Source organism: Phocoena sinus, chromosome 10 (genome assembly GCF_008692025.1).
Source record: "Phocoena sinus isolate mPhoSin1 chromosome 10, mPhoSin1.pri, whole genome shotgun sequence".
NCBI lineage: Eukaryota > Metazoa > Chordata > Mammalia > Artiodactyla > Phocoenidae > Phocoena > Phocoena sinus.
In genome coordinates this window covers 171,206-233,604 of record NC_045772.1, presented here as the reverse complement: position 1 = coordinate 233,604, position 62,399 = coordinate 171,206, and the positions used below count along the sequence as shown (strand labels likewise).

The 62,399-nt window shown below is 49.1% G+C and overlaps 3 protein-coding genes and 1 non-coding gene across 9 annotated transcripts; 2 read left to right on the top strand and 2 right to left on the bottom strand.

The window, feature by feature from the left end:
* Positions 1-3,958: 3,958 nt before the first annotated feature.
* On the top strand, positions 3,959-8,618 carry KLHDC7B (kelch domain containing 7B). Its single transcript, XM_032645295.1, has one exon. It carries the CDS (start codon positions 4,543-4,545, stop codon positions 8,470-8,472), a length of 3,930 nt encoding a protein of 1,309 aa, XP_032501186.1. The 5' UTR covers positions 3,959-4,542; the 3' UTR covers positions 8,473-8,618.
* A 601-nt stretch (positions 8,619-9,219) lies between these two features.
* On the bottom strand, positions 9,220-37,325 carry SYCE3 (synaptonemal complex central element protein 3). Of its 4 annotated transcripts, none has more exons than XM_032646355.1 (3): positions 37,270-37,325; positions 30,772-30,880; positions 9,220-10,020 (listed from the first exon to the last, which is right to left on the bottom strand). In XM_032646355.1, the coding sequence occupies exons 2-3, from the start codon at positions 30,878-30,880 to the stop codon at positions 9,839-9,841; spliced, it is 291 nt and encodes a 96-aa protein (XP_032502246.1). In that variant the 5' UTR covers positions 37,270-37,325; the 3' UTR covers positions 9,220-9,838. The 4 variants fall into 4 exon arrangements, with proteins under 4 accessions (XP_032502246.1, XP_032502244.1, XP_032502247.1 ...); XM_032646353.1 differs by lacking the exon at positions 37,270-37,325 and adding an exon at positions 36,663-36,889; XM_032646356.1 differs by lacking the exon at positions 37,270-37,325 and adding an exon at positions 34,632-34,686.
* On the top strand, positions 26,063-26,169 carry LOC116761465. Its single transcript, XR_004352030.1, has one exon. It is a non-coding gene; the product is annotated as a U6 spliceosomal RNA (small nuclear RNA).
* A 4,232-nt stretch (positions 37,326-41,557) lies between the features above and the next one.
* Positions 41,558-53,975, bottom strand: CPT1B (carnitine palmitoyltransferase 1B). Of its 3 annotated transcripts, XM_032645587.1 has the most exons (27): positions 53,766-53,962; positions 53,197-53,305; positions 52,449-52,890; positions 52,081-52,176; positions 51,834-51,892; positions 51,659-51,746; positions 51,427-51,535; positions 51,181-51,284; positions 50,806-50,887; positions 49,112-50,660; positions 48,620-48,759; positions 48,129-48,306; positions 47,814-47,915; positions 47,486-47,623; positions 47,308-47,385; positions 46,278-46,385; positions 46,118-46,202; positions 45,270-45,465; positions 44,805-44,990; positions 44,576-44,681; positions 44,362-44,478; positions 43,785-43,949; positions 43,572-43,706; positions 43,324-43,476; positions 42,658-42,771; positions 42,031-42,123; positions 41,558-41,892 (listed from the first exon to the last, which is right to left on the bottom strand). In XM_032645587.1, exons 10-27 carry the CDS (start codon positions 49,250-49,252, stop codon positions 41,809-41,811), a joined length of 2,319 nt encoding a protein of 772 aa, XP_032501478.1. In that variant the 5' UTR covers positions 49,253-50,660; positions 50,806-50,887; positions 51,181-51,284; positions 51,427-51,535; positions 51,659-51,746; positions 51,834-51,892; positions 52,081-52,176; positions 52,449-52,890; positions 53,197-53,305; positions 53,766-53,962; the 3' UTR covers positions 41,558-41,808. The 3 variants fall into 3 exon arrangements, with proteins under 3 accessions (XP_032501478.1, XP_032501479.1, XP_032501480.1); XM_032645588.1 differs by lacking the exons at positions 41,558-41,892; positions 42,031-42,123; positions 42,658-42,771; ... (12 more) ...; positions 48,129-48,306; positions 48,620-48,759 and having other exon boundaries at positions 50,358-50,660; positions 51,665-51,746; positions 52,449-52,582; positions 52,777-52,890; positions 53,501-53,975; XM_032645589.1 differs by lacking the exons at positions 41,558-41,892; positions 42,031-42,123; positions 42,658-42,771; ... (12 more) ...; positions 48,129-48,306; positions 48,620-48,759 and having other exon boundaries at positions 50,358-50,660; positions 51,665-51,746; positions 52,449-52,582; positions 52,777-52,890; positions 53,766-53,947.
* Between the last annotated feature and the right edge of the window lie 8,424 nt (positions 53,976-62,399).

Genomic DNA, 62,399 nt, shown 5'->3' with positions numbered 1-62,399 from the left:
CACATTTTTTCATTTTTCTTTTCTTTTTTAATTTTTATTTTTTTATTTAAAAAATAGTTATTTATCGGCTGCGTCAGGTATTAGTTGCAGCACGCAGGATCTTCTGTTGCGGTGCATGGGCTCTTCGTTGTTGTCGTGGGCTTCTCTCTAGTTGTGGCACTCAGGCTTAGTTGCCTTGTGGCATGTGGGATCTTAGTTCCCCGATGCATTGTAAGGCAGATTCTTAACCACTGGACCACCAGGGAATTCCCTAGGTCCATCCATGTTGCTGCAAGTGGCGTTATTTCATTCATTTTTATGGCTGGGTAATATTCCATTGTATAAACGTACGACATCTTCTTTACCCATTCCTCTGTCGATGGACATTTAGGTAGCTTCCATGTCCTGGCTGTTGTAAATACTGCTGCTATGAACACTAGGGTGCATGTGTCTTTTTGAAATAGAGTTTTCTCCAGATATATGCCCAGGAGTGGGATTGCAGGATCATATGGTAGTTCTATTTTTAGTTTTTTAAGGAACTTCCATACTGTTTTCCACAGAGGCTGCACCAATTTACATTCCCACCAACAGTGCAAGAGGGTTCCCTTTTCTCCACACCCTCTCCAGCATTTATTACTTGTAGACTTTTTGATGACGGCCATCCTGACCAATGTCTGTTGCACTTCTATACACTAACAACGAACTATCAGAAAGAGAAATTAAGGAAACAGTCCCATTTACCATTGCATCAAAGAGAATAAAATACCTAGGAATAAACCTCCCTAAGGAGGCAAAAGACTGTACTCTGAAAACTATAAGACAGTGATGAAAGAAACTGAAGTTGACAGAAACAGACGGAAAGATATACTGTGTTCTTGGATTGGAAGAATTAATATTGTTAAAATGACCACACTACCCAAGGCAATCTACAGATTCAATGCAATCCCTATCAAATTACCAATGGCATTTTTTTTTCCAGAACTAGAACAAAAAAATTTTAAATTTGTGTGGAAACACATGTTCTCTTCATCATTCCCATACTGTTGAAGGCTTATGTGTTTTAATTTTTTCCATTTTAAATCACATTGTATTGTTTGTCTTTTTTTAAAAAAATTATTTATTTATTTATTTATGGCTGCGTTGGGTCTCCGTTGCTAAGCCCGGGCTTTCTCTAGCTGCGGTGAGCGGGGGCTACTCTTCGTTGCAGTGCGTGGGCTTCTCATTGCAGTGGCTTCTCTTGTTGCAGAGCACAGGCTGTAGGCGCACGGGCTTCAGTAGTTGCAGCACGCATGCTCAGCAGTTGTGGCTTGTGGGCTCTAGAGCACAGGTTCAGCAGTTGTGGCTCACGGGCCCAGCTGCTCCGCGGCATGTGGGATCTTCCCGGACCGGGGCACAAACCCGTGTCCCCTGCATTGGCAGGCGGATTCTCAACCACTGCGCCACCAGGGAAGCCCTGTTTGTCCTTTTTAAATAACTTTTTTCTGCATAAACCTTTCCCCACCTCAGATGGATTCCTTAAAAGGTATCCCCTGTTGGGTATAACTATATAACTATTAAACCTGAGATTTATATTTTCTAAGGCTTAAACAGTATTCTAGATTTATTTATACATATATAAAAGTACATATGTACTTTTAACATAAACATGATTATATAATATTATATTCTTTGTTTTATATCATTTCTGATTATGCAATCTTTCTTGTCTTTAAAAAATTCCAATAATGGAAAAAGTCTACATTTAGTGGAGTTTGCAGCTCTCTACCATCTTTTTTTTTTTTTTTTGCGGTACGCGGGCCTCTCACTGCTGTGGCCTCTCCCGCTGTGGAGCACAGGCTCCAGAAGTGCAGGCCCAGCGGCCATGGCTCACGGGCCCAGCCGCTCCGCGGCACATGGGATCCTCCAGGACCGGGGCACGAACCCGCGTCCCCTGCATCGGCAGGCGGACTCCCAACCACTGCGCCACCAGGGAAGCCCCTCTACCATCTTATTTATATTAGCTGTCCATTTGTATTTAGCTCTCCACGTGGAATCATGTCTTCATCACACTAGGCTTTTCCTCCACCAAATGTTTCAGAAAGGCACCATGGGATCTAGCGTAGTTGGGGCTTGGTGACCAGTTAGTGAGGGTCTTCCTGTGAGTGCTGCAGTGGATCAGCTCATGTGGATGGATTTCCCCACCTCCCGGACTCCCAGCTGCATTGGTCATGGTTGCTGGCAAGCAGGTGACTGCCTCCATTCCTGTTTTGCTTGTGTTGTCTCTGAGGAAACAGGATCTCTGGGTCCATAGGCCCAAATCCCTCTATTCCTTGGAGCGACTGGGACAGGGGTCCTGCCTCAGCAGGCAACTGGAAATGGAGCTCTGAGGAGGCTGCTACAGGTCAGACTTTCCTGGGACCCATATTTTTTATCTTTATTTTTACCTCAATGGGAATCTATGATATTTATGCCATCATAGCACAACCAGAACCATTACTCATGTTTCACAATTTCTGTGGGTGATCCTGTGTGCTTCTGAAGTTCTGTCACCTTTTCAGCAGTGCCACATTTTTACTCTCTATGGAAAGAGGGCAAAACTCCCACTGTTTTGGGTGGTAACATGTCTCCATTCACCTTCCCAGTAGGGAGCTGCTCCACGAAGGGCAGGGTTTGCCCTTGACAAAGTCAAGGGTTTTGACAAAGTCAGGTGTTTCCTTTCCACAGAGGAGGGGACTAGACCCTTCCTTGGTCACCTGTGTGTCTCTAGGACCTGTCACGGTCCTCAGCACCTTGTGAAGTTGGTGTCCTAAGGTACCCCTAGTGGACACGTGTTCTCTGGCCGCAGCCTGGTGCTCAGACCGACAACAGGGGTCTTCAGGTACTGGGTGGAGATGCGTGGTGGACACCACATGGCCGATACAGAGGTGCAGACGATGGTGTCATCTCCATCCTCTCAAGGTTGTTGGACCCCAAACTTAACCAAGAGGCAGAGCCTGGGACCAGGACAGAGAATAAGGGCGGCATCCAGAAAGCCTGCCACCAGCTTGAGGTCCACCTTAAGGCAGGGCCCCCTTCCATCCTTCCTCTTACTGTCACTTAATACGCTCGGGGAGGGGGGAGGCTGGGAGGGGACAGGTGGGTGAGATACCTGAGGCTCAGCAGAACCCAGGCTGGGTGCCAGGGACATGGCTTGGCCATCTCACTGCCTGAGTCAGGGAGAGTCCTCTGTCCCTGAAGAAGGAACAAGTACGTGTCTTGGGGGCCTGCCTTTGTCCCAGGAGCTCCAGGCTCTTTTTCATATCTGGGTCCCACATGGCACCTGTCCTGACACTTACTCCTCGGCTTAAGTGAGAAGCAGATGGAGGAGACAAGGCTTGTCCCCTGAGAAGCCAAGTGCTGCAGGGCACCTACACGCCGGCCTGTGAGGGGCCTGAGTCCTGGCGAGGAGGGAGGGGGTGGACGAGGGAAGGCTGAGGCCTGAGATGAGGCACCAGAAGTCGGACTGATAGAGCCCCGGGGCCAGAGGAGGGTTTGTGAAGTCTCCCAGGGCTGAGTGGTGATGGGAGATGCAGCTGGCGGGGGCTCAGGGCTCTCCACTGCGTGAGAGTGGCGTTTGGCAGTCAAGATGGCCCAGAGGGAGGCCCAAGGGCTCTAGAAGGTTGTGATAAACCAGGCCAATAAAGAGGAAAACACAACTTTTGGATTTTCTTTGCTTTGTTCACTCTTTATTAGTGAGAGCTTAAAAATTCCTTTTGACAACCATCCCATCTCTGCTGAACTCAGGGTACGGAGAGTCCAGAGGCTGCTGGAGGAGGGGAAGGGAGAGTCGGCCTCGGCCCCCCCAAGCACCTGCGTATCTGGGAGGGAGAAGCGCCAGCCTCTGCTTCACACCTGTGCACCTTCCCGGCAGCCCATCTGTGTGCTGGGCAGTGTTTAGGGTCAGGACCCCCGCCCCCATGGTCCCCCTCCTCAGGGAGACCCCCCCCACCCTGGCCAAGAGTGGAATAGTCTTCTCCGGTTTCTGGTAATTTCATCAGGGCCTCATCGTGTTGCTGCAGCTACAGATAACATCTTCCTGTGGGTAACTCTTCCCCGCCAGAGCCCCCTGAGGCTGGCCCCGAGCTCAGAGGAGGGGCGCGGGGGTGTGGGATGAGTTTGGGGGTGTGAGGGTCTCTTAGGCAGAAGTGGGTCGGCTGGGATGCCAGAAGAGCGCTGAGGAACGCTGCCATTTGCCATTGGAAGCTATGGAAAAAGGGAAGGGGCAGGAGCTGGGCAGGGGCCTGGGGACGCCCCTGAGCTCCTGGAGCTGCCGTGGGTTATGCTGTCTTCTGATACCTCCAGCCAGGCCCTCCTAACAACACCCAAGCCCGGGTGCAGACACAGAGACCCACCCCTCCCAGGTTGGGCGGTGCACTGGCCCCAGCACAGGGCCACCTTAACTGGGCAGCCCTCTGGGCGGGGCACGTCACGGATGCCATCTGCGCGACACCAGGTGGCACCCAGGCCTGAAGCAGGACCTGGTGTGCGCAGCACATAGCTCCCAGCCTGCTGCCCAGCTCCTCACGCTGGGTCTCCGCCCAGACCATGACCCAGGGCGTCTTGGAGGCTGACAGCCCCGGCTGGGGCTGGGACGGGGACGGGGACGAAGACTGGGATGGCGTCGTGCTGACCCTGCTGGCGCTGGCTGTGGTGGCCGCCACGGCGCTAGCTTTGCACTGGTTTGGCTCTGGGCAGGACCAGGAGGCGGCAGGTCCAGCATCCACAGCCCCTCGACCTTCACAGGTGGGAGGACCTGGGACAGCCCTGCCCCCGAAATCCAAGGTCAGTGGTGGTGTCGAGGGACACAGCCCAGGGCAGGAGAAGCCACACCCTCCAGGACGTGGCCAGGGGAGTCCAGCTGCAGCAGGGGCCCAGGATCAGGAGCCCCCGCGAGGTGAAGGTCTGGCTGCTACAGCTACACCTCCACTCAAGACACCTGGTGAGGTGGCCAGCGGAGGGGCCTTGGGACAGCAGCGTGGTAATGCCACTCCAGAAGCCCCCCGAGGAAAAGGAAGGGAGCCTCGCAGGCCAGGTGCTGCCCTCCTGGGTCAGAGCAAAGCAGAGGGGACGTCTGCCCCCCTCCTGATACACTTCACCCCCCGGAGTCCTGGCGGAGAAGTGGAGGTGCAGGTAGAAGCAGGAGGCGTCCAAGCCAAGGCACCAGCTCACCAGGCCCTCGTCCACATGGTGCAACGGGACACCAGCCCCTGGCAGCAAGGTGTGGCGTCACCTGGCTCACTGGGGAGGGGCCCAGGCAGCCGCCGGTGGCAGGTGGACCGCAGCTCAGGAGAGAGAACCTGCCGCTCCCCAAGGCTGGACCCCCTGTCCCTGGGCACTGTGGTGAGTGTGTGGGATTCTGTGGGTGGAGCCAGTGGCCTCCCCGCAGGCTCCCAGGGGCTCCCTTTGCCCCAGGAGCTGCCCCCATTGTACACCCTGAAGACTAGTCCCCCGATGGATGTCTCAGAGAGGGGGCCTGGGAAGAGCAGCCCCCAACCAGCCCCAGTCCTAGCTCTGGACTCAGGAGTCAAAGCTACTGAGAGCAGGGAGGCTGGGACCCTGGCCCCCAGGGAGTCTCAGAGGTCCCCAGCCTCCGTGGAAGGTTGGCCCCGGGTGAGGAGGGAGGTCCTTGTCACCGGGAGCTTCAGCGAGGCCCCAGGCTCCATGGGCCTATCACAAGAGGGGCCACAGGGGGGACACCGACCCTTGTCCCAAGGGGAGGGGACCACAGAGGCCAGCACTGCGGGTGAGGCTGGGGCTAACGGCTCTGGAGACCACCTTTTCTTCAGTTCAGGGCCTGAAGGGACAAAGGAGCAAGAGGGCCACAGTGTTAGAGAAGGGAGAGGATCCCTGCAAGGCCAAGTGGCTGGCGGCTCTGACAGAGGGAAGCGAGCTGCAGAGGTTCGCAGCTGCGTGCCCTCCTCAAGCCCCTCCCTCACGTCCTCTTCACACACCCCTAAACCCCTCCCACCCACAGCACATCCCCATCCAGGTCTCTTACCTGTAGCCCCAACTCTTCTGAACTCTTCTCTGTCAGTCTCTTTGCCCCCCAGAGTTGGCCAGGGTCCTGCTGAGGATGAAAATCTCAAAGCAGTGCCATCCCCTGCCCCAGGCCCATCCCCTGTCACATCTGCAGCCCCTGCCCCAGGCCCATCCCCTGTCACAGCTGCAGCCCCTGCCCCAGGCCCATCCCCTGCCCCAGGCCCATCCCCTGTCACAGCTACAGCCCCTGCCCCAGGCCCATCCCCTGTCACAGCTGCAGCCCCTGCCCCAGGCCCATCCCCTGCCCCAGGCCCATCCCCTGTCACAGCTGCAGCCCCTGCCCCAGGCCCATCCCCTGCCCCAGGCCCATCCCCTGTCACAGCTGCAGCCCCTGCCCCAGGCCCATCCCCTGTCACAGCTGCAGCCCCTGCCCCAGGCCCATCCCCTGCCCCAGGCCCATCCCCTGTCACAGCTGCAGCCCCTGCCCCAGGCCCATCCCCTGTCACAGCTGCAGCCCCCGCCCCAGGCCCATCCCCTGCCCCAGGCCCATCCCCTGTCACAGCTGCAGCCCCTGGGCCTGCTAGTGGGTCAAAGCTTGCACCTCAGAAGCCCAGTGTGGTTCTCTGCAAGGGCAGTCAGGAAGGGCAGTTCTCAACTAGCTGGGGAAACCTTATTTCGATGGTTCTTAGGAGTCACCCCTTCCCCAGGCCAGAGAGGCCCCAAGGGACAGTCCCAAGGGCAGCTCTGGAGAGCCCCAGAGATCCCAGCACTTCCACACCCTCTGAGAACAAAGAGTCTGGCTCTTCCCCTGAAGAGGCCGTCCCCAGCCATGAGGACAGGCATGGCTCGGCTGGACTGGTCACAGGGGCAGGCACAGGGGGCCTGGCTGAGGCTGGAGCTCGGCCACAGCAGAGCAGCACCGAGACCAAGGAGGCTCCCACCGCAGGCCCTCCCTCAGGCCCAAGAGGGGAGAGAATTGAGGAGAAACATCCAGACTCGCTGCCATCTGGTACTGCAGAACCCAGGGCCCCCTCACGGCCACCGGAGCAGACCCAGCCTGGCTCTGCACCCTCCCCAGTTACAAGGCAGGACTCACAGCCTGTCCCCCGGCCACGGAAACGCAGCTTGTGCGAAATATCCCAGAGCTCTGAGCGTGAGGCCAGCCCAGCGGCCCCAGGGCAGCGCCGAGGACAGGAGCCTGGGGAGGGGCCCAGCCCTGCAGGCAGCGGGCAGGTCCTCACTGAGAAGCAGAAGGAGGCCCGAAAACTCATGGTGTTTCTGCAGAGGCGGGGGGGCTGGGGGGTGGTGGAGGGGCCCCAGAAGCCCAGATCCTCAGCGGCAGCGGCTCTGCAGCGATGGCTGGACCTGGGCAGCTGCCTGGAGGCACTGGCCTTTGCCCAGCAGCACGGGGACCCCCGCCTTGCCCAGGAGACCTATGCCTGGATGAGTGACAATCTGCTACACGTGCTGGGAGACCCGAGCCTCTACCGGCAGCTGAGTGGCGCTGACCGGGAGCGTATCCTGAGCCTTCGGACCAGCCGGGGCCAGGCGGTGCTGGGGGTCCTCGTGCTGCCCAGCCTCTACCGGGTGAGCCGCTCGGGGCTCACAAGGGACCCTCGTGGGGTGGAAGAAACTCACGCGGTGCGGCCCGTGCCCCCGCCTCCCCGCACGTTCCTGTACGTGTTCCACCCCCGGGAGAACGCGTGGCGGCCCCTGACCCAGGTGCCCCAGGAGGCCCCGCTCCGGGGCTGCGGTCTCTGCACCCTACACAACTATCTGTTCCTGGCGGGGGGCATCCGTGGATCCGGTGCCGAGGCCGTCTGCTCCAACGAGGTCTTCTGCTACAACCCTCTGACCGACATCTGGAGCCAGGTGCGGCCCATGCGGCAGGCGCGTGCCCAGCTCAAACTGGTGGCGCTGGACGGGCTGCTCTACGCCATTGGGGGCGAGTGTCTGTACAGCATGGAGCGCTACGACCCGCGCACAGACGCCTGGACCTCCTGTGCGCCCCTCCCTGCAGGCAGCTTCCCCGTAGCTCACGAAGCTGTGGCCTGCCGGGGGGACATTTATGTTACCGGCGGCCACCTCTTCTACCGCCTGCTCAGGTACAGCCCCGCGAAGGACGCGTGGGACGAGTGCCCCTACAGTGCCAGCCACCGGCGGTCCAGCGACATTGTGGCTCTGGGGGGCTTCCTGTACCGCTTCGACCTGCTGCGGGGCGTGGGCGCCGCGGTGATGCGCTACAACACCGTGACAAGCTCCTGGAGCCGGGCCGCCTCCCTGCCCCTGCCCGACCCCGCCCCGCTCCGCTGCGCCGTGCTGGGCAACACCATTTACTGCCTCAACCACCAGGTCACAGCCACCTTCACGGTCTCCGAGGGAACCGCCCAGTTCCAGGCCAAGGAGCTAAAGCCTTTTCCCCCGGGGGCCAAAGGGGTCCTCTGCCCATTCATCCTGACGCTGCCCCCCGTGGACCCGCTGCAGACTGCCCTCTGAGTGGCTGCTGGAACACCAGGGACTTCAGCACTGCTCTCCGGGGAGACCCTGGGGTGGAGTCTGAGGGCAGGAGGGGCACAGGGAGGAGGCTGTGATCCAGAACTTTCTGCCCTTGTTCCCGGGACAACTTTCCTTTTCTGTTCTAATAAGCCTCCTGACTCCGCCTTCCACCTGCTCCCCTCCCCTAAGCCTCTCCCCTCAGAGCCCAGGCTCCCCGCACCTGGGAGCTGGTCGCTGGGTGTCCCTAGCCTGGTATCCTACCTCCCACCACACCCATGCTGCTTCCTTCCTCTAGGACTTAATTTCCTCTCTGGTTACCCAGCGCCTCTGCTGGCTCACCCACCCTCCTCCAGACAGAGATCCTCTCTCACAGCACCACCCCACTGCCTGGGAATTACCTGCCTGTGGGACTCCCTGGGCTCCGAGAGCCTGACGTGTCCCTGGGCACCAGGACTTGGCCCACTGAGGAGCCTGGCAACCCCTGAGCCGAGGAAGGAGATGGCTGGGAACACATTCTGCTTCCTAGGGTCTGTCCCTGGGGCTCCAGGCCAGGCAAGGAGCCCTCAAGGGGGTGGGAAGGGGGACCAGGGAGCAAACAAGTCCCCAGGAAAACATCCTTGCCTCTGGGACTTTCTACCTGTCCTGAGGCCTCTGGGAGCCTGGTTGGCTCTCCCCTGGAACAGCTCTGAAGCCCTCTTTTGTCTGACTGACCTCAAGGGCCTAGAACCCTTGTCTGTGAAAGCGCCCTGCTGGCTCTATCCCCTGCCCAGACCCCAGCCCAGGCCGTGCAGGACCACTCAGCTCATACCCCTCTGCAGCCTGGTGGGGTCTCTCCTGCCGGCTCAGCCCTTCCAGAAGCCTGCCCCACTTCCCACCAGCCCCCTTCCTAGGTGAGGCCTGGGTTTCGCCCTCGTTCTGCCCCTTATTAGCTGTGTGGATTGGAAGAGACATCTAACATTGCTTTTCTTGTCTGAAACGGGGCTGTGAGAACATAAGGACACACTCGAGAGTGCCCAGCCTGGTGCCCCAAATACACAACTGAATAACTTATTCGCTTTGGAACTCACAGTAGGAAGGTAAATAAATCTGACTGAATACTGCTGCCTGTCCCACCCTCTGACCTGGTTTGTCCCCGTCTGGCTCCCTTTTAGTTTTTTTATTCTAAGTTCGGCACCACTGGCACTGAGTACGTCTACTTCATCGAGAGCCTCTGCATCTCGCCCTTCTCATGTGCTGTCCACAAGGTTTGTTATGCAGCTGGGTGGGACAGAAAGGGTCCTTAGGTTGTGTTTGGAAAGAAGTTTACTGAGAAACAAGCTCTGCACACAGCCCTGCTCCGGGGCCGCTGCTACTCTGCCAAGCCTGCTCAGGCCGTGTGGGGTGGGCGGGCCTCCTGCGCTCGCTTGGTCTCATCGAACAGCTCCTGCCAGTTCTTCTCCAACTCCTCCTTGCAGTTGAGGAAGGCGTCCTCCAGCCGCCGCATGGACTCCGCCAGTGTGGGGTTGGTGCGCATCACCACCATGTCGTAGGCCATCCACGTGGCCTGCACTGCAACAACCAGACAGGCCCTGGTCAGGCCACAGGGGGCTGCCGCAGCGCTGGAGCCCCCCAGCAAGGGCTGGGCGCCTCCGCTCACGCCCAGCATCCTGGGGACAGGACGTGCTGAGTCACCCAATTACTCGAAGGAGAGAAAGCGGGTCGGCCATGCGTTACAGGGCTCATGACAACCCTATTAAAACTCCTCTCTACGAAAAGCAGTAATGAACCTTCCCTAATCTCACACAAGCCTTAACTTCTGGATACACCAGCCCACAACACTAAAAGGTTGGAGGCCAATCTGACATGAAATGTTAGGAAAAATGAGAGTAAACACAGGTCCTTACCTATCTGCAGTTCACAGCTAGTGGTTGCCGGGTGACCCCCAAGAAGTCATAACCCTGCCCAAGCTCACATACTCAGGTAGGGCTGACCACTCTCACTCCCCCAAGGCTAGAGCCTCAGGTTATCTCGTGCTCATTGGCCTGGGATGCCTGCCCACCTCCACCTTGGCACCTCTCTGCTTTCAATAAGGCCAGTCCAGGGGCTCCTCCTTCTGGGAAGGTTTGCCAAGTTCCATGTTAGGTGTCCTTTGGTGCTCACCACTGCACTGACCACCTTTCTTGCTCTTTCCCTTTGAGAGCAACGTGAGGGCTGCATCCCCTGGGCCTATAGGTGAACATGTGCTTCCTGTACAAATCCAATGGTGTGTGCAGAAGCCCCACCCCCACCTCTTCCCTCTGCAGCACCCGCCCCCCACTGGTGTGGTTCTCCCCTTTAGAACTATGAAGAACAGGGTTGTCTCTCTGTGCAGTAAATACATCTCCTTAGAACTTCTCCTGTCTGGGTTAAAAAATGCTGGATACTTTGGGAAACTATGTCCTTCAGGAAATGAACCAAAGAAGAGATAGGCAGGGAATTCCCTGGCAGTCCAGTGGTTAGGACCCCGCACTTTCACTGCTGAGGCCGTGGGTTAAATCCCTGGTCAGGGAACTAAGATCCTGCAAGTAGAATGAAAAAAAAAAAAAGAGATAGGCAGAATGATTAATAACAAATGCACATGTATGTCTACACACAACCGAGGTCAGCAGTGTGGCAGACTTGAAGTTTATAGAAAGTGGCATCTGTTTGTTTAGGGAAAAAGTGTTAGAAGAGTTACGTGCAGTACACCTCAACAGACAGAGATACGTGCAGCACACCTCAACAGAGATACGTGCAGTACACCTCAACAGACAGAGATACGTGCAGTACACCTCAGCAGACAGAGATACGTGCAGTACACCTCAACAGATAGAGATACGTGCAGTACACCTCAACAGACAGATACGTGCAGTACACCTCAACAGACAGAGATACGTGCAGTACACCTCAACAGATAGAGATACGTGCGGTACACCTCAACACACAGAGATACGTGCGGTACACCTCAACACACAGAGATACGTGCGGTACACCTCAACACACAGAGATACGTGCGGTACACCTCAACAGACAGAGATACGTGCAGTACACCTCAACAGACAGAGGGCCTATGATATATAGCTAGCACAGGGATTCTCGATCTTCTGGAAGTATGAGAGCCACTTGGGACACCTGTTAAAATGTAGACCACTGGCCCCTCTCAGAACTCAAAGAAGGTTCTTGTGTAGCAAGTTGGGAATGGTGCCCAGGAACCTTCATCTTGGCAAGCATCCTGGGCAATTCTGGTGCAGGAAGCCTGTAGACCACCATGTGAGGCCACCTGGGCAGCAGGTGGGGCATGGACCTGAAGCCAGGGCAGAGTCTGCTTCCCAGCTCTCCACTCACTGGCTGTGTGACCTGGAGTAAGTGATTTAAACTTACTAACCTCATCTCCTCTTATGTAAAGGACGGAAAACGTCCGGATCTCATGGCTTTGGTGTGAAGATTAAACCGATGATGTATGTAGCCTGTCTCCAACATATTAGGTGCTCAAGAAAGGAGAAACTCTTACTATAAAATAAATAATTCAGGTATTCAGGACAAAGAACTAGGGTGGGTAAACAAAACAAAACAAAACAGTCCACAGAAATGAATCTCATATAGTCCTACATAGCAGCTGAAATTCTAGTCCTGAGTTTCCTGAGCTCAAAGCAGAGAAGGAAACATGCTCGGTTATAAGATTCAGTGACCATAAAATAAAAACAAACCCATTGTTTAAGACACTTTTACCCCAAGAAAGAATTTCCTTATAGGTATATTTCATGAGAGGTGTGTAACATAATGGAAAATGTCCTTGACAACATCCCTACTTTAAATACAAAGACATTCTTCTATGTCTACAGTTGTAGGCACTGGTAAAAGAAAGCTGGTGGCACAGTACCAAAGCACACTTCAGAAAAGGCAATTCAATGAGACACTAAAACATTATATCAAGTGCATAGCCCTCTTATGATTTGATCCAAGGGAAAAAGAAAAAGAAAATATAGAATAGGAAGGACTCACAATCATCTGAAAATCCTTTGGAAATATATGTCGCCTGAGTTTTTCATTCATTCAATGTTTATTGCGCACCTGCTCTGCGTCGGCGTTTTGCTAAGGCAGCCCTGATGATACAGCTGTCTACTACAGGCCAGACACATCTCTGCCCTCGTGAGCTTCTATACTAGTTGCAGTGGGAGGAGACAGATAATAAACATATAAGACAATTACACATTGTGAAAGGAGCTGCGAAGCAACGCGTATTGTGACAGAGAAATGGGATAGGAAGAGTCTTATTTTAGACCAGGTAGTGAGGGCAGGCCTTCTCAGAGGGCTTTTGGTAAGGCCTATGCAGTAGCAAAGCTAAGGTCCTAATCTCTCGAGGGGCCTGAACAGCAGATACTCTGAGAGGCTAGTTAGGACTCGCCCCACAAACTCTGATAACCTGCTGGGTAGGGCCAGGTCCTCACACAGAAATTTAAAAACTGGTCAAGATGTGCACTAGATGCAGGGTTCAGTAAAGGATGAGGATAAAGTGTTCCAAAAATCTGTGTAGGAGAGGGAGGACTAACGAGGGATACAGTGAGGAGATGTATTCTGACAGTAGAAGAGGTAGAAGCAGAGAACAGGAATGACAAGGCTAGTTGAGCCAGGCGATCAAGGGATGAAGATAAGCCTGGAGTTTACAGACCACAGGCTAATTCACATCACTGGCAAAATAGAAGAATCAACATTTTAAAATGTAAATGGTGAAGGTCTACCTCCTCAAATCTCAGGTCCCAAATGGTTTTACAGATGAGTTCCACTGAACTGTGGAAGAACATTTCATTCTTATCTAACGTAAGTGATTCCAGAAATAAGAAAAAGAGGGAAGACTGATAAGCTGACTGTATGGACTAGTGTTAACTGTTTTAAAATTTTATTTTACTATTATTACTATTTTAAAAAATTTTTTGGCTGCACCACGTGGCATGTGGGATCCTAGTTTCCTGACCAGGGGTCGAACCCATGCCCTCTGCACTGGAAGCTCCGAGTCTTAACCACTGAACTGCTAAGAAAGTCCCCTGGTGTAACTTTTTAAGAAAAGCATTTGATAGAAGTATTCCATTTACACTGTAGAAAATTTGAGAATAGAGATAAGCAAAAATAAAAACATAATTTTCCCTAAGCTGGTTTATTTTAAAACAAGACAAATATTATATATAAAAAAATTATAGGTCTGTCTCACATGAAAATAGATGTAAAATCCTAATATATGATCTAACCAAACCTAACAATGTGTTAAAATAATATGTTATGATCAAGTAGAGTTTGTAAAAGAAATTCAAGGATAGTTGAGTATCAGAAAATCAATCAGCATAATTAACCACATTAATAAAAGGGGGGAAATCATAGTAATATCTCAGTTAATGCAAAAAAAGGCAGTTAATAAAGTTTAATACTTAGTTGTGATTTCAGAGAATCAAAACTAACAAATTAGGAATAGAAGGAGACATTTTAACCTAGTAAAGGTGATACACCAAAAACTTACAGCAAACATTATACTTAATGGAGAAACTGTGGATAAATTCCTTTGGGAATCAAACAAGGATGCCTCTAATAATGTAATGGGTATTGAAGATGTTGATAAATGGAATTTAAACATTTAAAAGAAATAAGAGATATAAGGTAAGAGATAAAACTAACAGTATTTGTAAATTATAAAAGTGTATATGAAAGAATAGAGGTCCAATAGTCAAGTCAATCTTAAAAAAATAACAGCTAAAAGGGGGAATATACCCTATTAGATATCAAGACATCTTATAAAGCCCTGTTTTATTTATTTAGCCACACTGAATGGCTTGTGGGATCTTAGTTCCCTGACCAGGGATTGAACCTGTGCCCTCAGCAGTGAAAGTGCGGAGTCCTAACCACTAGACCGCCAGGGAATTCCCTAAAGCCCTTTTTTAAAATCATAGTGTGGTACAGACAAACAGACCAATGAAAGAAAATAGTATGCTCGGAGATAGACCTAAGTGTATATGGAATTTAGTATATGATGAAAGTAACACTAAAAAATCCTTCAGAAATATACGTCTCCTGAAAAAAGGACAGTATACTCCAGGTGGATTAAAGACATAAATATGAAAGATAAAATAACATTTATAGATCAAAAGAATACCTATGATCTAGGGACTTCTTAAAAACCACAAACCAAATGTCATGAAGAACCTAGGGGTAAGACAGGAATAAAGACACAGACCTACTAGAGAATGGACTTGAGGATATGGGGAGGGGGAAGGGTAAGCTGTGACAAAAAACAAAACAAAACAAAAACAAAACCACAAACCATAAGGCAAAATATTGGTGAATTTCTTGTTATCAAAAATTTTTTTTCTACTAAGGACAACATGGACAAAATTTTCATACAAATGATAGAAGAAATTTACAATCTTAAAACTGATAATGGGTTAATATCTAGAATATACAAGAAATTACTTCAGGGTTTCCCTGGTGGCACAGTGGTTGAGAGTCCGCCTGCCGATGCAGGGGACGCAGGTTCGTGCCCCGGTCCGGGAAGGTCCCACATGCCGCCTGGCGGCTGGGCCCGTGAGCCATGGCCACTGAGCCTGGGCGTCCGGAGCCTGTGCTCCGCAACAGGAGAGGCCGCGACAGTGAAAGGCCCGCGTACCGCAAGAAAAAAAAAAAAAAAAGAAATTACTTCAAATCAATAAAAGAAATTCAGCAACAACAACAAAACCCTGGAAAATAACAAGTGTTGGTGAGGATGTGGAGAAACTGGAATGCTTGTGCATTGCTGGTGGGGTTGTAAAATGATGCACCATTGTGTAAAACAGTTTGATATTCTTCAGGAAGCTAAATATAGAATTACCATATGACCTAGCAATTCTACTCCTACATAGTGTCCCAAACAATAAAGAATGGGCACTCAAACAAATACTCGTATACACATGTTCATAGTGGCACTATTCACAATAGTTAAATATTGGGACACAACCCAAATATCCATCAGTGGATGAATACACGGAATATATTTTAGCTATATAAAGGAATAAAGTACTCATAATATGCTACAATATGGGTGAAACTTGAAAATACTATGTTAGGCGAAAGAAGCCAGAAACAAAATGTCATATATTATATGATTCTCTTACATGAAATATCCAGAATAGGTAAATCCATAGAGAATGGAAACAGATTGGTGGTTGCCAGGGGTTGGGAATAGAGGTATGGGAGTGACTGCTTAATGGGTACGAAGTGTCTTTTTTGCGTGATGAAAATGTCGCGGAACTTGACAGAGTTGGTGGCTGCACAAAATTATGAATGTATTAAATGCCACTGAATGGCATTTAATTTAAACTATTTAAAATACTTAATTTTATGTGAATTCACTTCGATAAAAATTTATTTAAATATTAGATGTAGATATTATAATTATCTTCATTTTTCAAAAGCGGAAACGGACGGAGAGGTTAAGCAGCTTGCCCAAGTCATACAGCTAATAAGTAGCACAGGCAGGATTTAACCCAAGTAATCAAGCACCTGTGTCCATGTTTTTAGCTGCTTATGATACACTGCTTCTTACATTCCCTAAGGAGAAACCCAAAAGACTAACAAGCATTTGAAGAGAATCTGGAATTCATTAGAGAAGGAAAAATGAAAACAATCAGATATCACTTTACACCTATTAGTCTGGCAAAATTAGAAAGCTGGATAATATCAAGTGTCTGTGAGCTCGTGGGATCTAAGAACCCCAGGCACTGCTGGTTGGAACAGAGTCTGACTCAGTCGTTCTGTGAGGTCATCTGGTAACCCCTAAAATGATTACACAGGTCCTTGAGCATAGATGTGTGAAGATGTTCATTGTAGCATTGTTTTTGGTGACGAAGAGTTGTAGACAATCTAGGTGTCCATCACCGGGAAGAATGGAGAAGCAAGAAGTAGTGGCTCACCATGGAATAAATACTATATTGCAGTTAAAAGTAATAGATAACATGTACACATGGCTACTCAAATAGGTCTTCATAACATAGTCGTGAGTTTAAAAAGTAAGATACAAGCTGGAGATATAAAACAAAAAGTATGAATTTTACAGAAACACATAAAAAGGGATATACCAAAAAAAGGAATGAGAAAAAAGAGCATAAATAAACAAATAAATGAGGATTGTTACATGGGCCAGTGACGCTAACACGCTATGAACTGAGAAGTATGGTGTCAACCTTTCTGCCAGAGAACCATAAAGAGAAACAAACTAACAAATAAACCAGACTCATTAGGAAATAACAAGTGGGGATACACTATGGCAGACAGGCATGGAAGAGAACAAAGTCAATCACAAATATAGAAAACATACTATATTCTCTTCACTGTGCCAGGCAAGTGGGTACCAAGGGAAACAAGCACATTCCAAATACGATTTCACTGTTAGCACTGAACTAGGCAAGGAAGATGCCAGGAGGCTTAAGACACAAGCTTTCTCAAAATGCATAAAAAGTCAGGGAGTTAAGACACATCATTCAATTGAAAAAATATCTATCAAGCACCTAGTATGGGTCAGCACCTGTTTAAGTTCTGGGGACAGAGCAGTGAGAAAAAATGTCAAAAAGTCTTTGCTCTCATGACCATTATCTACTAAATAACAAGAAACTTACATAGTGCCTATAGTAAACTTACACAGTGTGTTAGAAGGTTAACAGGTGCTAAAGAGAAAAATAAAGCAGTGAAGGAGGGTTGAGGATGCTAGGAAAATAGGATCTGCAACTTCAAGAAGGGTGCTCGGGAAAGACTTCACTGAGGAAGTGACCTTTAAATCAACTTTTGATGAATAGAAGTTCTTAACGTTAGTGTAGTTCAATTTCTCAATCTTTTATTCTGTATTTAGCACTTTTTGCCTTTTGTTTAGAAAATTCTACCCAACCTTCAAAGTTGCAAAGATATTCTCCCCTATTTTCTTCCCAAACTTTAAAATTTATTTTCGATAATTAAGTTCTCATCACTCTGAAGCTACTGTGTGTTTGTGTGTGTGCAGGGATCCATTTAAAATTTTTATTCTTATTCATAACCAATTTTTCCAGCTTACTTGTTAAATAGTCCCTTCTTTCCTCCACTGATCTTCCATGTCACCTGTGTTATGTATAAAATTTTGTGTGTGTGTGTATCTGTTTCTGGGCTCTCTGTTGTACTCCACTGCTCAACTTGTCTATTCCTGAGCCAATATGACACTGTCAATTATACAGTTTTATAATAAACTTTGCTAACTGTAGGGTGAATCCCCTGTCCTTGTCTTTCTCAGAAGTATCTTAGCTACTTTTGGCTCTTAAGTCTCCAATAAATGTTTTATTTTTTTTAATTAATTAATTTAAAAATTTTTGGCTGCGTTGTGTCTTCGTTGCTGTGCGCGGGCTCTCTCCAGCTGCCGCAAGTGGGGGCTACTCTTCGTTGTGGTGCGTGGGCTTCTCATTGTGGTGGCTTCTCTTGTCGCGGAGCACCGGCTCCAGGCGCGCGGGCCTCAGCAGTTGTGGCACGTGGGCTCCAGAGCACAGGCTCAGTAGTTGTGGCACACGGACTTAGTTGCTCCGTTGCACGTGGGGTCCCCTTTGACCGGGGCTCAAACCACTGCAGGTGGACTCCCAACCACTGCAATACCAGGGAAGCCCAAGTCTCCAATAAATGTTTTAGAGTCAACCTGTCAAGTTCCATGAAAAACCCTATTAGGATTTTTATTAGAACTACTTTGAAGCCTTGGATGGAATTTGGGGAGAATGAACACATTTATTATATTTTCTTTCTACTCATGAAGGCAGCTATAGCTCCATTTATTTTGGTCTTTAATATCTGTTAGTCAAGCCTTGTAACTTTCTGCATATAGGCCTTGCATATTTCTTGTTAAACTTCTTCCAAGGTAATTCATAGATGTACGTGTTTGTGTTACTGTTATTGTTGCTATTATAAATGGTGCCTTAAAAAAATATGTTCTAATTCTTTGCTGCAGGTATATAAAAATGCAATTAACTTTTGTACATTGATTTTATATTCAGCCACCTTGCTAAGCTTTATTATTTCCAATAAGATGTGTTTTATGTTCTACATAATAAATTCGGTAATTAGCTCCACGTTGGCCCCAGTAGTCCCTACCTTCTGGTAGTCACACCCTTCTGTAGTTCTCTCACATTGTGCCAGAGTTGATCCATGTGACCAACAGATTATGGCAGAAGTGATGGTATGTCAACTCCAAGATTAGATGATAAAAGACTGTATCTTCTGTCTTGGGTTCTCTCTCTATTATATATATAAATATTTCTTGGATCACTTGCTCTGAGGGAAATTATTACATGACCAGCCCTGTGGAGAGGCTGCATAGAAAGCCTCCTGCCAACAGCTACGTGAGCTTGGAAGGAGACTCTCCAGCATCCAGTCAAGTCTCCAGAGATTGAAGCCATGACCTACAACTTGACTGCAAACTCATGAAAACCACATCCAGAACCACGCAGCTAAGCCATTCTCAGACTCCTGACCCTCAACAATTGTGATAATAAATGTTTCTTGTTTGGACCTGCCGAGTCTGGGTTAATTTGTAGCGCAGCAAGTAGATAACTAATACAGACCTTGGTACTGAGAGTATGGTGCTGCTGTAACAAAAATCTAAAATGTAAGAGTAGCTTTGGAATGCGACAGTTGTTGGAAGCTAGAAAACTGTAAAGATTTTGAGGAGAGCATTAATGAAAGTTTAAAGTGCCTCAAACTCACTGTTCATAGGATTTTGGATTTTGAGGAGGCTGCATCCGACCTCATCTATGGTCCTTGGAGATGTAAATATGTTGACTCTTGTTTCTGTGGACTTTCACTAACAGTGGCTTATCATCTCATGTATTTATTGGTTAGGTCATTGCTGAGCTAGCTCCCAGTGTCCTCTACACTGCTACAGAATCTTTCTAAAACACTTATCTCTTCATGTCATTCCACTGCCTAACTTTCTTCAGTTATTCCCGTTGCCTGTAGGATGATTTCTTGGTGTGGCACACGAAATCTTTCATGATCTGACCCCAGATGATTCATTTAGATTTACTCTCTATCACTTCCACTTATAGTGTATTCAACAGTAATTGAACCCTAAGTCCAACCAGCTTTCTTATTCTTTTGTTCCTTGGCACAAACTGTTCTTTTTGTCTGAAAGCCTTCCCTGCCACCTGTCTATCTGGGGAACTCCTCACAATACTTCAGAGAAATGCTCCACACCTCCTCTTAAAAAATTCCACAATTTACTACACAGATTTCAGTCACTCATCCAAAATCTCATTGAAATTTTAATATCCTTTTATTATAGCAATTAACATAGTATATTGCATTTATGTGTCTGTACATTTATTTCTCCATTAGATTATAAGCAACTTGAGCTTAGGGCTTGGCATAGGTGGTTATTTAGAAAGTGTTTGTTGGGACTTCCCTGGTGGCCCAGTGGGTAAGACTCCATGCTCCCAGTGCAGGGGGCCCAGGTTTGATCCCTGGTCAGGAAACTAGATCCCACATGCATGCCACAACTAAGAATCCACATGCTGCAACTAAGACCCGGCGCAGCCTAAATAAATTAATTAATAAATATTTTTAAAAAATAGTGTTTGTTGAACGAATGAATGAATGAATGAACAGCGCTTTAACCCCTCAGTCTTTGAGCTCTGGGATTATATTTTTCCGGCTTTACTGAAGTATAATTGACAAATAAAAACTGTATATATTTAAGGTGTACGATGTGATTTTTTTTTTTTTGCGGTACGCGGGCCTCTCACTGTTGTGGCCTCTCCCGTTGCGGAGCACAGGCTCCGGACACGCAGGCCCAGCGGCCATGGCTCACGGGCCCAGCCGCTCCTTGGCATGTGGGATCTTCCCAGACCGGGGCACGAACCCGTGTCCCCCGCATCGGCAGGTGGACTCTGAACCACTGCGGCACCAGGGAAGCCCCGATGTGATGTTTTGATATTGTATGCATTGTGAAATGATTATCAGCATCAAGCTAATTAACATTTCCATCACCTCACAGTTAGGTGGGGTTTTTTTTTTTTTTGGTATGGAGAGAACACTTAAGATCTACATTTGTAGAAAATTTCAAGTATACAATATCATATTAGCTGTAGTCATGATGCTGTACATCTCCAGAATGCATTCTTCTTGCATAATTTCCTGGATATATACCCAGAAGGGGAATTGCTGATCATGTGGTAGTTCTATTTTTTTTTTTTTTTTGCGGTACGTGGGCCTGTCACTGTTGTGGCCTCTTCCGTTGCAGAGTACAGGCTCCGGACGCGCAGGCTCAGCGGCCATGGCTCACGGGCCCAGCCGCTCCGCGGCATGTGGGATCTTCCCGGACCGGGGCACGAACCCGCAACCCCTGCATCAGCAGGCGGACTTTCAACCACTGCGCCACCAGGGAAGCCCCTAGGTAGTTCTATTTTTAATGTTTTGAGAAACCTCCATACTCTTTTCCATAACGGCTACACCAGTTTATATTGGTACATTATACCGTTTGCATTGGCTCTGTGATTATATTTTTGACAATATATAAAAGTGGCCTTGGGCTTTCCTGGCGGCACAGTGGTTGAGAGTGTGCCTGCCAATGCAGGGGACACGGGTTCGAGCCCTGGTCTGGGAAGATCCAACATGCCGCGGAGCAACTAGGCCCGTGAGCCACAACTACTGAGCCTGCGCGTCTGGAGCCTGTGCTCCGCAACAAGAGAGGCCGCGATAGTGAGTGGCCCCCGCTTGCCACAACTAGAGAAAGCCCTCGCACAGAAACGAAGACACAACACAGCCAAAAATAAATAAATAAATAAATTTAAGACATATGTCAATATTAAAAAAAAAAATTGGACAATCTCTTAAAAAGAAAACAAAAAAAACCTGGCCCTTCCCACTCAGCATATCCATAAGTGAACTCACTCTTCCCCACATCCTTCTAAACCTGCTATTCTTTCTGTATTCAGAAACTCTCACCTCTTCACTCTTCTCCTTTCCTCTTTCATTCAGCTAACTCATGTCCATATTTCAGTCTTAGCTGAAGGAGGCCTTCCTTGGCTCCTTATATCAAATTAGGTTCCACTTTTGGCTACCATAGCACCACGCAGATTATTCAGTCTTAACACGCATAGAAATCTGTTGGAACTACTTGTTTAGTTATTTTTCCTCTTCACATGATCGTCAGCTTCAGGAAGAGGCACCCTACAACAGTGCAGCTGGAGGGCTGCCCATCGCGGGAAGGGAAAATATCAGACCTTTTGGGGACTATTAGACACTGGCTCTGAACTGACATTAATTCCTGGTGACCCAAAACATCGCTACCAGTGTAGTGATCTACCAGTCAGAAGAGGGGCTTATGGAGGTAAGGTTATCAATGGAGTTCTAGCTGAGGTCTGTCTCACAGTGGGCTTAGTGGGCTTCTGAACCCACTTTATGGTAATTTTCTCAGTTCCAAGATGCATAATTGAAATATATATACTCAGCAACTGGGAGAATCCCCACATTTGTTCCCTAATCCACAGAGTGAGGGCTATTTGGTAGGAAAGACCAAGTGGAAACCACTAGAACTGCCTCTACCTATGAAAGTAGTAAACTAAACGCAACACTGTATTCCTGGAGGGATTGCCAAGATTATTACCACCATTAAGGACTTGAAAGATGCAGGGGGTAACTCCACCACAGCCCCATTCAACTTGCCTGTTTGGCCTGTACAGAAGACAAGTCTGAGAGAATGACAGTGGATTATTGTAAACTCAATCAGGTGGTGACTCCAACTGCAGCTGCTGTTCCAGATGTGGTTTCGTTGCTTGAACAAATTAACACATCCCCCCCCGGTACCTAGTGTGCAGCTATTGATCTGAAAAATGCTGTTTTCTCTATACCTCTTAGTAAACACCACCTAAAGCAGTTTGGTTTCCACTGACAAGGCTAACAATACATTTTCATTATCCTAATTCAGGTATATCGACTCTCCAGCTCCTTAGTTGCCTTTCCCTTCCACAGGACATCAAGCTCTTCCATTATATTGATATTATGCTGACTGGACCTGGTGAGCAAAGGAAGCCAGACACAAGTGTATACACGGTGATTCCGTTTATATGAAACTCTAGGCAAGTATATCAGTTGTTGCCTGGTGCTGGGGAAGGAAGAGTGGGAATTGACTGGGGAGGGGCAAAAGGAAACACTTTGGAGAGACAGAAATAATTTGTACTTTGACAATAGTGTTAGTTATACTGGTGTATACATTTTGCAAAACTCAGTGAACATTACACTTAAAATATCTATTTTATTATTTATTTATACCTAAATAAAGGTGACTTAAAAGCAATAAAAAACAAGAACACTATTTATCAGTACTTATGGGTTGCAATGACATATCTAGAGATAAATGCACAGCTCCAAATGTTTTCATAACTTAAAAAGGAATAAAAATAAATGAATAAAGCATTTAACTCAAAGTTTTACTAAAACAATAATAAAATTTTAGGGAAGGCAGGACGAAGAAAGCCCAGAAATCCAATTAATTTAGAATGTAGAAAAACAAATGCATATTAAGATGCTTTCCCTGCCCATATGCCCTTCTCTGAGACTCTGTCTTCATCCACAGGTCCTACAGATGTGTTGAGCTTAAACTTCTATATTATCACCCATGTGGCCTAGCCTAGCCACTCATGATGTACACTATTGCATACTTTGTAACATTTAAAAGTAACAGATTGGAAAGTAACAGCATCTTGGAAAGAGCTGACACACATAATTCTGAATGAAAAAAAAGTACGAAAAATATATAATCATTTATAGAAATTTAACATAAATTTACCATTTATAGAAATTTCAAATAAATGTATAAAATAGCAATATACATTTCACAAGAACATACACACACAAAAAATACACATTAGAATTGTTGCCTACGGGTGGAGAGAGGAAAGGGAATGGAGCATGGGGACCGAAGGGGATAAGTAAAAAAATTAAACTAGTAGTGCCCTGCATGGACCAATGATCATAATGTATCACAAACTGAGGAGTATGATAAAATCAATTCTCTACATCTGAGGTTGAAAATAAAGAGACAAGAAAATTGTTATACAACAGCATAATCAGGGAACAGGGGGACAGTCTTGAGGCACTGACACAAAGTAAAATGGAAAATAACAAAGAAATAAAATGGATTACAGAGATGATGATGAAGATAAGACAAAAAGAGACAGACAATATGGATAACTGGAATTTCTGAAGAAATAAACCAAATAAATAGAATTAAAAGTATCCAAAGATACGATAACTGAATAAGATCTTATAAAAATACTCAAATCGGGCTTCCCTGGTGGCTCAGCGGTTAAGAATCCACCTGCCAATGCAGGGGACACTGGTTCGAGTCCTGGTCCAGGAAGATCCCACATGCAGCGGAGCAATTAAGCCTATGCACCACAACTACTGAGCCTGCGCTCTAGAGCCTGCAAGTCACAACTACTGAGCCCGCGAGCCTAGAGCCCGTGCTCCACAACAAGAGAAGCCACCACAATAAGAAACCTGCGCACCACAACAAAGAGTAGACCCCGCTCACCGCAACTAGAGAAAGCCCGCGCACAGCAACGAAGACCCAACGCAGCCAAAAATAAATAAATAAATAAATAAATAAAATAAATAAAAAATACTCAAATCTGCAGCTCTAGAGATCTAACATGTCCTAGGAAACATGTCAGAGCATATTAACAGCAATCTTACGCTGGTGAAGTATAGAACTACAAGAATAAAGAAAGAATCTTACAGGCAGAAAAGTCACTTTTAAGAGGCAGAGTGTTTCACACATCTTCACAGTGCCACTAAATGCTGAAAACATATTTTACGTTATAAAGAAAATAATTATATACCTAACCAAGTTACCATCCAGTTACAAACATAGATATATTCTTAAGCATTTATGAATTCAAAGAATACAATGTGCAAAGCTATAGTTACTAGGTTTAACTCTTTGAATTATTTGAATACAGAATGGGTGAGTCTCAACAACCTTAGGAATTATGATTACAGAATAGAGTGTAAATGTTGTAAATGTTATTGTTAATGTAAACATTATTTGTACTTGATAATATACAAATACAGGTAATAGTATCACGAAGGACAGTCGTGTCTCAGTTTCTTTACTTGTAAATAGGGATAATAACAATCCCTATATCTCAAAAATTGTTGTGAGGATTAAATGAACAAATTCATATAGTGCTTAGTATAGGATATAGCAATTAATAAGGCATAAATACTACTGATCAGTGTTATTAGATCCTGAATAAAGATAAAAGATACAACTAAAAAAAAAAAAGATACAACTGAAGAAATAACACTAATTTCCTTAATGTTTCCCCACAAACTTTCTTAATTTTAGTATAGTTTTTATGGTGAAGAAATATTTATTTTAAGTAAAGAATTTCTTCAGTTTCACTTCAGTTTAAATTCTTAAGTAAAATTAAAGGTAGTACTCTTTATTTTAAAAGTAGCTTGTATAGTATGATTCCATTTTCATTAAAGTGTATCTGTCAAAAAAAGATTCCTCTATGCATCCCGTATCGGTCCATTATTCTGTTTTTGCATAGAGAGAGAGTTGGAATCACGTTTGCCAGTGTTAACAGTAGTTAATTCTGAGTGGCTGGATTTTGCTGATTTTAAACTTTTCTTGTTATTTTCTATTTTAATTGAATTTACTTTGTATTTTAAAAACAATGTACATGCAACATTTCTTTTAAAAATCGTTGTTTATTTAATAATTATCAACTTATGAATTATTAATATTTATTAAATAATAAACATGATTATTCATTACAATCATCTAATAATAGTTATTTATTTTAAAATGCTATAATGCTATATATAGCAGTAATCTAATAAATTAGAAAATACTGATGAAATGGATGAAGTGGGAGGATAAATGAAATACACAAACTGACACAATCTTAAAGCATTAACCAAACAAGAAATTGAAAAAGTTATCAGAAGTTATCTCTAGCAGTTTCACCATTAACTGTTCAATGAAGAGTTGTTTCCAAATACTATACGTATAATTTCAGAATACAGAAAAAGAAGACTCTAGAGGCTGAGTAGAGCTGGATATTACTACAGTTTGACCAAGTGCCTTTGAGCAAGTTATTTATTTATTTATTTATTCTGGCTGTGTTGCACAGCCTGTGGGATCTTAGTTCCTTGACCAGGGATTGAACCCGGGCCCTGGCAGTGAAACCGCTGAATCCTAATCATGGGATCACCAGGGAATTCCCTGAAAAAGTTATGTAAACTCTGTAAGCTCTAATTTCCTCTTCATATGTAAAGTGGAAATAATAATAGTGTCTCTCCCCCATAAACTTGTTAGGAAGAATAAGTGAGATAATGTGTGTAAAGCATATGGTAAAGAGACCAATACATGGTAAACAATAAACATAAGCTATGAATAATAAAATTACTACTATTATTATTATTAGAATAATACAAAATATCCAAGAATCTACAGCCTTCCTGTACACTAGTATTAATTATTTAGTAAATAAAATAGAAAAACACCCCATTTATAATAGGAACAGAAACACAGAAGTAAATGTACTGAAAACTCTCGAGAGTGCCCCCTTTGATGGCATATATACTAAAATTGGAATGATACGGAAAAGATTGGCATGGCCGCTGTGCAAGGATGACCTGCAAATTTGTGAAGTATTTCACATTTTTATGTAATGAACAGCATGATGACTATAGTTAACCAGACTGCATTGTATATTTGAAAGTTACTAAGGGAATAGTATCTTTAAAGTTTTCATCGTAAGGGAAAAAATAACTTGTAACCATGTGAGGTGGTGGATATTAACTAAATGCATTATGGTAATCATTTTGCAATATATACATATATCAAGTCATTATGTTATACAATCTAAACTTATACAATATTATGTATCAATTATATCTCAATAAAACTGGAAAAAATAAAATAAAATTGAAGGCAAAAAAAATCTGGAGAAAAATATTGCAAAACCCTTTGAGACATGTTAAAGACATGTTAAAGAACACTGGAATAATTGGAGAGAAATAGCACATTCCTACCTGAGAATGCTTAATGTTAAAAATACATCATTCTTGGGTTTCCCTGGTGGCGCAGTGGTTGAGAATCTGCCTGCCAATGCAGGGGACACGGGTTCGAGCCCTGGTCTGGGAAGATCCCACATGCCGCGGAGCAACTAGGCCCGTGAGCTACAACTACTGAGCCTGCGCATCTGGAGCCTGTGCTCCGCAACAAGAGAGGCCGCGATAGTGAGAGGCCCGCGCACCGCGATGAAGAGTGGCCCCCGCTTGCCACAACTAGAGAAAGCCCTCGCACAGAAACAAAGACCCAACACAGCCAAAAATAAATAAATAAATATTTAAAAAAAATATATATATATCATTCTTTCTATATTAACGTATAGGTTTAACACAATTCCAAATAAAATATTAAATGAATCTATTATTCATCTGGAGAATAAACATGTGAGAATAGGTATAAAAAGAAAAAAGGAAAGAAAAAAGAATAATGAAGGGGAACTCACTGATTAATAATAATGAAACCAGTGTGATAAGCCATAAAACCTAACATATTATATAACAGGTTAGCTATCTCCGCTCTACTATATATAAAAACTTCATGAGTAATAAAGAAATTACTTCTAAACTAACAGGATAGGATGGGATGGATTTGGGGATGAGGGAAACCAAGTTAGAATCTCTCCTTCTACCTGAGAAATTGTACATTCTCAAGGCTCACCCCCATAAGGCATTCTACAGCTAAATTTGTACTGTATCCTAGGTCATGAGTTGACTTAAGTTCAAGAGAACAGAAAGAGAAACTTTAAGCCTTGGAGTCAAGATGATTTGGCTTTTTAATACTGCTTAAGTTATGCATATATACTTAATAGTTTAAAATAAGCATGTGTATTTATATAAATACATATAAATATGTACACTTACATTTATTTGCTGGTTGGTGCCTTTGATAGTTGATGACTGCTTGTTTGGTGACTTTCCTTGCCCTGTGTGGTCACTGGAAAAATTGGGCAAGAGCCTTCCCAGGGACAACAGAGGCCAAGAACTTACGTGTTGGGCTTCACTTTAAGTTTAACCTAAAGGGTAAGGGTGTGAGATTCATCATGGCCCCAAAACATGCCACTTCTGTCAACAATATTTACCCTAACTTGACCTAGAGACACGATGACAAAATAGTTCTGCTGCTTACACTTCAGGTAGAAAAATACTTTATTGTTCTCAACCGTTGGATTTGAGTCCGTGGACCCAAGAACGTACTGTTTACTTAAGAAATTACAAAAGGTAAACTTTACAAAACGTTTTAATACTATTTAACCTGTGGTTGCTTATATGTTGATAAAAACATATCTTCACCAGCTGATAAACTGCTAAAGAAAAAATTTGAAAGATGTATATTGTCCCCCAAATTAGACAACTGTGCAGAACATTTATATAAAAATAAAATAATAAAAAGAGGAAAATATGTGCAACTAAAACGAAGGAAAGAATAAGCTAAAGGGGAAATAATGGACCTTCCATCAACTCAAGGAATGTGATGTGGAAAAGCACCAAGGGGAGGGGATGTGGAATGATGCACCGCAGAAGCCTCATTCATGCCAAGTAGATGCAGGCTACATTTGTTTTATTTCTGTGAGAAAGGAAGTACACAAGCCTTCCAGGATGTGCAGATGCTTAAATACAATAGTTGAATCTATCAAACAATTTCAGGTTTACTTAGAAAACTTAAAAGACAAATTTTTTAAATTGTAAAGCTAAGTCTTTTATGTGACTTGTTTCCATATAAACACCTGTCAACCTTGTCTCTAAGGTGAGAGAGCATTGTTTTTACAACACTACTACCTTAGTAATATCATCTTAGCAATATTAACTTTTATTATTACTTAATAACTTACTTAACTATTACCTTAATTACTGTTGGAATTATTTGCCAAAAAGAGAGACTCTAGTGAATCTAAATAAAAATGCAGTACACAGCCTGGCTCCTTTGGCACACCAGATAGTTTAGAATTAAATGTTTAAAAACACAAACAGGACTTCCCTGGTGGCGCAGTGGTTAAGAATCTGCCTGCCAATGCAGGGGACACGGGTTCGAGCCCTGGTCCGGGAAGATCCCACATGTCGCGGAGCAATGAAGCATGTGCACCACAACTACTGAGCCTCTGCTCTGGAGCCCGTGAGCCGTAACTACTGAGTCTGTGTGCCACAACTACTGAAGCCCACGTGCCTAGAGCCTGTGCTCCGCAACAAGAGAAGCCACCGCAATGAGAAGCCTGTGCACTGCAACAAAGAGTAGCCCCCGCTCGCCACAACTAGAGAAAGCCTGTGTGCAGCAAAGAAGACCCAATGCAGCCAAGAATAAATAAATAAATTTATAAAAAAAAAAGAAGAAAAAACAAACACAAAGTAGAAGAAAATATAAATGACTATTTCACTGATCTTGGATTAGGGAAAGGTTTTCTAGGCATCACAGTAATGGGAATAAATCTGAAAGGAAAATATTGATACATTTTTACTACATATGACTTCTGTTTACCAAAGCTTCGTATACAAAATTAAAGGAAAATAACAAACTGGGAAAAATATTTACTACAATTTTGAACAAGTCTTAATACATAAAGAGCTCTTACAAATCAATAAGAGATGCTATCACAGAAATCTGTTATTCTCTTATTGTTCTCAGTGCCAAGCCTGAGGTAAGGCTAGCCCCTTTTTAGCCTTTAGTTCTGCAAAACATTCCTAATTGGCCTTCCTGCCTCTAGTCTTCCCTCTCCGAACCATCTCTCACACTGCTACCAGAGGTATCTTTTCAAAAGGCAAGTGTCTTCCTTGAAATCCCAAATGGCTCCCTATCACCTGAACAAGAAAGGTAAACCTCTTTAGCTTGGCGCTGAAGACCCTTCTTCTCACCATTTCAGCCTCTTCTTTCTTTGGCCTGCCTCTTTGTGAATCTCATGCACTAATATGACTTCTTGACTATGTCAGTCTTTCCCACACGGGCACACAGCCTTGGCTATCTCCTCCTACCCACGGGCCCTACCCCATCTGTCCAATCCCTGCTGCTTCCCTAGTGCTCTGCTCTGTTCAAAGCCTCACTTGCTTCCCCAGGCAGTCAGCCTCTCCTTCTTCTCTTCTACCTCCCTGGTACTTGGTATACACCATTATTAGCATTTCCCAGGTTATAATTTTAACATAAAGTTAAAATGTGCTTTAATTTTAATTTATATATTTAAATTATAATTAGTCATCTTGATGTCTGTTTCTGGCCCCTGCCCACTTCTTCTAATGAAGGAGCATCTCTATTCAACTTTGTATTCTTAGAAAAGCACATAGTAGGTGCTTAGTAAATGCTGTTAAATAAGAGACTATTTAATTAGATTGAAGGAATTAAATAACTTATAGTGGAAAATGAATTATAGAACATTTTAGCAAGGTATATATAAGACTTTCAAGTACATGGGCACAAAATTGCAAACATTTCTAAGCAGAAATTTTCTGAAGACTGTTGTAATAAATGGAGATTATTTATAAACTAATAATGTCCTTAAAAATAATTTGTTTTCATTTGAGTAGAGTATGCAGGCTTTCTAAAATTTGTTTTACATTATGGTTTTCTCTAGCAAAACTTAGGCTCACACAATTATAAGAATTACACATATTCTGAACTAGTAAAGAACAAATTAAAAACTTATAATGGTATCACTACCACTGCTAGTTACCGCTTAGTGGAAACATGTTGAATAAAATAACAGACAAACATTTTTTTCCAAAAATGGAGAAATTTGTTGAACTCTACTGCTGCTTCATTACACTGGCTGTACCTCCCATTTCAGCACCTCGCCAGTCTTAGCACTATTTCTCTGAACTCTTCTGATTTAAATGATTCACAGAAAGTATGTTCCAACTTTGTTCACAGGTGTTATATTAACATAATTTGTCATTTGCTGAGTACTTGAGCTTGGGTATGGTACTGTGTGCCCAGTTACAAAAGAAGAAGTCACTATTTCTGCCCTCAAAAAGATAACAGCCCATTTGCAGAAATGAGATGCAAACGCACATAAAATAATCAGAAAACGAGTCAAGGCAATATTCAGAGGTTCGTGTAAAATCTTGTGGTACAGTAGTTATATGGTGCAGAAGTTGAAAAGTAGTCAGGGAAGACCTGGTTGAGAAGGCGCTTGATTTGAGCTTAGAAGTGTAGGGAGGATTTGAGCTCTTGGAAAGAAGGGTGAAGGTACCCTGCCTGGGAAAACATCTTACCTGAGATTTTTTCCATCTCTTCCAATAGCTTTTCCAAGTCTTTATTCAGGTCTGACAGCATTTTCAGCATGTTTTCATAGTTTCTTTCACCAGGGTCAGAATCAGCCATCTAGGCAGTGCACAGAAAGAAGATGCAGTGAGACAAACCAGTGTTTTAATTCTAGCTCCACTACTCAGCTGGGTAGCCCAAGCCGGAAAACTTAGGTCATCTTTAACTCCTCTTATCTTCCTGACCTAAGGGGTCACTGAAACTCACCAATTGTATTTGTTTATGGAATTAACATTAAATCATCTATGGGTCAGGAAGGGTCAGTGCTTGAGAGTCACCAGTAAACTGAATCCTGCCCTTGTGGAGATCATAGCCTGGCCCAGCTCTTTAAAGTCTCTCCTATCACTGCCTTCCTCCCTCTCTCCAAGGTTGCTGCTTTAATTGAGGTCCATGCCATTATCCACCATTGATTACAGATTTACTGGGCATCTACTATGTGCCAGACATCTACTATGGCTCTGGGGACACTGCAGCGTATCTGAGGATCCAAATAGACTGGATGCTGTCATGGAGCTTCCATTCCAGGGAGAGAGACTGATAATAGCCAAGTTAACAGTTTCATAAAGATACCTTCAGTTTGTGGTCACTGCTACAAAGAAAATAAAAAGGATGGTGTAATAAAGATTTTTCATGGGGAGAAATGCTTTGGCTTGTAAAGTCCAAGAAGTCCTTTCTAATGAAGTGACATTTGAACTGCCATTTGAATGACAAAAAGGAGTTGTCATGTGAAGATCTAGGGGAAGAGTTCTAGACAGAGGGAATGGCTCAAGAAAAAGTGGGAGTGTCCCTGGTGTGTTTTAAGGAATAGAGAATGGGGTTGAGGAGAAGAGTGGTAGGACATGAGATCAACTAAGTAGGCAAGAACTTTGGTTTTATTTTGAGAGTGCGGAAAAGCCACTGGAGGTTGAGAGAGCAGGGGATTATGTGATTATGTTTTAAGGTAACAGCAGACTTCAGCTGCTGTTTGGAAAATGAACTGCAGAAGGCTGAGAGGAGGAAAGAGTGGGAAGACCAATTAGGCAGGAGAGCACTAAAGTGGTCTAGAGATGACAGTGGCTTGGACTTCAGTGATAATATGAATAGTGAGAAGTGAAGTGTTGTGGTTATATTTTGGAAGATAAACCAACAGAATTGGGTACAGGACTTGTGTCAAGGTTTGCAGGGGCAAGTGATGGGAAGAGAGAAAGTAAAATGACTTCTAATTTTGGTGAGAACAACTTAATGGATGGTGGTGTTATTAACTGAAATGGGGAAGAGTAGGAGAGGAGCAGATTAGAAGGTAAACCAGGTGCTTTTCTTTTTTTTTAGGCTGTGCCGTGTGGCATGTGGGATCTTAGTTCCCGGACTAGGGCTCAAACCCGTGCCCCCTGAAGTGGAAGCTTGGAGTCTTAATCACTGGACCGCCAGGGAATTCCCAGGTGCTCTATTTTGAACATGTTACTACTATGAGATGCCTATTAGGCCTCCAATTGGAGATACAAATAGGCAGTTGAATACATGGGCCTGGAGTTCAGGAGACAGGCCGAAGATAAAAATATAAAGTTTGGAACTAGTGGAACAAGCTCTCTTCATCTTTCACTTGGACTATTGTCATAGACTCCTAACTGGTCTCCCTGCTTGTAGCTTCCTCCTGTCCAATCTATTTTCCAGTTCACTCCCAGAGTGACCTTTCCTAACGTACAAAACTAACCATGTCACACTGCTTGAAATCCTTCAATAGCTCCTATTTCTTTCAGGATAAAATACAACCTCTTTACTATAGATATAAGATCCTTCATAATCTAGCTCCCGACTGCCCCTGTTCTCATCTAGTTCCAAGATGTGACAAAATAGCTGAAAGCCTTAAGAGATCCAAAATGTAATGAGATATTATTAAATATAATAATAATCTCTTGTAAATAGAGATTATTATTTACAAGAGATGTAATGAAAAGATATCCATGAAAATAACACAAAACTCTGGAAAGTTAAAAATCTCTACAGTTTTCTTACAAAAGGAAGTACAAAATGGAGTAAAATAATTCTATCACGTGGGTGGTTACAAAAATCTACGTGAAGGCAAAGAAGTAGGTAATTACATACTTCATACATACTTCATATCTAAGTCATGTGGACTGCTTGCTCAATTTATTAAGTTGTAAAGTTCCACTTATATTATTTTATCCATACATTCAACACTTATTTATTGAGTACTATTTTAGATCTGAAGATACAGCAGTGAACAAAACATTAAAATCCTTGAATAAGATTAATGAGTGAAATAAATATAAGGAGGGGATAAGTACTAAAGAAAAAAAGTTAACTGGAGGTGGAGGGTGGGAGAGAGTGTGTACAGGGTGGTGGCTGTACTTCAGATAAGTGTGCAGGGAAGGCCTTGCTGAAGTGATTTTGACTAGAGAGCTGGAGGAAGTGAGAGAATGGTGAACCATACAGGTATGTTGGGGAAAGTGCATCCCAGGCAGAGGAAATAGTAAGAACAAAGGCCCTGAGCTAGGAGCCTGCTGGATGAGCCGGAGGAAGAGCAATAAGGGTGGTATAGCTGGTGTAGAGAGAGTGAAGTGAAGAGTAGTAGAAAATAAGGTCAAAACTTGGTGGGTGAAATTGAGGTGGGCCTTAGAGACCACTGAAAAGACTTTGGTTTTTTCTTTGAGTCAGATGGGAGCCTGGAGGGTGATAATCTGATTTACATGTTAATGAATCACTAGATTGAGAATAGCTATACGGACGTGGGTGGAGGCAGGGAGACTAGTTAGGAGGAGGTCACTGGAATAATGCAGGTGAGAGATAACAGCTCAGATCAGCATAGGACTGATGCAAGTAGTGTGAAGGAGGACCGTTCAGGGTATATTTTGAGGGCAGGGCTGACAAGATTTGCTGATGCGTCAATGTGAAGTCAGGGACAACGCTAGGGTATTTGACTGGGCAACCAGAAATGGTGGTACAATTAACTGAGACGGAGGAAGACTGGAAGAAGATAGTTTGCATGGGAAAGAAATAACTCAGTTTTGAACATATTAAGATGCTTATGAGGCATCCAAGTGGGAATGGTGAGTAGGCAGCTGAATAAATGAATTCAGGGGAGAAGGTAGGCTAGAGATAGAAATTTGGGAGTCATCAGCATATAGGCGATATTTAAAGACATGAGAATGGGAGAGATCAAGGGAGAAAACACAGATGGAGAAGAGGCCCAACATCAAAACTGGGGAGATGCAAAGGAACCAGCCAAAGAGACTGAGGAAGAGGGGCCAGAGAGGCAGAAGGAGAACCAGGAGGGTCATGTTTCGGAAGTCAAGTGCAAACTGTTACAGAGTCACTGAACCCCAGCCAATGTCCTCTGATCATTATGAAATCTCAGCAAGCTGAGAAGACAACTCTAAAAAGCACAAGACACTGGGAACTATACTCAATATTTTGTAATAACCGATAAGGAAAAGAATCTGAAAAAGAATGTAAATATACATACATAAAACTGAATCACTGTGCTGTACACCTGAAACTAACACGACATTGTAAATCAACTATACCTCAATTTAAAAATAAATAAATAAAGTAAAAATAAAAAGTACAAGAGAAGGAAACTCTAAAGATCATATGGGTGAATAACTTATAATTCTGGGAAGGTAGGGAATTAAGATAGGAAATATTAAGAGCATAAAAACTAGAATTACAGGTTTCCCCACTATCCAAAAGTAGAGTGTTTGTATAAAACCTTCCATAAGCCAAAATGGCATAAGGCAAAGAAGCAATTACCTTAGGACACATCTTGCTAATGAACGCACAAAATAAACCAAGATAAAGCACAGATGCTCACAGACAAAGTTCAAAGCTGTGGCAGCCTGATGCTGAGATGCAGAGTGTAGTTCCCCGGGAATGAGCTTGGCGGTGCTACTCTCAGTGCTGGGGTGCACACTGCCTCTATACGGCTCGCTGCAAAACAAATGCAGGACGCTATTTTCATTTTTTACCTTTTTTTTTTTTATAAAAGCCAAAATCCTCTTCATATTTCTTTTGGTTAGTGAAACAGGTACTAATGTAGGTTTTTCATAAAAGTGGAGTGGTGTGAAGTGAACTTTCACAAAGCAGGGGATACCAGGGAAGTCCTGACTATCTGTTATTATATGCATTTGAATGTTTAAGAGAATCGGGTCTACCAGAGTAGCAGCTCAGCTTTGTCACTGGAGTTTAAAATGTGAAATTGATTATGGGTTGTAATTTTAAGTCACAGTCTTAGTAAGTTTATAGGAGTTCTAGGACATTTAAGAGAACTTGAGGTTTACAATATTTGTAAATTTTTCTTATGATTTTTATAAGAATTACATGGGGACCTCCCTGGTGGTGCAGTGGTTAAGAATTTGCCTGCCAACGCAGGGGACACGCATTCGATCGCTGGCCCGGGAAGATCCCACATGCCGTGGAGCAACTAAGCCCGTGCGCCACAACTACTGAGCCTGCGCTCTAGAGCCTGCTAGCCACAACTACTGAAGCCCACTTGCTGCAACTACTGAAGCCCGCGCACCTAGAGCCTGTGCTCCGCAAGAGAAGGCCCCACTTGCCGCAACTAGAGAAAGTCCACGAGCAGCAATGAAGACCCAACGCAGCCAAAAGAACTTTTTTAATTAAAAAAAAAAGAATTATATAAGAAGGTAGGATGGTTTGTTATTAAGACAACTGAGGTACTTAAAGAAGTAGAATACATTAAGTTTATTATTAAAAGTTTAAGTTTGTAAATGGAACAAAAACATTGTTACTATTAAAAATATGCTAGACCTAGAATAAGATTAAAAGTTTAGAATAAGATAATCCTATTTAGGGACTTCCCTGGTGGCAAAGTGGTTAAGACTCCACACTCCCAGTATAGGGGGCCCAGGTTCCATCCCTGGTCAGGGAACTAGATCCCACATGCATGCCGCAACTAAGGAGCCCACCTGCCACGGCTAAGACCTGCCACAACCAAATGAGTAAGATAAATAAATATTTTAAAAAAAGAACTGATGGATCACTAGACAAAACAGATAGGGCATGCAAACTTCGATGAGGAGGGTAGAAAAAAAGAGGAGATAGTGAGAAGGTGGTACAGAGTAAAAGTTTTTTGTTTTTTAAATTAACAAAGGCAGAGACTTGCCTGTCTTTGGTCTGTGTGGAAAGGATTAGCTGTACAGAAAAGGCTGACGAATCAGGAGAAAGGGTTGCTGATGGCGCAGGGCCTGGTCTCAGACAGAATGGTCACCTTACCCTATGGAGGGAAGGGAAGGTAAAGAGGTACGGGTGGAGTCAGGTAGGTCAAGGGCCAGGTAGGTCCCTGTTCAAGCTCGAGGTCTCCAGCTTGCCTCCGAACGGCAATGAGAAGGTTTTTTCCTGAGAACAGACGGTCGGCAGAGAAGCAGTGGTAGCAGTGGCTGAGGCCACGTGGCTGCACGCATTCTCAGGGCCCCGGGGTGGCACAGAGACCACGGACGGAGTGTAACTGGCCTGGGAACTGAAGCGTGTACGCGGTGGAGGCACAACGAAGGCGTGTGGAAGATGAGAGGTGGATACGAAGCGGAGGCCCAGAGGGACGGGGAGGTGAGGGGCGGGGCGGGTAGGCTGGGGATGGAGCACGAGCCACCGAGAAGGACGGAGGCCGCGCCAAGGGCCCCGGGCATCTCAGAGGAGGGGTGGGCCTGGAAGGCAGACCCAGGGAAGGGGTGTGAGCTGGAGTGAAGGAGGAAGGCCGTGCCATCAAGGCCCACGGCATTCTTCCCCGGTGAGGCTGCCGAGGCAGGGCTAGGATGGAGAGGCGGCCTGGGCCAGCGCCGGAGCCAAGGGAATGAGGGTGATGGCTGACCGTGGGCGAGAGGGTCACCTCAGGGTGTGAAGGCCTGAGGCGCTGGCGACAGGAATTCAGAGGCATGAGAAATGCAAGGGCCTGGGCCCTCTCTGTGGTCCGAGGGTCTCGCTCGCCCAGTACGAAGAGCTGTCACGGAGGCCGGGATCCTTCCTGGGGTGAGAAATGTGAGAGGACGCGAGGGCCACCTGGACCGGCGAGTCTGCGAGGCGTGCGCGTGTGCGTGGTGTGAACAGCATGCGAAGAGAATGTGTGTGTGATGCTCGCGGCGGTGCTCGTGCAGTTGAGCGGTGGGAGTCTCGGACCACGCCTGGTGTGCAGATGGGAGGGAATTCGACGTGTGTGACGTGAGTCCAGGTGGGGCGCGAGGCTGAGAGGTTCAGGTGTACAGAGTTCGGGATGTGCGTTGTGAGGGGTCTGGAGGACGTGTGGGTGAGGGGCCGGGGGTGCGGCGTGAGGAGAACGGCGTGACGAGACCGGGTTGAGGGCCGGGTGGGTGAGGAAGCGGTAGGCGCCCCACCGGTCTGGCGTGAGGCGGTGAGCAGCGCCTGGGGACGCCGTGACTCTCGGGGGTCGGGGCGCCAAGGGAGGGTCCGGGACCCCCAGGCGGAACGGCCTAGCTCACCTCCAGCTCCCCAGCGTGCGGGCTCCGCTCGGCTACCCTCCTCCGCAGCCTGAGGCTTGAGGCGGCTCCTCAGAATGACGCCCCTCCCCTTTCCGTTACCAGACCCGCCCCCGGAGCTTGCCTCTGGCCCTCATTGGCTGATCTCCTGGAGCGGAAGGGGCGGCGCTGCGAACACCTGACTACACCCGCCTCACGCTGGTTCCAAGTCCCGGCCTTGAGGTCTCATTGGCTGGTCGCCTGGAGCGGAAAGGGCGGGGTTGCTCCCGGCTGGTCCCTCGTGGTCCCGCGCTTGGGTCTCTCCGTCTCAGGTGGGCCGAGTACCTGGATTGAAGAGTGGCTGAGGTTGAGGGATGGTAGAGCTGAGATGAGGGGAGACACCCTCGTCCTTATGGGAGTGTTCTCCCCCTTGCACCTGGAGCGTAAATCTGTGCACGGCGGGGGTGGGGGCGGCGGGGCGTCTGCTTGACCACTGTGTCTCCAGTATACTGGACAGCAAGTGCTAGTAACCATTGTTGAGTGAGTAGCTGAAGGCCCAAGTATTTTGTCTCGCAGCTACTGTGGGTGGCCGACATTGTTGCAGCTGTCTCACAGAAGAGGACGCTGAGGCCCAAGGAGATGAGGCAGGGGCCCAGGTCCATGCACCTGCGAGGTGCGGGCCTTGGTTACAGCCGAGGTCTGCCAGGCGCTCTGGCCTCCAGGCAGTAAAGCACAGATCACCAAGCAAGGCCAGGTGAGCGTGCTGCTCAGCCCTTAGAGAGGCTGCACATAAAACTCTGGTCAAGAGGAGGCTAAAGAGATCACTCTGGCCTCTATAGGTCAGTCCAGGGAGCTCGGTCTTTATTTGGAGGGCGATGGGCACCTTAGAAGGTTAGGAAGCAGAAGAGGGGCATGGCGAAGCAGTCTCTCTTGCCGGAGGGAGAGTAGAAATGGGGCTGTTGCTGGTTTTTGGGTGAATGATGGTGGAGCTGGGGACAGGGAGGCAGTGGTCGTGGCGGAGGGAAGTACACGGAGTCAGAAGCCATTTAGACGGTCGCCTTGACAAAGCTTCGTAATGTGGGAAGGGAGGGAGAAAGAAGGAATGGCTGAGTCGCTGGAGGGTGACACCACCGGCTGAGATGGGGAAGAGTGGCAGAGGAGCCAGTTTGGGAGGTTGTTAACTTCGGTTTTGAATATCTTGAACTCTTTGAGATTCCTGACAAACCTGGGACCCACTGCATTTTCCCTCAGGGATTCCGATCCTTAGCAAACTGATCGCAGAGTAGGAAACACAGCTGGAGCTGAGCCAGACAGTTCTGGGCATAGAGTGCGGACTCGTCTCTCTCGAGGAGTCTGCTGTCTGGGCCACGTCCCCTCTCCAAGCTGCCAGGCTCCTTCCCCTTCTGAATCTGGTTCTCCAGCTGTTGCTTCCTACCTCTGAGCCACCTGCACACTTCCAATCATTCCACCATTTGCTTAGACTCTTCTAGAGCTGGTTTCTGTTATAGCATCCCAGAAAAACATGAATCAGGAATAATTCTGAGGGGTAATGAAGGCAGCTTCAGGGAAGAGTAGGAGTTTACCAGGCTGAGAAACAACGGCACAGGATTCCAGGGAGGAGGTTCGGCAAAGGCAAGGGTGTGGAGGTGCCTGCCTCCTTTAGGAATTGAGAGTGAGGCTGGAGCTCAGGGTTCTTGTGGAGGAGCGAAAGATACTCAGAGAAGATCAGTTGGTCTGGAATGTGAGGTCCCAGCAGGTGGAGGTGGGCGTCTGAAACACCCTGCAGAGCCCAGGCCAAGAAGCATGGGCCCTCAGGGAGTCCAGAGACATGTGTCTGGTCTGCCCATCCCCTTGTGCATCCGAAACTGGCTAACTGTTCATCAAATGTTTCCTTTATGTCCTGGGCACACAGCTAGACTACATTTCCCAGCCTCCCTTGCAGTATGAGTCCTGGCTGGTGGGATGTGGGTAGAAATGCTCTGTATCACTACCAGGCTGAGTCCATGTAAGCCTCCCATGAGTGAGCCCTCTCTCTCCTCCGTGTACTTGCGGGATGTTGATGCCCAAGGCAAATTGGGAGCTACCTGAGGAAGGTAGGACTTCTAACAGCCAAGTCTTTGAATAATGGTATGGAGTAGAGTCTTCCTCTCAGCCAAGTGAACAAGAATTAAACTTCTATTGGGTTAAGCCGTTGAGATTTCAAGCTTTGTCTGTTATGGCTACTAGCCTTAACTAATGCAGATCTGCACACCTCTGGGGTACTAATGCAGATTTGCATTTGGTGGATGGTCACCAGAAGTTTATACCCTGGTTAAGCACTGTGTTTTCTTCTCTTATTTCAACCAAGAACAAATCAGATAAAAGAATTTTGACTGAATTTTAACATTAATTAAAAGCCAGCTTGTTGGAATCTCTGCTCACTGTTCTCCCAGGCCTGGGCGAGCTGATGTCTCCCAGAAGCCGACCAGGTCCCAGTTTCCCAGGGTAGGTCACGCAGGCACCGGAGAGGCAAAGGCCTGTGAAGATACTTTTGGAAGCCCAGGAAAGCTCTGATACGGAATGTCCTATTTTGTGAGCATAGATTTATTTTTATAAGCTTCTCATAGAGACTCAGAAGAGGTTAGAAGCCTCTGTCCTGGGAATCTTCTCATGTTCTCAGTGTTCAAACAACCTTCAAAGCTATTATCAGGAACCTAAATCTCCTTTCTTTCAATTTATATTTTCAAGTCTATGAGACGTTTTCACAAATGTTTCTTACAGGTATGTTAAACTCAACATTTAAAAATCTTGTTTAATCACCCAGTCACCCAAATAGAAAACATGAATTGTCTTTGATGGCTCCCTAGCATCCTGAATCTCCATCCCTCAGTTAGTCCCATCATTTCTCCCAACTCTTACCACCACCATGAGCCGTACCCTCTGCTAGGCCTTCTTGCTTCTATCCTTACTGCACCCTACTTTGTTCTAATATTCTGGTTAGCCAGAGTGATCCCATTAAAAGTTTACAACAGATTATGTCACCCTCTGCTCCAACCCCGGTGGCTTCCCCCATCATTTGGAGAACCCAGAGCCTGGCCTACAGGGCCCTTGCTGCGCCACTCCACCGGTCCCCTCCTGCTGCTCCCGACTCCACGCCAGCCACAGGCCCTCGGGTACTGTTCCTTCACCACAGCAGGCTCCTCCCACCCCGAAGCATTGGCTGTTGCTGCCCCCTTGGCCAGGAATACCCTGCCCTCAGGTACATACATGGATTGCACCCTCATCTCCTGCTGGTCTGAGTCAAATGGCCCCACTCAGGAAGGCCTGCCTCTGCCACCCTGTCTGAAATTGCCATCTACCCCTCCATTGCTCCCTCCCCTTACTTCTCTCCTTAGTACTTAACTGCCCTCTGACTTACTATGTCATTTGCTCATTCTTCTCGGTTATTGCCTGTCTCCCTCACTAGACTCTGCCGCACAGGGAAGGATTGTTTTTGCCAGTTTTGTTCACTGCTGCATCCCAGATATAAGCTCTGTATACAGAGCTTAGCACACTGTAGCGCTTAGTAAGTATTTGCTAAATGGATTATTCAAGAGCCCGAATTCCCTGCCACCGGCTCCATCCCCTGATCCATGCTTGCCTCACTGAGTAGTGAATTCCCCGTGTGCAGGGGGTGCCTTGTTCACCAGGGAATCCCCAGCACAGAGCCAAGTAGACAGTGGTTGCTCAATAAACACTGGTTAATAAGAGAAGGCCTGGGAGTGTATCTAATTCATGTCCGGTTCTCATCGCCTACCAGAGTAATGAGATGTACATTCGTTTAGGCATGCAGCAATAGTAATTGGGGTACCTGCTTAGACTTTCCATAACAATTTTTTGTTTACTCGTAATATTATTTTAATAAAAAAGCCGACCCAAGGGAAGGAGCATCTGTTGCTCCAGATTATCTTGTGCGCCCTCTCACAGACACGACCACTTGGCACCCAGACCTCAGGCCTGGGACTGTAGCTTCTCCCTATGCCGAGGGCCTCTGCAGAGCTGTGCTCCAGCCCAAGGGGGTGCAGAGGACATGTCCATGCACAGAGGGCCCCACTCTCCAGAAGACAAACAGAAATGGGCCCGGGGAACAGGTGGACGTTAGGAGGCAAGAATTTATCCCAAGTGCGTACGTGGGTGTCGACAGCAGAGACCCACCTTTCACAGCAGGTCAGAACCTCTCACAAACAGTCTCCAGCCCTAGACCTTCCCTTGCCACATCCCTGGCCTGAGGCCGGAGCAGGGGAAGGGACTCCTAGTTCCCCCACCAAAAAACACAGGTACTTAAGGGCTAAAATAGAATTATACAGCCTTATTTTTATTAACATCTAGCAAGAAAAAAAAAAAAAGAAGATTCCCTTCTTGCTCCAGCCCTACCTCCACCACTTGAGCCCTCAGGGAGCAGCATCTGCCCAGGGAGCACCTGCTTCCAGAGGTGTCCTTGGAGCCTGGGCACCTGTGCACGGCCACCGCTGTGCCTGCAAGTGGACCACAGGCCCCTTCCTCCACAATGTGGGGACAGAAGGGCAGCTGGCATTTCTCCAGCCCTCAGCTGTCAGCCTTGGGAACTTGGAAAAGATCAGCGATGTCCAGCAGAGCTTGGCGGATGTGGTTCCCAAAGCGCTGGGCATTCTGCGGGAGTCAAGAGCTCAGACCAACCTCCAGGTGAGCCCCCGCCCCTCTGCCCCCACAGGGAAGGATTCTTCCCCAGCCAGACATGCCCTGGGGGGGGACCCCCCCTCAGGCTGAGTGGGAGCAGGAGACACTCACTGTCTCTGAGCTTGAGAACTTGCTGGAGACGTGGAAGAAGATGGTGTTCTCACCCGCGATCATGTAGGAAACCCCGTAGCCATCATTAGCTACCTGAGGGCAGCACAAGGGGCGAAGAAGAAGAGGTGAACTGAACCTTGAGTATCTGGAAGCCAAGCTGATGTTATCCTTGCTCTGGCCCACAAGATTCACAGGAAGGGCCCATCCCCAGGAAACAGTATGAAAACAGAAGAGAAGACCCCACTGGGGGTTCCAGGACCTCAGGTTCCCTCAGGAGGCTCAAGAGCACGTTCCCTCAGGAGGCCCCCCTCACGTTTGCAGGGGGTCTCTAGCTCCCCGACAAACTAGCCCACATGAGCGTCTCAGTGGGATATCTGGACTGTCTCCATAAGCCCACTTCAAAGGGTACAGAAGCCCTGGGAAGGGTCACTCCAGCAGTGGGTGTCAACATGGGTGGGGTCCCAGCCACCTTTCTTGCTGGGGTCGACAGGCACCTATCCTGTTTCCAGGCAGGGCAGGTCCAGGGCTGTGCTCCTGCCTCTGGCCTGACCTCCTCGAGGCCCTGCGCTCTCCGCTGACACCCCAGCCCCTGGTCCTTCCCACCTGTCCACCTTCAAGGGCACTTACAGGGCCAAAGCCACCGCCAGCACCCAGGTGATTGGGGTACTTGTTTGGGTCAAACATGCGGATCTGGAATTGAGCAGTTTGGCTGGTAGAGAGGCGCCAGGGTTCTGAGAGCACCTGCAACAGGGAGGCCGGCAGTCAGGTGCCACGCACACCTGCGGACAGGTGCGTGAGCCTGGCACTGTCCTGGCTAAGGATGCAGAAGGGACAGGACGCAGGACCTTCCTGATTGCTGTCCGTGGTCCCCTAGTCTGTTCTCACCATCACAGCCTCTGCACAAAACCCACCATCAGGTGACCTGCCTGTCCGTCCCCTGGCTCCGCCCCTGGCTCCGCTCCCCACCCCTCCCGCTGTCCCTCCCACATCCCACACTCCTGCCTCAGTGTCAATGTCCGGGCACTGGAGGTTCCCTCCACCTGGATGCCCCGGTTCCCCTGAGCCTCTGCCCTTCTCTCACGAGCGCTGCCACCACCTGACATATCATGTTTGTCTCTCCATCCCCCCTCACGCCAACAGCCACTCCACGAGGGGGAGGCTCCCGCTTGGTGCCAGTCCAAGCCTGGGTGGCGTGTGGGCCGGGAACACTGGCCCCAGCTGTCCGGACAGAAAACAGGCTGAGACCCACCAGGAGAGGGCCTGAGGACAGAGGGCACGCCCATCAACACTGACCTCAGCCAGGAAAGGGGAGCTGACCCCCAGGAACTTGGAAACCACGTAAAGGCAGAAGAGGTGCCTGTCAATGCCAGCCCCGGTCATGGCCAGGCGGCACGCATTCTGGTGCTTCTCAGCCGCTTTCCGGAACAGATCTCGGAGGTCTGCTTTCTGGGGGCAGAAACGGAGCAGTGAAGAGTAGCCCTGACCCTACAGCAGGCAGGAGGCCGAGCGGTCACATCAGCGCGAGGCCATGGGGGGCTCACCAGGTGGCGCCCCTGCACCATGGCCTGAACAAAGGCCGTGGACTCGCAGGTGCAGGAACGTACGGTCTCTGTCCGTCCCTCCCGGAACATCCTGGTCATCGAGGCTTCATAGGTCAGGCAGAACTTGCCTCTGTCCTACGGAACACAGAGGGATGAATCTTGCAGGTGGGCCCTGGTGCCACCCCTGCCTGCTCGGTGGCCTGGGGCTCCTACCCGGAAGTATGCCAGCTGCAGGGCGATCTGCACGAAGGCGTCAGGGCTGGTCCGGCACTTCTTGATGAGGCCTTTGCCAAAGGGCAAGAACTGGAAGCAGTACAATTCCACGTCGTCAGCCAGCGCCTTGGCCACCTGGTAGGAGCTCTCGATGACTGCCTGGCACTGCCAAGACACGGAGGGGTCAGCTGGGGGCAGAGCTCTCCAGGAGGACTCCAGGGTCACGTCCAGGAGGCCTGAGGATGTAGGCAAGGCTGGGCAGGCCTCAGTGTGCTTGACATCCTCAGGAGAAGGAGACGCAAAGGACAAGCCAGGGGCATCAGCACAGATGCCTGGCTGGGCTTTGTCGGGGAGGAAGCACTGACAGGTACTCCCTGGACACGAGCTCACACCTCATGTCTTTCTCCAGCCCCGAAATAGTCCTGGGGTCTCTATTCTCCCTGTAGCCAGTCTGGACCATGAGACACTCTGGACCCTTCCCCTGAGGGTGGGGCTGGGACAGAGGGAAGGGCCACAGGGCATCTCAGACACTTGTCACTCTCGCACACCCACCCCTGCCCCTTCTCGGCCCGCACACCTGCTCAGGAATGTCCCACTGCAGCCGCTGAGGGGGGGCCAGCACAGGGTTGGGTTTGCCCAGACAGTGCCCAGTCTCTGAGTAGCCCAGGTCGAAGCTGTCGGTGCCCAGGACAAACTGCAGGGGCAAGGTCAGGCTGAGAGGCCGTCCTTGCCCTGCTGCCCCCGTCCCCGCCCCGCCCCTGCCCTGCGGGACCTCTCCCAGGGCCTGCTACCTCCCAGAGGTGCCCTATGATAGGGGCGTCTGCCCACGCGTGTTCTGTGTTGAGGCCCAGCTGGCCGTTCTTGAAAGCGATGAGAGTGAAGGACTTGTCGAACCACCTGCAGCGGGCGGAGATGGGGTGGCGGTATGGGGGCAGGGGGAGGAGCCCGGGGGTGGGTGGGGCAGGGGAGGAGCCAGAGGTGGGCGGGGTGGGCCCTGCAGTGGAGCTGGGGGTGCGGTACCTGTTGTAGCAGCTGCCGTGCAGCAAGGCCTTGCCGTAGAGGCTGAGGCTGGCCTCGTCTTCGGGGTCATAGCGGTGAGACTCCTCATCCAGAGCCACAAAGAAAGCAGCGCGCTCGATGGCATCCAGGGCGGCCTTGTTCTTGCCGGAGCCGAAGAAGGCCTGGCGTACCTGAGCCCACTCCACTCTGAGGGCGCGAGGGCAGAGTGGGGGGCGGGGCCCTGTGGGCGTGAGGTCACCTCCCAGGATCTGTGTCCCCCTTCTCCACACACCCCCACCTAGCCACCAGCAGTTAGAGGTCACAGCAGCTACCCTCCTGCCGCGCCCCTCGCGACCACAGGTCCTGGTTTACGCAGAGGACGCCGGGGCCCACGCTCCTCCCTTGCTGAGGGCTCTGGCCGAGTTCCAGGGTGGCACACAGGACCCAACTCCTCTCCTCACAGCGCCTGAACCTGGGCCCCAATACCTTCCCGCTGCGGTGAGGGCCGCCAGTCTCTCCTCCCCAGGCTGGGGTGGGGAGGGGTCATCCAGGATCCTCTGGAACTGCGTCTCCAGGTCCCGAGGCTTGAGCAGGCGGGAGCCCTCATAGAGCCACAACTTGAAGAAGCGGCCCTTGTGGTAGACGGCTACGTGCCTGCTGTCTGTGAGGTGCTGCAGTACGTCTGTGGCAGAGGCCGTGATGGGCTCAGGCGGGAAGGTAGGGAGCTCCTCCCTCCCCCCATGCCGCTCAGGATGGCCCCCCAGCCTCACACCAGGTGACCGCACGGACCCTTCGCCTGGCCTCCCTTCCCCTTCCCTGGGCGGAATCTGCTGGCACCAAGCCAGGCCCCGTGCCCTGAGCTTCCCTGTCTGTCACTTAATGCCAACCACAGTCCCATGAGGCATTTCACAGAAGAGAAAACCAAAGCTCTAGGAAATCCCACAGACTGTCCTGGCATTAGAAATGCGGGTGCTGCTTGGCGGCCCTGGGGTCCCTGGGCGAGCCCACCCCTCCTCCTCTACAGGCTCCTTGAGCGGGGAGCTCCACTAGGCCTCCTGTTGATCTTTGCGCGGGAGACTCCGGAACTGTGAGCCCCTGCAGGGGAGGGGCTCTGACCTGGGTCTCCCAGGGTCCCAGTACTAGCACCGTGCCTGTAAACAGCAGGTGTCTAGTATCGGCCACAAACTATTTTTCGCAGCTACGTGACCCTGAGACACTGAGGACGCTTGGTGACCAGCAGGCGGTAGGGCATCTGGCCGTGGTGGGCCCACAGCTGGGAGGGAGCGGCCTCCATCCTGCGGCCCCAGCGCGGGCGCCCAGCCGCGGCCTAGTACCTGTGTCCTTCCCTGGGATCCGGGTGGTGTTGAACATCCTCTCCATCTGGTAGGAGCACATGGGCACGATGCCCAGTGCCATCACCTAGGAGGACGGCCCAGCACAGCTCAGACGCAGGCCTCCTCTCCCGGTCACGCCCTCACCCCCAACCCAACTCACAGGCTTGATCTCTTCACGGTCAAGTTTACGGCGATACATGATCATGGCGTGGACAATGTTTCCCAGGCGGGCTGCCTGCACGTCTGTGTTCTTGACGAGCACTAAGTCCTACAGGGAGAGAGCAGAGCCTGCAAGGAGGCTGCGACAGGTGTGCACAGTGGCGTCTCTCTGTCTGGGGTGTCTTGCCCCCTTTCCCCAGTCCATCCTGCACACCCTCTGAGAACCAAGTACAAGAAGTGAAACGCATAACTACTGATCAGATAACCCCCTGCCCTGGCTTTGACCTGAGCTGCTTTTCCAAACCCATTGTATTTGTTGATGTTTTGCTTATTTTTCTTTGAGGAAGGGGTTCTGCCACTACAAAACAGCTTAAAATCTCTGGTCTAGACAAATTGCATATAGGTTTCCGGAAAGACAGCTTTGTGGAGGAGGAAAATGGCAGCATGCTACTTGAAACGTGCTTTGGAAGTGGGAGAGCAAAGAGGTGCACAGGGCAGTGGCTGGGCAGCCTCTCCCAGCTGGCTGTGCACAGTCTTATACTAGGAGCATGAAAATGGTCAGTCATGTGGGATAGGGACCGACAGTGACCCCCTGAGCTCTACAAGAAACAGCTCTGGATCTGCTTAAGACACACTTAAGGAAGTTCCCTGGTAATGGCGTCAGGACGGCTGGGAAGTTGTGGCTGGAAAGCCAGCGAGGGAACAAGGAAGGAAGTGAGAGCGCCTGAGCCGGGCAGAACAGTGAGCCTGAGGAACTCTGGGAGTGACAGTATCAGCCTGTGGGGTCTACTGGGCTCTCCAGACCCTCAGTATCCCCGTCGCCTGCGAGCTGCTTCCTGACTATTCTTCCAGGATATGACCACCACCCCCACCCCCGCATCTTCCCTCTCCTTCAGGCCTCACTTCAGAACCCCCACTTGCCTACAGAAACCACCACTAGGGCTCTGAACTGTCCTCCAGGTTCCTTGCCCTGAGACCAGAGCTGGGGACAGAGCTGAGCACACAGGAGCCAGTGTGGCTCTAGCCCTTACCATGACATAATAGTTGCTGTTCACCATGAGGGGAGTCCTGCCTCGAAGGTAGACATACTCTTCCCACCAGTCGCTCACCTGCGGGTGGGTGGGAGGTTGGAGCTGGGGCAGAGGAGGGTGGGCTGTGAGCAGCCAGGACACAGGGTGGGAGAGGGTAAGCCCGGGAGGTAGAACTCACATAATTGGCTGCCCACCATGACTTGAGTACCAGGTACTTCTGCAGCCTGGGGGCAGTCTTCTCCTGGAATTCCTTGGCCAGCATCTCCATTCGGTAATATTCCTCGTCATCCAATAAGTGTTGCACGGATTCTAGGTACTGTCCAGCCAAGTTATTGCCCGTGTGAGGGCCAGTCAGCAAGAGCTGCCTCTGTCCTGACCTTCTTCCAAGCCCAGCCCCATTGCTCCCTCTCAAGCCGACTCTTTGTAGGGGACAGTCCCTTATGTTTGGATAAGTCCTCTGAGTCCAGCCTGCCCTGCCCACTGGGATGTCTGACCCAGGCCCTCACCCGATGAATCGTGGCTGACACGCTGGGCACGGGCAACTTGGGCAGAGATGTCTGGAAGCTGTAGAGCATGGGCCGCTGGCCGGACAGAAGGCGGACACACATCTGGGGGTACAGAGTGGAGAATGTTGAGGGGGAAGCCGGGGGAAAGAATGGAAACTAGTAAACACTGGAGGGGCTACCCCAGACCCTCAGAACCGGGACAAACCCCGCCAGGCAACAGTGCCCCGCCTGGCTGTCCCCTCCAGCTCAGAACCCAAAGTGAGGCCCTGGGGTCTCAAACCCGATGCCTGGACCCCTCCACCAGCTTCTGCTCACAGCCCAGACTCTGGTGAAGTGGCTGGTCTGGCCGTGCATCTCAAACAGCCAACCGTGGTAGGAAAGCAGCAGTTTCAGGGTTTGGCGGACGAAGAGGATGCCCGTCATCCAGACCCCCGTGGAGAAGATGGCCATGCTGAGAAGTGTCCGCGTCTGTGGGCTCCGGTAGGGGCCACATCTATCAGAGAAGGGGAGAGGACTGCAGGGGGGTCCACTTGAGACCAACCTCAGGGAGATTCTGACTCTGCAGTCCTGATGTATGTGAGCCATCTCGGGGGAGGCACCAAGGGAGGAAAAACTCCCTGGACACACTTACATCTGAGCCTCTGAGTGCGTCACACTCAAAGTTACAGAAGTAGGGACTGAGATGGTGGTCGCCCCCAGGGAGAGCTGCCCCTATTACCTCCAATGGCTGTTGTCCTGTAACTGCCCAGCTCAGGAACCCTGGCCTTGGAGCCCACCCAGCCCTTTCTCATGGCCCCACTTCTTACCCCTCAGGAAGCCATCTCTGGATAAAACAGACCAGCCCCATGGAGATGTCCACGTTGCAGTAGGAGGAACCCAGTGTCGTCATGACGACGAACAGCCAGCTGGTGGGGCTGCCAGGGTACACACCCCTGAGGATGCCATTCTGTGGGCAAAAACAGGAATGCTCACAGAGCAAGGACTGGGGTAAGCAGGCACCTATGAAGTCTTTGCCTGTTTTCACTTCTTCATGTCTGGTGGACCCCCCCCTCCACACTCCCACACCTGCAGCACCCGATTACTGTGTCCCACTGACACTTCATGCACACCCATCTCCTCTCCATGCCTTGAGCACCCCTCTGGTTTCTGCACTGCTGGAGCCTGTCACTCCACAGAGCTGTCAGCCGAGATGGGGGTGGAGGACCTTGACAATGGGCAGCAGCTGACACCTAGCCTCTGCCTCCCTGGAAGGCTCGATTCTGCACCTGCTGGAAGAGACCAGAACCACCTGCGCCCACCTTGATGCGAATCAGGCGTTTCTTCCAGGAGTTTATGCCGGACAGGTAGATGTGTTTTAGGGCCTCCCGACTGAGCCGGAAGTCGACCCCCTCTGGCGTCACCGTGAACTGGAAGGCCACAGCCTGGTGCGCTTCCGCCATCCTGTGGGTTGCTGGACACCTGGGAGTTGCTGGGCACCTGGGAGGTGGCAGGAGGGTGTGCGGGCAGCTCGGCCGCCCGCGTCGAGACCCCGCCCCCGGGCACTAGCCGCGCCCCCAGCCCGCCTCCCTCCCCTTCCGCCCTGGGTCGGCCACCCGCAGCGCCGAGGCCCCCACCCCTGGCCCCCCAGCCTCGACAACCGCCACAGAACCTTCGTGCGATGGTGCGGGGGTCGGAAGGGGATCAGGGCCTTGAAAACGTCAGGAATCCCGAGGACAGTGTAGGGCGGCCTCGGGGTGGGGGCTAGAGGGGCCCCGGAAGCGGAGTCGGTCTGGTCTGGAGTGAGGCGGGGTCTGCGTACCCCCAGCGCTGCCACGTGGGACCCTGGCACCAGCCTCAACCCCCATCCCCCGCCCCACTTGCCGGCTCAGAGCCCTGGACCAGGCCGGCAGCCCAGAGCCACCCCCAACTCCACTCACGGCTCAGGTGTGCTCCTGTCCGCTTGTGGGGACAGTCACTGTGGCCTGTGTCCCCACGTCCTTCAGGCCTGGCCACCTAAGTCCCGCCCTCACCGGGAACCTGACACCCACTCCCAAATTTGGGTTGAGAGAACAGTTGGGGGTTGGCAACCAGAATCTCCCCGGCTCCGAGGCGAGAATCAGGAGTGGGGGGGGGAGCCGGGTTTCTGCAAGATGAAGATGGCTCAAAGGTCTGAGAGCCTGGGGCGCCCAACGGGTCTCACGTGAGGATGGTGGCATTAGAGCTAAAAATAGCCGAATGTAGGGAAAAGGTCACCAGTGTGTCAGCTGTGCCTCCTGTTCCCTGATCTCCAGTGCTCAGGGTTGGGCAGCCCCACCCCGGGGCCCTCTTTGTACCCCGTAACTCCCCACTGCCCGACCCAAGTCCTCTGAGTATGTATCACTTCTAAGCAGGAGCCGGGGTGGGGGACAGCAGAAATGGACCCCTAACCACTTTCAAGCCCAGATTACCCAAGAGCCACGCTTTTCAGGAGGGGAAACTGAGGCTCCTAGCAGTGGCCCCTTTGTCAATCTGTGTGCAGTCCTTGGTCGGTACCTTCCGCCGCACCCAAGCATGGTTAGGACGGTGTGAAGGAAGAAGCTAGTTTATTGTCTTAAGGTACACATCCCAGGGCTTCTGCCCACTTGCCTGCGGTGGGGACCTGCTCAAACTCGGGGGGTGAGGGGGAAGGTCAGCCTCCTTAACCCCAGTCTCACTCGGGCTCAGCCCAGTCCCCAGGGCCTCCCCTCTGTCCCTCCCTCCAAGGTCCTGCCCTGGAGGCTCCAGGAGAAATCCAAGGAGTTGGGACGTGGAGAGTCAGGATGAGGGGTAGAAGCTGGTCAGCTCTCCCTTCTGCTGGAAGTAGAACTGGAACCGAGACTGGGCGTACTCCTAAGGAAGGACACCCGCGCACTGGTGAGAAGGGGTGGGACTAGCACCCCACACCCCCCTCAGTCTGCCCACAGCTGGCCTAGAGGGTCCGAGGCCTCTGCTGCGCCCCATCCCCACACCTAACTCACCCAACCTGGTTACTTACCAAGTAACCAAATTCTATAGTGGACATGGATGCCTGGAGGACGGACCAGAGACCCCAGAAGAAATGAGATGCCAGAGCATACCTGAGGGGGAGCAGGAAAATGGGGGTTCAGAGCACATTTGGCACTGCCTGAACCCCCTCCTCCAGGCTGGTCAAGCCCCAAAGCTCTAACTTCTCCCCTATTGTCTTAACCCCTACCCTGTCCTGACTCTTCCCACTCTCAAACTGTTCTTCCCCATCAGCCTCAGAATCATCCTCACTTCCTGCCCCCACTTTGCACTGACCCCTTACCTGCAGCCCAGTGAGTCTACCTGCCACATTCCCCCCCTTGCCTCTGCACCCTGCTCCACCCCTGCCCCACACATCTTTCCTCACCTATTAGCCTCTGCCAGCAAATCTGCTTCCAGTTTCCTCTGCTCCTCTTGGGAGATGGTCTCACCTTTCTTTACCTCCGCCAGGTAGTGGCGAATAAAATGGAGCTGAGATCAAAAGACAAGAGTCAGGAAACGGGGAGACTGGGGAGCATTTCCCAGTTAACACCCTTGCTCGCCATTCCTTCCAGACTTCAACCTCCTTCTCCCTTCTAAGCCAGGTCCTGCTCCCAGCTTCTGGCCCACATACCTGCTGTCCCCGGGTGGGGTAGTTTGCAGGCTGCGCTTTGTAGAAAGGCCACTCCTCATGAGTGTAATCGTAAACCCACTCACAAAAATGGTTCCCAATGTCAAAGCCCCTGAGGGAATAAGGTGGACACTCAGTCCCCAAATACGCTGGGCAGCTGGGATGCAGAGATGAAGACCTGGTCTGCTTTTCCAGGGCACTGTGGGAACAGACCCATGGGAGGCCATCCTCTTACCCTCACCTGTAGTTATAACTGCTGTACTCGAAGTCGACCAGCATGAGGCCGTCAATGTTTTCTGGCTCTGAGAGCAGTAAGATGTTCCCTGGAGAAATGTGGTGAGGTTCTGGTCACTCCAGGGTCCTCTGGCCCCCCTCACCTGAGGCTGGGAGACTCAGATGCCTTCTCCTACCTTCCTGGATGTCATTGTGGCAAAAGACCACTGGTGATGGGGTAGAGTCTAGCAACTTCCTGCAGGGGAACACGGGCATGGGTCCTGAGCAGGAGTGACGAAAGGAGGGTCAGAGGCACCCGCATGGGCGAGGCCTTGACCCCAGCCTTCAGCAAATCCTGGGTAGGACCCCACTAGGTGCCTGGCACATCTCCTGTGCTCTTCTGTCCCCACCCCCCCACCCCTGCCCCATCCTGCCTGCCCTCACCTGAGGCTGCCCATCTCGTCCTGCAAGCTGTACATCTCCAGCAGGTTCATCTGGGGGAGGCCAGTGGTGGGTAGGTCCTGGATCTGCTTTAAATACCTGAAGCCCAAAGAACAGGATATACTCACTCTGCTATCCCTCCCCTCTACCCCAGGCCAGGCTGTCCTACCCGTTCGGTCACCGAATAACTTGTCTGGCAATCATTTGGAAGCCTGTTGCGTGAGAAACCATGCTAGACAGTGGGACACTTGATCCACTCAGCTGGAGAGGTGGACAGAGCACTAGATGCATTCAGTCACAGCCCAGCATAGTAACTGCCAACATGAGGGTTCGGCCTATGTGCAGGAGCCCTGAGGAGGCCCCCGACTCACCGCTCCATGGTCCCAAATAGCCAGTGGGGCTCCTTAGTGAAAGGCATTTCCATGCCATGGAACTGGGCCATCTTCGTGGCGATGGCTGCGGACAACACGGGCTCTCGAAGCTCATGCGTCTTCAGTGGTCGGCTCTGCACCCAGGAACCTATCAGGGTGGTGAAGGGGCTGGGGCAGGAGGGGGGAAGGGTGGGGCAATGGAGGTGGGGGAAGTCAGGGCTTGGGGAAAATTCCCTACCTGGGGTGAGGGATGTGAAAGCAGACATTGGGAAGGGGAATAGGGGCTGGGGAAGGAGATGCTTCGGGGAGGTCAGGGCCGGGCTCGTACTGGGATGTACTGTTCCAGCCGGCCCTCTGGAAAGACTCCGTAGAGCTGGGGCCCCAGTGACCGCTCTGCAAGGATGGCGAACATTACACTTTCAAGGACCAAGGAGTCCACTCCCTTAAGGAAAACAGACAGCGAAGGGACCACGGTCACAAGGGGCCAGAGGCAAAGTGGCGCTGACAAACACGAGGGTCTTCTTGCTCCTCCCACCACTTCTGGCTCTATCTGGTTCTATTTGGTTGGTTCTATCTGGACTTCCTGTTCTATTGCCCGGGGGCTCCAGAGCGCGGGCGTTAGTATCACAATGGACAAAACACTTAGCCCCTAAGGCTCAGTGTCCTCAACTGCTTGGTAGGGACCATACAACCTGCCACACTTGGGTGAGAGGACCTGAGGCCACTGCGGCCTTCACTGCCTCCTCACCTGCAGGATGGCCCCGTACAGCCGCAGCAGCACCTCCCGGGGCTCCTCGCCAACGCGGGGCAGGTGGTCAGGCAGCGAGCAGCGGAAGAGCAGGTTACTGAGGCCTCCGCTGCAGACCCACAGCAGGGCGCGCTCAGCCCGCCATCCGCTCCACCGGCCCGGCGTCCAGCCCCCGCGCCCCGCGCTCCCCCGTAGCTCCCGGCCCTGCCCCGCCCCCGGCCCAGGAACGCTGAGTGTCCCGAGGGCCCGAGCCTAAGCCTGACCCCGGCCCGCGCACAAGAGGGGCTGACCCCTGACCTCCCACCTCACGGGGTCAACCCTCAGCTCCTCCGGCCGTACTCGGCGCCAGGCCCCGCCCAAGTACTCCCGGCACCACTGGTAGGCTCGGCGCTCGGCGTCTCGCGACCGCGCCGAACCGCGCCTCCGGCTCGGGGCCGCGTCGGGGCACATAGCCTGCCGCAAGCTGTCCTTGGCCAGGCGGCCTCCAACAGCCCCGCCTCTGGCCACATCTGTCCCCTCAGCCGCCATGGCTCGGGCTTGGCCCTGCCAACGCCCCGCCGCGCACAGACCCTTCGGGCGCGCTCGGCTCCTTCCGGCTGCGCTCGGCTCCGCTTCCGGCCAGCCTGCGCTGCTCGGGTCGTACTCGGGTCTCCTTGGCTCTATTCGGCTCTTTGCGGCGCCGCTCGGCTGTCTCGGAGACCCTCGTCCGGGTGCTAGTCCCGAAGGCTGTGCCCCGCCCCTGCTCAGAGCGAAGGCCAATGGCCTCTCTCTCTTGGCGGGGCCGCTCGAAAAGACAGTGCTGTTTGGACCTTAACCCGGAAGCAGGAAATGGTTCGGACCAATCAGAAGCGTCCTGAGCGGTCGGGCCCACGGCGCAGTGGCGTGTCACGTGAGCGAACCACGTGGGCGGGTGGCGCGTACCGGGCTGAGAAGCCGGTCCGGCGCATAAAGGCGGTGTCACCGGGAAAGTGCTCGTGAGGCGAGGTGGGCCTTCGTCAGGATCTGGGAGCGGACAGGGCATCGCGGGCAGCGGCGGCGGCAGCCCCTCACTGTACAGATTTGGCCCCCGGGGCAGTTGGGCAAGGAAGAGGGCCGTTGAATGAGTGTGGCGAGTCCTGAGTGTGGGGGAAAGGGAGAGAGTGTGTGTGTGTGGCTCACATCTAGGGGGTGGGGAGTGTGGGGCACCTGGTAGGTGCCGAATAAACATTTGTTGATGCGTAACCTTAAATCCCTCCTCACCGCTGAGACCCCCTTGTCAGTTGAAGCCCGCCGCTGGAGGAGGCTATTGTTACCCTGCTTGAAACCACTGTCTTCATGTCCTGCTCCACTACCCCTCTTGCCTCCAGACCTAAAATCAAGCCCAGGAGGAGAGGCTCACGGCTTGGAGCAGGCACCTGGGGCTGCATCACGTCTCCTTGTCCCACCGCAGCAGTTTGAAATGCCTCCTTGCATTTCTTCTGCCCCATGCTGGAGTGGCGACCAGGAAGACTTGATCCACGGGGATCTGTTGGCGCTGTTGGACCATGGTGTTCTTTGGGGTGAAGTAGATGAACAGCTGACCTGAGTGGTGTTTGATTTGAATAACGAGAAAGAAATCAAGAATTGGTGATCAGAAAGCAAATGTCAGTCACTGCAATGGGAAATCATGATCCCTCACTCTGTATTTAAATCTGAGCCAGTTCTGAGACCTGGAGTCCACTGGTTGAAAGGGAGACTTGGTCTCTTATAGAAAGGATCCTACAGTGCCACCATAAGTACATAAAAAAATATTCCTCTAATCTTTCCCCAAAGGGACCCAGCGCCTCTTAACAAAGTAACACATTTACTTTGGAAAAGGGACTATCCAGACCTTTCAAGGGCTGTTGGATACAAGATCTGAGGTGACACGTGTACCAGGGTATATGACGCGTCATGAGTCACTGGTTTGAGTGGAGGCTGTGGAAGTCAGATGATAAACAGAGTCCTGACCCAAGTGTTGAGGTCACTTCTCTGGTCCCAGTACATACTTGGGGTAATTATACCTAGCAGTGGGGAGAGCCTGTACATTGATCCCTGACCTGTGGAATAAGAAGAGTCATGGTAGGAAGAGCGAAGTGGAAGCCTCTGAAACTCCCCACCCTCTCCAGTGCTGCATTCCATGTGGGATTGCAGAGATTGCTTACTCTCAAAGACATAAATCCCTACTACATCACCTTCAATTCACCTGAGTGGCCCCTGCAAAATCCAGATGGATTCAAGTGAATGATGGTGGACTACCACAAACTTAGCCAGTTGGTGTCCCTAATCACAGCAGCTGTGTCAGGTGAGGTATCTGTACTGGAACTGATTAATGCACCTCTGGCACCTGATAATGCAATTGATGTGGTGAACATTCCTTTCAATTTCCAGTAGTAAAGAGTAAGTTTCCAAAAGCAGTTCACTTTTATATGGGAAGGACAGCCAAACGTATACATTGTCTTACTTCAAGTCTGTCTTAAGTCGTGCTTTCTGTCACAGTGTAATCGTTGAGACCTTGATCATCTGGACATTCTCCATAAAACTGTTGAACTTATGCTAATTGGACACGGTGAGGAAGGAAGTGACGAGTGCTCTGTCCCTGGTAAGACAGTGCATGTCAGAGGATGAGAGATAAACCCTCAGAAGTTCTGGGGCCTGTCATCAGTGAAGTTTCCAGGGGTGCAGTGTTGTAGGGCAAACCAGGCCGTCACCTCTGAGATAAGGGCAAGTTACTGCATCTTGCATCCCTAACATGAAAAATGAGGCCTACCACTCCATGCACCTCTGGATTTTGGAGTCAGCACGTACCACACTTGGGAATACTGTTCTGACCCATTTATCGGGTGGCTTGGAAGACTGCTGGTTTTGAATGGGGCCCAGAGCAAAGGAGGGCTCTGGTGAAGATCCACACTGGAGCATGGGTTCCCCTGTCTCTTAATAGAACCAATGGGTTATGGCTTATCTGTGGCAGATAGGGACGCTGGGCAGCACCTTTGGTAGGCTCCAACAGGAGATTTGGAGTGCTCACCCCTAGGGTTCTGAAGCAAGACCAGCTACAGTGAAGAACTACTCACCAATGAAAGCAGCTTCTGACACACTATGGGGCCCAATTAGAGACTGGCTGCCTGCTTATGGGGCATCAAATGATCATGTCACCAAATCTGCCTGTCCTAAGCTAGACACTGGCAAATCCACCAGGCTCAGTAGCAACTCACTGCCCAAGGAAAAAGGTTTGGACCCCAGTCTGTCCAGAGAGTACTGGTCATTTATAGGAAGAGGTGGCTGTGGCCCGCACATCTCCCACCTTGTTGTACCAGTGCTTAATAGCAGACAGGAAGAAAAATTTAGGTCTGGTTCACAGATGGGTCAGCTTGATGTGTTGGTATGAGCTGAAAATGAAGTACCGCTGCGCTACCATCCCACTTCAGGTAGCTCTGAAGGACAGTAATGAAGAGAATTCTTCCAGAGACCAGAGCTTTGAGCAGTACGCTTGGATACTCACTTCGTAGGGAGGGAAGGGAGTGGACAGAACAGTGGCCTAAGGAAGGTGAGCACATAAACTTCTGGGTTGAGACAGATGCCTTGCTCGTTGGTCAGGGACCTGGCAAGAGCGAGAGGGGATACTGGAGACAAGGAGGTCTGGGAAAGGAGATGGACCTGTAGCACTGGCCACAAGTGTGTGTATCTTTGTGCCTCCTGTTCATACCCACTGCACAGGGGTCACTGGGTAACAAATTGGATGGATAGATGTCAGTCAGCTTTTGTCCTTGGCTACACTTGTGCTTGTAAGGTGAGGCCATGAATGGAGTTGTCATGGTGGCAAGCTATGCCCACCAACACAGGCTCTTTCTTATCAAGGCTTATCTAATTATTACTGCCTATGAATTTCTGACCTGTTAGCAGTCTTAGTGCTGAGCTCCTGATATGGTACCGTCCCTAGATGACTTGGTGACAGGTTCGTTACAGCAGATCCTTTCCACCCAGGAGAGAGATTGATTCATCTTTACTGGAATTGATACCCGCTCTGGATATGAGTTTGCCTTCCCTATCCACAAGGTCTTAGAGTAGCATTACTATCTAGCAGCTTAGAGAATGCTCGATTTACCAACACGGGATCATGTATAACATTACCTTGGACCACGAAACTCATTTTACAGTGAAAAAGGTACAGCAATGTATAGATTGCTGTGGGCTGTACCGCTTCTGTGATACCCTGTATTACCTACGAGCAGCCTAGAGCTCTGCTGGATTAGACCCCCTGGTTCCCGGTAGGGAACACTTCCACAAGGGAGCTTCCACTGATTCCAGGGAAGGACTCCTCCACTGAACCAGAATCTGCAAATTCCACCAGGTCACTTTGAGCTCCTTGTGCCGGTGAACCAGCAGGCAAAGAAGGAGGGGATAGTAGATCCCGATTATTAGAGGTAGATAGGGTTGCTGCTACTTAGTGGGGCAATCAGGAGTTGGTCTAGCATGGAGGACTCGCCTGGTTCTGTCTGGTTGCTTCCATGCCAAGTGATAAGAGCAGCCACAGCCTGCCAAGGGCTCAGAGCCTTCGGGGATGGAGGTCTCGTAACCTGACCAGGAGAGCCACGTGGACCGGCTGAAATGCTGGCTGACAGTGAGGGAAACCTAGAATGGGCAGAGGAGAAGGGACATGACCAATATTAACTACAGCCTCAGGAGCAGGTGTGGCAGTGGGGACTGTATTTGTTCTACTGACACTCTTATATTAAGGCTTTTGTAAAAGTCATGACCTTCGAGACTTCACCTCAAAGAATCACGGCAGCATGGACTTAACGTGGTACCTGCATAGACTGTGGGATACAAGAGCTGGTGTCTTGAATGATGCCCTCAGCACACCTTTAATTGCAGTGGACTTCCAGAGATGCATCTCTGGCACCTGCTGTGTGTCTTTGAACTTCCTGCCCCAGGCCTTCTCTGACACCACAGGAGCCTACCTGGCCTGCTCACCAGCACAGCCTAGGTCTCTGGGGGGCAACCTCAGGGCCTGGAGACAGGAGTCAGTAGAGGAATGGTTGGACAATCCTAAGAGGTATTCTGTACACTTCTCAGGAGGTCCTGCTGAAGTGAAGGTGTTGTTACCCAGAGCAGTAACCTAAGGAGCACACGCCTATGTTTGGATTCCTCCTTTCCTGTCCCACTCTTTTCCTTCTTCATCTCTGTTTCATGGAATCACTTCCTGAACAAACCACTTATACCCAAATCTTTGGGTGTGAAATCACTGTCACTATGCTGAAATGATGGTGTCGCCAGGGCTGCACTTCCTCAGAGGTTCTAAGGGAGAATCCAGTCCTTGTCTTTTCTGGAGGCTGCAAGCATTCCTGAGCATGTGGCTGCATCACTGCAGTCTCTGCTCCATGGTCGACACTGCTCCCACCTCTTCTGTCTGCGTAATCTCCCTCTAGCTCTCTCTCTTTTTTTAAAAAAAATAAATTTATTTATTTATGGCTGCGTAATCTCCCTCTAGCTCTCTCTCTCTCTTTTTTTTTTTCTCTCTTTTTAAAAAAAAATAAATTTATTTATTTATGGCTGCGTTAGGTCTTCGTTGCTGCGTGCAGGCTTTCTGTAGTTGCGACGAGCGGGGGCTACTCTTTGTTGCGGTGCGAGGGTTTCTCATTGCGGTGACTTCTCTTGTTGTGGAGCAGGGGCTCTAGGCACGCAGGCTTTAGTAGTTGTGGCACGCGGGCTTCAGTAGTTGTGGCTCGTGGGCTCTAGAGCACAGGCTCAGTAGTTGTGGCACACGGATTTAGTTACTCTGCGGCATGTGGGATCTTCCCAGACCAGGGATCGAACCCGTGTCCCCTGCACCGGCAGGCGGATTCTTAACCACCGAGCCACCAGGGAAACCCTCCCTCTAGCTCTCTTATAAACACACTGTGATCATATTCAGGGCCAACCTGGATAATCCAGGATAATCTCATCTCAAAATCCTTAATTAAATCAAATCTGCAAAGATCCTTTTTCCAAATAAGGTAACATTTACAGGTTCCAAGCATTAGGATGTGACTCTCTCTTGGGGGATCATTTTCCTGTCCTGCCACAGTCACTACTTCTTTCCCTCACAGCTGTTGTCTCATCATTTCATTGTGTCCTAGACCTTGAATATTGGAGATGAAAATTTCTGAGTCCAGACTAATTTTTCTCCCTTGGACAGGATTTGATTTTTCTGACTGAACACTTGAAGAAGTATGGTATGTGCATGAGGGAATGATTTATTTATTCACTTAAAATGATAATAAGCCCTCAACATGTCAACATAAATAATATCTTACAAAAGTAATTATTTTATAAAACAAAACTTTGATGAGAATAGTGGCATTGTTTTTTACATTTTTGCAAGTTTCTTTAGTGTCTGCTTAACTGGAGATGGCTGGTTCTTGTACCTGCTTCTGCAGTCAGTCTCTTCCATGTGTTGTTTTGGTTGAAACGTGAAGAAAACCCAGCCTGACTTAGATTTGTAGTTGGAAGCAGACAATAGCTTTTTCAGATAATTGTGGATCTTCGTTGATACTACACCAAGAGTTGACAAGAGGTAAGTTTCTTAGAGGTTAGTTACAATTTGGAATTTGAAACCATATCAATGAACTTTTTTGTCTTTTTTTTTTTAGAAAAAATTTTTAATAAATTTATTTATTTATCTTTTTATTTTTGGCTGCATTGGGTCTTCATTGCTGCACACGGGCTTTCTCTAGTTGCAGCAAGTGGGTGCTACTCTTCGTTGCAGTGCATGAGCTTCTCATTGCGGTGGCTTCTCTTGTTGTGGAGTACGGGCTCTAGGCACACGGGCTTCCGTAGTTGTGGTGCACGGGCTCAATAGTTGTGGCTCACGGGCTCTAGAGCGCAGGCTCAGTAGTTGTGGCGCACGGTCTTACCTGCTCTGTGGCATGTGGGATCTTCCTGGACCAGGGCTCGAACCCGTGTCCCCTGCATTGGCAGGTGGATTCTTAACCACTGCACCACCAGGGATGTCCCATTTTTCATCTTCTGCTACATCAAAATCTATTGCTCTGTCTTGCATGCAGAATGGGTCTTTTAGTTATGCATAATTTTAAAACATCATGCATTCGTTTGTCATTTGGAAAATACTGGTTTCTTGAGTTATATAGATCTTCCAAATTTTGACAGATTTTATTATATAATATTTTAAAAATCACACTTGTTAATGTCACCACCAATCTCATCAGAAAAATATTTAAATATTGAGAAACTTTAAGCTCATGATGATAGACACATGTTTTCCAAAAATGTAAGTTTTGCTTAAAAGCACAAATTTTATCATTGGCAACAAATATTATCAGTTGTTTTCCATGAAGTGACACACTTTATTCATTTTTGAGAAAGTGTTTGCCGAACACCCAAGTCAGAATAACCATAGTTTGTCGATTTTCTTTCAAGTAAAAATAGTGTTTCGTGGAGGGATGTCTGCAACATGGCAAATTGAGACCTTCCCTTTGTCTCTCGTCTTCAATCTACAACCAGTAAAACATTCACAATGCTAAAAGGGTGCCTCTGCCCCATACACTAGGGTGCTGGAGACTTCCACACTTCTGTACATCTGAAGGTGGGTGGACTGGAGCCCATAGAGGGGGTGGAACTGGGGGAACAGTGGGGTGGTGCCTGCAGTCCTGGATTCCCACCTGCAGCAGCTGAGCCTGCAGCCCCGGAGAACTTGGCAGTAGCAGGGGAGGTGACGCGCGTGACTCCATCGCCCCAGCCACCGTGGCAGCCATAGGCAACTGGCAGTGTTGGCCATGAGGCCTGGGATCCCATCCCTTCAGCTGCAGAGGGGCCCATGACTCCCCCGACCCTGCAGTGACTGAGCCTGTGCACCTTACAGTGGACATGACAGGGGTACCTGTGCAACATTGGCTGCCCCCACCCAAACCCTCCCCCGGCAGTGGCAGAGCCTGCGGCCCACGGGATCCCAGGCAAAATGGAAGAGCCCACTCTCCTGGTGCCCCAGGAAGCAGTAATAGCCACGCTGGCAGCAGCAAGATACCAGTGACTCCAGAGGTACAAGAAGTGATCATGAGGGCACAGGGCGACACCCCTGGCAGAGGCAGTGGAGGGTGGAAAGTGCTGACTCTCAAATATAACGAGAGGCAGCGCAGACTCAAGCAGAACGCTGTTTGCTACTTCACATGCACTGGCAGAGGAACAACTTGTCAAGCACCATGAAGAACCACGATAACACTGTACCACAAAAAGGAAATGACGGTTCTCCAGAAACCAAACTTAAAATCATGGAATATTGTGATCTAACTGATAGAGAATTCAAAATAGCTGTCATGAAGAAAATCAGTGAGCTGCAAGAAAACTCATAAAGGTAGTTAAATGGGCTCAAGAAGAAAATTAATGAACCGAAGGAACACTTTACCAAAGAGATTGAAACTCTAAAAAGAAACCAAACAGAAATTCTGGAGCTGAAGAACTCAATAGATGAGATGAAGGATGCATTAGAAAGAATTGGAAATAGAGCAGACCATATGGAAGAGAGAAAGAGCAGAAACAGAAATCTAGAAATGATACAAATATAAGAGGCAAGAGAAATAAAATATTTTTAAAATGATAAAATTCTTCTTTTTGAGGCAAGGAATACAACTTTATTCGGAAAGCCAGCAGACTGAGAAGATGGCAGACTAGTGTCTCAAAATAACCATCTTATTGGGGTCTGGACACCAGTTTCTTTTATAGAATCAGAGAGGGAAGTAAAGTAACAAGGGCAAACATCTGGAATGGCCAGCCTTGGACATGTTAATTTCTTCTTTCTTGCAGCCATTCACAGGTGGGTAGGGTTCCCTGAGGCAGGCCATTATGTATGACTATAATAACAAAAGCAATGAAAAGCAAAGGCTAAAGTCAAAGAAACAGATCCAACATGGAGTGAAAATTGGCTCTTCCCTGTTATGGATATACAAGTCCATGAAGTTAAGAGGACACCTAATTACCTCAATGCAAAAAGACCTTCTCCAAGACACATTATATTAAAATTGTCAAAAGTCAATAACAAAGAATTTTGAAGGTAGCTGGGGAAAAAAGGATGTTAACCTACATAGGAACCCCCATTAATTTATCAGCAGATTTCTCAGAAGAAACTCTACAGGCCAGGAGGGAGTGGAATGATATTCTCAAAGTACTGAAAGATATAAACTGTCACCCGAGAATACTTTATCCAGCAAAGT

Bases quoted from the DNA above. Each gene is read 5' to 3' on its own strand.
- SYCE3 (XM_032646353.1), bottom strand. From the start codon at position 36,710: ATGCCTCTGAATTCCTGTCGCCAGCGCCTCAGGCCTTCACACCCTGAG. The intron at 30,881-36,662 runs GTGACCCTCTCG...TGCACTGCCTAG, and splicing joins TCAGGCCTTCACACCCTGAG to ATGGCTGATTCTGACCCTGG. The intron at 10,021-30,771 runs GTAAGATGTTTT...TGGTTGTTGCAG, and splicing joins AGAGATGGAAAAAATCTCAG to TGCAGGCCACGTGGATGGCC.
- CPT1B (XM_032645587.1), bottom strand. From the start codon at position 49,252: ATGGCGGAAGCGCACCAGGCTGTGGCCTTCCAGTTCACGGTGACGCCA. The intron at 48,307-48,619 runs GTAAGAAGTGGG...CTTCTCTGATAG, and splicing joins CAGAGATGGCTTCCTGAGGG to ATGTGGCCCCTACCGGAGCC. The intron at 47,916-48,128 runs GTGAGCAGAAGC...CTGTACCCCCAG, and splicing joins ACTTCACCAGAGTCTGGGCT to ATGTGTGTCCGCCTTCTGTC.
- KLHDC7B (XM_032645295.1), top strand. From the start codon at position 4,543: ATGACCCAGGGCGTCTTGGAGGCTGACAGCCCCGGCTGGGGCTGGGAC.